At 40.3% G+C, this 72,089-nt stretch overlaps 3 protein-coding genes across 3 annotated transcripts; 1 reads left to right on the forward strand and 2 right to left on the reverse strand.

The window, feature by feature from the left end:
• Positions 1-18,703: 18,703 nt before the first annotated feature.
• On the reverse strand, positions 18,704-20,215 carry LOC128379961 (septin-5-like; the record flags this gene model as incomplete). The annotated part of the gene is made up of 1 exon (XM_053339599.1): positions 18,704-20,215. A coding segment is annotated over one exon (1,512 nt), but the record flags the coding sequence as incomplete, so codon positions are not given.
• Positions 20,216-51,118: 30,903 nt separating this feature from the next.
• LOC128380776 (GTPase IMAP family member 4-like) lies at positions 51,119-53,904 on the forward strand (the record flags this gene model as incomplete). Its single annotated transcript, XM_053340674.1, has 3 exons — positions 51,119-51,143; positions 52,823-52,924; positions 53,144-53,904. Coding segments are annotated over 3 exons (888 nt in total), but the record flags the coding sequence as incomplete, so codon positions are not given.
• A 12,666-nt stretch (positions 53,905-66,570) lies between these two features.
• On the reverse strand, positions 66,571-68,495 carry LOC128379962 (septin-8-B-like). Its single transcript, XM_053339600.1, has 3 exons — positions 68,482-68,495; positions 66,831-68,381; positions 66,571-66,574 (listed from the first exon to the last, which is right to left on the reverse strand). Exons 1-3 carry the CDS (start codon positions 68,493-68,495, stop codon positions 66,571-66,573), a joined length of 1,569 nt encoding a protein of 522 aa, XP_053195575.1.
• Between the last annotated feature and the right edge of the window lie 3,594 nt (positions 68,496-72,089).

Here is a 72,089-nt window from a genome sequence, read left to right on the forward strand (position 1 = left end):
CAGCTCACTACACGCCCGACCCCTTTGGCCCCTCTCACTGGTGGTGGGTCTGTGGGAGAGGGGTCCCATGTCCCTTTTTCGGGCTGTGCCCGGCCGGGCCCCATGGGTGAAGGCCCGGCCACCAAGCGCTCGCCTCCGAGCCCCACCCCCAGGCCTGGCTCCAGGGGGGGGCCCCGGTGACCCGCGTCCGGGCAAGGGACACGAAAGACCAACTATGTTGCTCGTCATCGGGGTTTTCTGAGCTACCTTTTGTCTGGCCCCTCCCCCCCGGACCTCTTTGCCATGGGAGACCCTACCAGGGGCATAAAGCCCCCGACAACTGAGCTCCTGGGGTCATTGGGACACGCAAACCCCTCCACCACGGTAAGGTAGTAGCTCAGGGAGGGGCATTTTGATATATGATATCATTAATTTGGTCTCACAGATGCGTCGCGTATCAAAAAATCTGACTACACATTTTGAGACGCATCATGGCCAATGCGTGGCGATGCGTGGACTATGAATGGCCCCTTATGCTAATCATTTTCAGACCCGCCCACTAAATCCTGAACACAGAAATGTTGAAACACAGTTTGTGAAGCCTAGCTCCACAATTCAAATCTAAATGGTTGAAATGCTTTTTACAGTTTTTTTACAAATACATTTATGACCTAGTTAATGTGTTTAGAAGAAAATGTCTGAATTCACTTTACACAGTCTTTAATGCACACTTGGAGGACACATTGTAAATGACCTCAATAACTTGGTTCAAACTACAAGAGCTGCTCCAAACAGTTACAGTCTGGCAAGAAGTGACATGTGACGTCAAACACGCATTTAAAGAAACACATTCAGGTATTTCCCAAAGCTAACAAAAATAACAGAAACAGAAACTTGTCCAGGTATTTCATGATGCTTCATGAGATGAACTTGGACTAAACTTCTCTCCCCCTCTTCTGTCATTGTCCCCTGTTGCACATTTTTTCCCCCATCCCAAGAACAACAATGAAATGAACTTCAGTACCGTTGGATTTCTGAAAAATTGTCTTTTACTGCAGACTGAACTGTGCTAAGCTAGTAGCAGCTGATCAGAGAGTCATTAGTTTGATGAATGAATGTAGGTTTTATTTCATTGCATGTATTACATGTTGTTTGATCCTACATCCAGCATACAGACATCTTTATACATCAGTCTGATATGAACCATCAGGATTCACAGATAAATGTCCATGTTTAAAATCTGCATGTTAGTTTATGATTTGATGAAGTTAAAGTTACTCATAGTCCATAGGTTTCTCCATACTGTCGCTTCTGGTTTCTGGTTTCACTGTTCAGACAAACAGGTGAGAGAGACTTTCAACTTTAAAAACATTTTTCTGATTTAATACCTAACACTGACTTCAACTAAAATGTTTCAATCTTTACAAAGAGCTCTGTAAACTCTGCACACTGAATGGCAGAGATGGGGGACTCGAGTCTAGTGACTTGACTCGAGTCAGACTTAAGTCACCAGATTGAGGACTTGTGACTTGCTTGATCAACAGTGAGAAAAGACTTGACTTGACTTGGACTTGCTACTCATGACTTGAGACTTGACTTAGGCTTGCATGCAATGACTCGACAAGTCATTGCTGTCTTGGTTAATTGGTGAATAATTATAAAAATATATATATATTTTCGATTGGATGTTTCCTGTTGCATGTGGGCGAACCTGGCAACCAGTAATCTCTCTACTAGGTGATGCGCCCGCCATCTACAGTAGAGCGGTCGGGATTTGGAAGATGGAAAGTGCTACCAGTTCTGCTGCTACTGCAGCCAGTGTTCCCAAAATCATACAATTTGGATTTAAAGACTATTCAACTCAACAAAAGAAACGATTCGCCGTGTGCAATGTGTGCAGCGCAAAAATATCCGACACATCCAGCACCACGTCAAATTTCATCCGCCATTTCCGACTACACAAAGAAAAGTAAGTAATGTCTCTAACGTTAGCTAATTTCACATTCTTTTTTAATATAACTCTCTCTCTCTCTCTCTCTCTCTCTCTCTCTCTCTCTCTCTCTCTCTCTCTCTCTCTCTCTCTCTCACAGACTCTCACACACACACTCTCTCTCTCTCACTCACTCACTCACTCACACACACACACACACACACACACACACCCTCTCTCTTTCTCTCTCTCCCCCTCACACACACACATTCACAACATACAGTATGAGAGAGTGAGGCCTTTTTGAAGGAGTAGTGGACATAGAAGTTGTATTTGTTCAAGTTCATCCCTTCTTGCACTTATTTGTCTTTTGCAACAACAAATGAAGTGGTTTGCTGCTGTTCCCAAGATAAACTACTGTGTTAAGTACTTCTGATCCTGCTGGTCCTAGTGAGTATTTATAATTATCCTTTAGCCTTATATCCCCTCCCTCTATTTGTTAGCCCTTTTGTGCAAAGGAGGGCTACATAAAACTTAAGCTGCAGTCTCTTAAAGTTTTAAGACGGTTGTCTTCCAGCTTATTATATTTCTATGACTTGACTTGTGACTTGCTTGACCTAAGCTATGACTTGACTTGACTTGACTCGACTCTCACAAAAATGACTTGGGACTTGCTTGAGACTTGAAGGTTAAGACTTGAGAATTGCTTGAGACTTGCATATGTGTGACTTACTCCCATCTCTGCTGAATGGTACAATGGATGGACTGTACTTCTAGTCCTTGCGACCACTCAAAGCTCTTTACATTACATGTGATTCACCCATTCATACACTGATGGCAGGAGCTACCACGCAGGGAGCCAACTTGCTCATCATTCATTCATACACCGTTGGCAACGGGAGCAATTTGGGGTTAAGTGTCTTGACCAAGGACACATCGACATGTGGACTGGAGGAGCTGGGAATCAAACCGCCAATCTTCCAATTGGAGGATGACCGCTCTACCTGCTGAGCCACAGCCGCCCTGAGCAGTCACCCAAGGGGACACGGAGCGCACACACCAAAAGAAAAAAACAAACAGTTTTCTATAACTTCAGGTCATGTCTTGTTTTTATAATGTCACCGAGGTTGAAAGTAATGTCTTACTTCCACCTCTGATTTTGAACATAAGAAGGGGAAATCTTATTGTTTTTCTCTAAATGTTCAAACATTCCTCCAATAATAAAAGTGCAGATGAACAAACAAACACATTTGTTAGAAGCGTGTCATGTTATAAACTGAGTGTGAAACAGAGAAAGTGCATTCAGTTTGGCACACGTGGTAAAAGCATACAAGTGTTAATTGTTTCACAGATTGTGCTTCAAGAATCAGAAGTGTTTAAACATTCAGAAAAAGCTGTAAAAATGTGTTAAAAGCGCGTCTTCCACACAGACAACAATCAACAGATTCGTCAGTCATGAAGAATAGAAATGTAAAAAGCATTTTAAAGTTTTCTCAGCAGTTTGCACGTTAATATCTGAACACAGTGCATGCGCACAAACACGCGGCATTCACAGTAAAAGTTGAGACACATATGAAAATATAAAATTAGGAAATAATCAGACTTACTGAGTGTTTCACTGTCTGTCCCCTCTGCTGCCCTCTGGTTACTGCTGCATTTTATTTACCTCAGAAGGTGGAAGTCGGGGCTGGGAATGACGTCACACTCGAGTTTGTGTCAACCACCAGGGGCGGACTGCACATCGGAAGCACAGACACAATTTCTGGTGACCTGATAGTGGTTCTGGCCTGACTTGAACAGTCAACTTCACCAACAACAGTGGAAAACAAAAAAAACACACGCTGTCTCTCTGCTGAGACAGAGGAGAGGAGCAGCTGATGTTAACTTCTATGCTGTTTAATTTCACTTCTCGTCACGTTGCTCTCCTCTGCTCTGGTGGAGCGAGCTAGAGAGTCAATGATTATTTAAAATTATATTTTCTGATAGTTTCACAGCAGTTACGTTCAACAGCATTAATAAACTTCCCCACACACCTCCACTCAACCTGCAGCGCAGCCTCAAACCTCTGAATGTTTAAAACACAGCAGCTGCTTCACTTTAAAAAGTCTTAATGACAGATCTTCTTTATTTCCATCTGTACAATAAATCAACTCTGATCCTGATCTACTTCTAACGCATCTGGAAGTCTTTTATTGATCAGCAGACAGTTAGTTTAGTTATTAGAAGAAACACAAAGTAGAAACAGATATTTACAGAAAAATGTCAAAATCTAACAGTATTTCATGTTCCTCAGTAATAAACTAGTTGAACTTAGATAATAATTTCTTCTTTCTTTGTTTCAGAGTTAAAATATGGACATTAGAATTTCTTTATGGTTTGTTTGGAACATTTATTAACTGGTAATATTTGTTTCCTGTGCTCTGTGGGTGTGTCATCATCATTCATATTATCTATACAACCAGCAGTTAAATAACAAATATTTTTTTCTAGACATAACCTCTTAATGTTGTTCTCAGAGTGAAACCAGAATGATGCAACTTAAAAATGTACAAAATGTTCTCACCCCCTAGAGGGTCGGACTGGGGTCCAATACCAGTCTCTCATAATTCTGTGGGAAACACTCAACTACTGGATTTGTAACATCAAATTAGTGTTTTTCTATTTGTGTGACATAAGATTCTTGCAATTCACTTTTATCTGATATCTGCATGAAAAGAGTGGCCTGGAATGGAGTCAAGTTCCCAGCCTGAATTATTGTCCCAGTCTGCCACTGTCAACCAGTTTATAAATCAAAAAACCAGTTTCAGCCAGGTTAACCACTGATAGTAATACTAGTTGATAGAACACATTTTTCTGTATTTTGCTCATACAAACATCGTAGCAACACGTCCACAGATGTTGTGTGGTACACACAGGGTATTAATATAACTTTCACACAGTTGATGTACGGGGGAAAACATCTTGGATTTTGAGGTCGGGGCTTGTGGGGTAAATCCAGACTTCTGAGAACAACTGGGACACACTGGACTGCACTGACCCTAAGACAATAGAACAGTGTGTAGAGACTGAGCAAACTGGTGAGAATTACTGACCCGGTTGCATACTGGCAAACAACAAAACATTAACTGTGTACACAGATACGTGGTACACATTCATAGTAGTACGTCTCACATCCATCTCACATGGAACTTTAACACATAACTTGATAACATCTCTTCTGCTCCCTTCAAAGATTGCTGATGCTCACTAACACTGACTGTTAGAAGTTCATCCAGTTTCAGTACTGGCATTCATCTTTAACCCATTCAGAGTTTACAGGCCCAGTTTGCTGCTGTGCACGCGGTGTGCACGTGAACAGACAGTCTCAGGATGCTCTGCACCAATCTGTATAATAGTCTTTAATACTTTAATACATACTAGCTCAGATGATGTCATTTATGTTAATTAGTGATTATTATTATCATGCTGTCTGGATTTCATTAATGTTCATGAGTTCAATGAGAGCGCTGATGCGTCTGTTAAGGGACCGTCACACATTACTTTAACTTATTTGTGTTTATAATATCAGTGGTAGTAATGTCAGGTGCCGCTGAGCTAAAGTGTTGCTGTTTATTGATATTTCCTTAGAGCTATGAGGAATATATTTGGTTCATGTTTACATCCTGGTACTATTTATCATTGCATGATTTTTTACATTCTATATTTCCTGCCATATTGTTATGTTTATTATTATTACATACAGTAAGCCTAAACTCTGTTTATGTTTACAATTATTCTGTTTGTGTAGTAACCACACATATGTGCAAAGGAGCATAACTGACGTATTCATGCCATGACTGTTCTTGCCGGACAACTTGTGGAGAGTGTAGTACACTCAAAAAATAACTTGTTAGGTGAATTTAATAAAATTATGGAAAGAATTTCCACCTAAATTAAATACTTTAATTTAGCAAGAAACAATTTTGTTGACTGAACTAAATGTAAATATGCTGGGTCAACATGATGTACTGGAGTTATGGTTAGTTAATTACCATGGTTCAGTCCAACTATATTTGTTTAGGTAAATGTAACATATTTACCATAGGTGGACCTGACTTGATTTTCTTGGGTTATTTAAACTTGTATGATAGGGTTATTTACTTAATTTAATAGGATAGTTAAAACAATGACATGAAGTTAAGTTTACTCATCAAATAATGCTTTAGGCTAAGATATTAGCCTTTTAATCATAAGAAACTTAAAGACATATATTAATGTAGTTTACCCCCAGCTGGTGTCAAGTTTGGAAAAGAAAAACACAGCAAACTGAATTTGTTGGAATTAAACTTGACCAGAAAAGGCAATACTGACTTAGCAACTGCTTGAAAACACAACAAGCAGACAGCCTAAAACTTAAGTTCCACCAAACTGTTCATGATGTCATGTCTGTTAAAAAACAGAATAACAAAAATTGTAGCTGCTGAGTTAGTAAATTGGAGCCCACTGTTTGAGCCTGCCCCCAGTTAACATGTTACTCAAATTCAACATCAACATAAAATGTATTAATTTCAGTAAAACAGATCTATAGAAACTCAGGTGATGTTCAATATCAAAATGGTTGCTCTTTGCCCGGGACACTGCTTTGACCATGGCCTTTGACTGATATATTATAACGGAATGATGCCTCCAGTCTCATGTCTTGTCTTTCATCCAGTTCTGAGTCGAGTTCAAAAGCAGATTTAAAAAAAATCCATATTAGGAAACATTATCCGGAATACATTTTCATTGTTATGCAGATGATACTCAATTGTATCAATCAATAAAGCCAAATCATTGTTTTTTACACATTTTTAGGGCCCGAGCCCTGACCAGCGCGAAGCCCTGTTGTATCTGTCCGTATTCTTATTCTTCTCTTTATTTTATTTTTTATTTTTCTTGTGACAAAGTAACAGCCTTTTTGCCCCCCTGAACGTGCCCCAAAAGTCACCAAAGTTTGCATGCAAGCCAGACCTGGCGAAAAATATATTTTATAGTTTTATATTTTATGGTTTGCATAAATGGGCATGGCAAAATGGCTCTCTAGCGCCACCTGCAAAATCAATAAAATCGAGCCCCTCGCCACAGATTGTCATAGAGAACCGAAACTTGGTACACATGTTCATCATGTCAAGACGCACCAAAAAGTCTCTTGGACACATACCCTAACACCAACAGGAAGTCGGCCATTTTGAATCAAAATATTGATTTTAATGCCGAATTTGGCATCATATTTGAACGAACTGGTCCTAGAGTTTTCATCCCATCTTTTTTCTCCCGTTATTCCTGGTTGCCGTGGTGACACAGCGAACTTCGATGTCTCGCCATGAAATTTCAAACCCTCATAACTTGACTTCACATGGTCTCAGCTTTTCCAAATTTAATATGCTTGTTCAGCGTCCTGGTCTGAACACATGTACAGTCTCATATGAGTGACAGCCATAGCGCCACCTACTGGCAACAGGAAGTCACTTGCATCATTCTTTCACCAATTATTCCCATAATCATACGTATTTACAGACCTTGGTGATGCTATATTCTCCGACTGAGCCACAGCCCGACATGCATGGGGCTGTGGCTCGAGCTGCTTGCAGCTTTAATTTACTATTGACTTTTTACAAATTAAATTAGAACATTTTTTGGCTTCATTTCCTTTTTTTCCTTTTTAACCATTTATGGTTTTGCTCTTTTTTCTGTTGTGTGTTGTACAGAATGTTTAATGATAATAAGGTGAATATTCTCTGCAGAGATACAAAGTGAAAGCTTCACAAACACAAAATCTGGTTCTGCTGGTGTTCTTTTGAACATTGTTTAGTTATTTTCAGCTTTTTTTTCCATTCATTTTTTGGGCTTTTCTTTCTTTGTGTGACAGACAGAGAGTAAGGTATATTTTTATGATAATAAAATGTGGATATTGTCTGCACAGATACAAAGTGAAAGCTTCACTGAAATGAACAACTGTTAATCCTGTGGTTACTGTTACTTGTTTCTGTTCTGATTTTAAGGTCAGATCATATTTCAGAAATCACCACAAATACAATGTGAAGGGGTTGTGGTTGCTAATAAATTTTATACGTGACATTAACTGCTGAGCTGCATGTTAGTAAAGAGAACTGTGGGAATAGTATAATAGGGAAGTGATGTGATGGAAGAAATGTGTGTAACTAACTTTTAAAAAACAAACTCTAAATTATTTTTTAAACCCTTACCAGAGTATTAATTTAATCAGTTCTCAGACTCTATAATAAATAACACAAAGTCTGAAACAATGACCATTCACTTTCACTGGACCTCTAATGGATTCATGGATCCTGGGATTTATATCACACCATCATCCTCAGGCCTGTAAAGATGTATTTATATCCTGTTAAACCATCATATTAAAACAGACCTGACACACAGGGTCAGTCTGCTATTGTCTGTATTAGGAAATCAAGATGAATATCTTACCACAGCTGCTTTATCCATTTTAGATTCTATCTTTACTTCTGTCCAGGAAATCTCTGACTGACATTAAGTTTGTGATAACTTATTTTATTTGGAAATGCAGAGTGGCAACAATGAGCCTATCACCCTTAAAACAAGGTGAACAGATGTTCCCAAAGATTAAAATATAGCAGATTGTATGTTTGTGTTGCTATATTTGGGAATGGGTAAATCTCTGTTCAGGACTGTCAACCACCTAGACTTCCCCTCCAGAAGCTTAGCTAATTGTCTGTCAGATCTACGAACTTGGATGCACAATAACTTTCTCAAACTTAACTCCTCCAAAACTGAAGTATTGGTCATTGCTTCCTAAACCCTCCACCCTCACATTGGCAACCTATCCCTCACCCTCGCATCAGCAGTCAGAAATCTCGGCATCCTCTTTGACTCCACTCTGTCTTTTGATCATCATATTAAATCCATCACAAAGACATCCTTCTTCCACCTCCACAACATTGCACACCTCTACCTATTCATCTCAAACTCAGATGCTCAGACTCTGGTTCATTCATTCATCATGTCAGCCATTGATTACTGTAACTCTCTTTTCATTGGTCTCCTGGCAAAAACCACCCAAAAACTATAACACATCCAGAACCCAGCAGCCCACGGCCCAGGATGTCCTCTGGATGGCAGAGGACAGTAATCCTTTGGACTGTGTTTATGACCCTCTGAGTATGGTCCAGTATTTCCCTTGCCTCTTATTTATCTCTGATACATCATGGAAAATAAAGTCAGTCAGGCCGTATCTCTGACACAGAGAAGACAGTCTAGAATAAAGCTGCAGAGATTACCTGTCCTTTGTCCTTTAGACTTGTTTAATTAAAATAAATGTTACTAAATGTTAGATTTGTCTGGATGTTCTTAGGTGAAGCTACAGCAGACAATTAAGAAAATAATAATAATAATAATGATAACAACAACAACAGTAATAATAACAATGATAGATAGATAGATAGATAGATAGATAGATATTATGGAATATTAAAATGTGCTGATATCAATAATAACGGGAAATTAAAAACTCAAACAAATCAAAAACTATGTATATGTATGAAAAAAAAAATAATAATATATATAGTATAATTTCACAGCAGTAGTCTGTAAACTTGTAAACTTGTAGTCTATTTATAATGGAAATGATGCCTCCAGTCTCATGGCTTTTCTTTCATCCAGTTCTGAGTCTAGTGCGTTTTAACTATTTATGTTTAGGACTTTCCTTTCTGTGTGTGTGTTAGACAGAATGTTTAATGATAATAAGGTGTAATATTCTCTGCAGAGATACAAAGTGAAAGCTTCACAAACACAACCATATATAGTTAATCTGGTTGGTAGTTCCTTTTCTGCAGGGGGGTTTTGGTTCTTCTAGGGTTTCTTTTTTTAAGGTCTCATCATATCTCTGAAAACACATCACCAGAGAAACATCACGTATACAGGATGTGAGAAGTGTTGTGGTTGTATAAATGCATTTAATACGTGACATTAACTGTCGTACTGAGCTTCAAGTCAGTGAACAGAACTGTGGGAAAAGTGAACTGATTGATCTGAGGGAAGGTGAGGGGTGAGTGAGTGAGGGAAGTGGAAGTGAGGATCCAAGGAGTGCAAGAATTGACAAATTGTTGATTGATTGTTTGATCCATCGCCACCCAGTCAGGACAATCAGGCTGTCCATAACAGGAGAACCAAAATGCAAGGCAGCACAAGTTAGCAGCCCAATAATAAAAGCGAAAGTTTGGAAGGGCCAGACCCCCCGTCGCCTTGGTCTTTTGAAGATGACTCCTGTGCAAACGTGGTCGTTTACCCCGCCATAAGTATGAAGAAATAACTGAGTCGAGAAGTTGAAAAAAGGAAAAAAGGGGTAAAGAGTGGTAAGGCCTGGAAAAGGTACAGAAATTAGGTAGAATGGTCAATGGTTTGATTTAACAATGTGATAAGATTTTCCTGGAAAAGATCTTTATGCTTCCATGTCACGGATATGCCTCAATAGGAAAATGTGTTGTTCTCAATTATTGAGATTTAATTTATAGCCTGAAAGTTTACCGAAGCGACTGAGCAGCAACAGAATAGGGGGCAATGAGGCTGTTGGATGAGAGATGAAGAGCAATAGGTCATCAGCATAAAGTGAGACTTTATGCTCCGTTTGACCTCTCCAGACACCAGATATATCCTTACAAGAGCAAAGTGCTGTGGCAAGCGGTTCAATAGCCATGTCGAAAAGCATGGGACAGAGGGGACACCCCTGACGTGTTCCACGATGCAAACTAAAAGGTCTTGACCGTTGGGAGTTAGTACAAATTGAGGCTGTGGGATGCAAATATAATAGTTTAATATATGAAGTAAAGTTTGGACCAAAACCAAATTTGTTCAGCACAGTAAATAGGTAGACCCATTCAACATGATCAATGCTTTCTCTACATCGAGAGAAACAAGGCATTCAGGGACATCTTCAGAGGCAGAGTAAATAATGTTGAACAGCTGTCTGATGTTGAAGTAGGACTGCCTGCCTTTAACAAAACCTGTTTGAGCTTTGGATATGATTGTGGGGAGGGCATTCTCCAATCTATGGGCTAAGGCCTTGGCTAAAATTTTAGCATCTGTGTTTAGGAGGGATATAGGCCTGTAGATAGATAGGGGCATTCCGTCAGGGCTTTATCTTTTTTTAGCTATGAGAGTAATATAATATATATTCTTTTATATTCTTTTTTTAGTATATTTTTTCGGGCTTTTTTTGCCTTTAATGGACAGGTTAGTAGAGACAGACAGGAAACAGGAGGCAGAGAGAGGATAGGACCGCTCGGTGCGGTCCTCGCCTGCAGCGAGGACTGTAGCCTCTACACATGCGGCGGGTGCTCTACCCACCCCCGCTATGCTCAACCCCGCCTCAGAAATCAATTCTGCTTTTAAATCATTTTATAAAACATTGTCTGTAACACTTCAAAACCTGATCAGAAACACTGTGTTGAGTAACCAAGACAAACAGTAGAAGACTCAAAAGAGACAGAACAGACCTGTGAATGTAGAAGTCATTTAACCAAACTACTGATCAATATCTTTATTAAAAGAAGAAAGAAAACTTACAGTCACATTTTGTTTAGATGGCTGGAGATTGTCCCTCAATCTATCATACTGATCACACTGGCTTCATTTCAGGCTGTAATTCTTCACTGCCTGCTTATTTTTGTTCATTATGGGACAAAGTTAAAGTGTCACATCCTGTTGTCTCTGTTGTTAAGTTTGTCAGATTTTTAAAGGTTTGCTCCTTGTGTGTGCAGTTATTTTTGCTTCCTGTGTTTTCCTGCCTCAGTTATTTTCCTCATGTGTCTCACCTGTGTCCTATTTTATAATCACCCCATGTCTATATAGGTTTTGGTTTTCAGTTCAGTCATTGTCCGAGTCTCTTTGACAGAAAGTAGATCACTGAAGAAAATGTCCCCATCTTTTACAAGCTTGATCTAAATGTGATTCTGGTCATTATTTTGGACCTCAGTTTGATATGAATCACCACATTTCTCTGTTCTGACCAATAGTAGGAGCTCTCTGCATCGCCCTGGGCAGAGGGACGAGGCAGGGCTGCTCTATGTCCTCATAGTTATTGATGCTCACAACTCACATCCTGGCAAAAGCTGAAGGAGCTCTTTGATCAAGAAGTGACAAAATGTCATAATATGCTTTCTGTGTAACCTTGAAACATCACCAGAACATATATTCATACTTTTGTTTCAGTTCTCAGACTATAAAATAAATGATTCAAAGTCAGAAACAATGACTTCTACTTTCAGAGGTCTTGGACTTGTCTCTTCCACCTCACACTGGGTCTCTAATGGATCCATCTATGTTGGAATTTATATCACACCATCACTCTGTTGGTCAAGTTGTTACAGCTTCAAGGACAGTTTGTAGATTCATGTGAAGGAGGAAACTAAAGGTGAATGTAGACATGAATTATAACTTGATAACGTTTCAGTTCTAGTTTAGTTTAGTTTTTTGGTTAAAAAAAGTTAAACTTATTAAGTTTAATTTATTATATTGTTTACTGGTTTAGTTCTGAGTTCCATAAGTTAATATTTTCTTTTTGTGCCACACATCATACCCATCATGTGTTCCACAGACAAAAGGAATGGGCAACCATCCACTTCCTGTATTTATACCCTAAGTAAGTTTATGTATGGCTGCAAATGTGTTATATGGAAGCTGCATGTAAATGTGTCTACATGGAAGTTAGTAAATGTAATAACTTTATAACTTGTTTGAAGAGAGCTGTCATGACTCTGTCTGGTTTTTTTTCTGTTTTTACCTTTGACCTGGTCCGTTCCATAAAGCTCAGAAAAGTGAGGCCTATTGTTGAACACCTGACTTGAATGAGCCTAACAAATGAGATCAGACTAATTAAAGACAGGCTCAAGTATTCAGACTAATTGTGTGTGCAAAGGAGCGAGGAAGGAGAAAAGAAAGAGAGAGGAAGGAAGGAAGGAAAGGAGCGAGGAAGGAGGGAAGAAAGAGAGAGGAAGGAAGAGAGGAAGGACGGACGGAAGGAAGGAAGGAAGGAAGAAAGAGAGGAAGGAAGAGAGGAAGGAAGAGAGGAAGGAATGAATGGTCAAAACAGACGGACTGTCCAGACGGGGAGGTGTCATGGCTAAGCAGAAACTCAGGTTAAGATAACAGAGCTTGAACTATGCTGATGTTGCTTTATGGATCTGGATCGGCTGTAAAAAAAAATTCTGTTTTTACCGTGACCTGGTCCATTCCATAAAACTCAGAAAAGCGAGGTGAGGTTGAACACCTGACTTGAATGAGCCTAACAAATGAGATCATACTAATTAAAGACCGGCTCAAGTATTCAGACTAATTGTGTGTGCATGCCATTCACAAGCAGACCATGACGTCAAACACAGATCAGATTCTCAATGGAAAAATCCACCACAAACTCTACAGAGTGGAATATATGTTGTCTCCTTTCTTTCAGGTCAGTGTCATGGCTAAGCAGAAACTCAGGTTAACACTCCGGTTGTCCTCCAGTCAAGGAAGGAAGGGAGGGAGGAAGGACAGAAGGGAGGAAGAAGGAAGGGAAGATGGGAGGAAGGAGGGAGGGAGGAAGGGAGGAAGAAGGAAGGAAGGAGGGAAGAAGAAGGGAAGAAGGAAGGAAGGAACGAGGGAGGAAAGAAAGAGAGAAGGAGGGAGGACAGACTGAAGGAAGGAAAGGAGGGAGGAAGGAAGGAATGAAAAGAGGGAGGAAGGAAGGAGGGAAGGAAAGGAGTGGGGAAGGAAGAAGGAAGGAAAGGAGGGAAGAAGGGAAGGAGGAAGGAAGGAAGAAGGAGCGAGGAAGGAAGAAGGAAGGAAAGGAGGGAAGAAAGAGAGAAGGAGGGAAGGAGGACAGACTGAAGGAAGGAAAGGAGGGAGGAAGAAAGGAGGTAGGAAGAAGGGAAGAAGGAAGGAAGGAAGGAAAGGAGCGAGGAAGGAAGGAAAGGAGGGAGGAAGGAAGAAAGAAGGAAGGAAAGGAGCGAGGAAAGAAAGAGAAGGAGGGAGTGAGGAAGGACAGATGGAAGGAAGGAAGAGAGGAAGGAAGGAACAGTCCAAACAGACAGGGAGGTGTCATGGCTAAGCAGAAACTCAGGTTAACACTCCTGTTGTCCTCCAGTCAAGGAAGAAGGGAGGGAGGAAGGATAGAAGGGAGGAAGAAGAAAGGAAAAGTGGGAGGAAGGAGGGAGGGCTGAAGGAAAGGAGGGAGGGAGGAAGGAGGGAAGAAGGAAGGAAGGAACGAGGGAGGAAAGAAAGAAGGAGGGAGGACAGACTGAAGGAAGGAAAGGAGGGAGGAAGGAAGGAATGAAAGGAGGGAGGAAGGAAGGAGGGAAGGAAAGGAGGGAAGAAAGAGAGAAGGAGTGAGGGAGGACAAGACTGAAGCAAGGAAAGGAGGGAAGAAGGAAGGAGGGAAGGAGGAAGGAAGGAAGAAGGAGCGAGGAAGGAAGAAGGAAGGAAAGGAGGGAAGAAAGAGAGAAGGAGGGAAGGAGGACAGACTGAAGGAAGGAAAGGAGGGAGGAAGAAGGAAGGAAGGAAAGCTGGGAGAAAGGAAGGAAGGAAGGAAAGGTGCGAGGAAGGAGGGAAGAAGGAAGAAAAGGAGGGAGGAAGGAAGAAAGAAGGAAGGAAAGGAGGGAAGGAGGACAGACCAAAGGAAGGTAAGGAGGGAGGAAGGAAGGAAGGAAGAAAGGAGGGAGGAAGAAGGGAAGAAGGAAGGAGCGAGGAAGGTAGGAAGGAAAGGAGCGAGGAGGGAAGGAAAGGAGCGAGGAAGGAAGAAAGAAGGAAGGAAAGGAGCGAGGAAGGAGGAAAGAAAGAGAAAGAGGGAGTGAGGAAGGACAGATGGAAGGAAGGAAGAGAGGAAGGAAGGACCAGTCCAAACAGACGGGGAGGTGTCATGGCTAAGCAGAAACTCAGGTTAAGGTAACAGAGCTTGAACTATGCTGATGTTGCTTTATGGATCTGGATCAGCTGTAAAATGATCCAGACTAACAGAATAAACTGGTTTATTTAGTAATCCTGCTTTATGGAAGCGGAGCTGGGGCGGGCCGAGGCTGGGGAACTGGTACCAGACGGAGCTCCAGCTGTCCTTCACATATTTGTTGTGAAATTATGATCATTTAAATTAAACTATACCTCATTTTTGAGTTAATGCCTGTCGTCCTCCCGGGTCAAAGGTCAAAATAGACCTGAGGACGACAGGAGGCTTAAATATTTGTTCCTCATTATTCTGTCTGGAAGAGGAAGTGGATTTAATTTAATTCAAATCAGTGTAGACCCTTTTATGGGTGCTCAAGCCCTCCTAAATATGATCCCAGCACCCCTAAAAATGAATAAATGATTATAGTTTGTATTATTTTGCAGCCCGTCTGTTAGAGCTGGATAAACTCTACAGGTTCAAATGGTTTTATTTTAACAGCTTTAATGTACTTTAGATAGTTCTGTCATTAATATATAATCTTTCTCTCAGGGTTCATTAACTATCTAACCTCTCTGTACAAATCTGTCTGTCAAGTTATGTGAACTTTGACCACAACTTTGCCCAAACTTGAAAAACTGCTTGGTTCACCGCAGGGATGCAAGGGACAACTCAACTCCATTCCATAGTTCTATTTTTTATTTTCCTTGAAGGTGGGTTTGGTTTTGACGGTACAGAACAGAACAGATAATGGATGGATCAGGGTAGGGTGGAGTAGGTTGATAATCTATGATAACAACAGAAAATGTGAATTAGTTTCAAATCAATCAACATCTTCTTCAAAAGATTTCTAAATAAATGTAACTGTACAAGTATAAGTAATAACTCAAATTAACTTTCAAATTAACTTAAGTCTTGTTTGTTACATTAACTGAAAGTATTTCAGTACATTTTCAATCATTTCACTACTCCATAAATAATATATAGGCAATAAAGTAAATCACTTAAATCATAACACAACCAATTCAACTTAATATACTTTGCCTACAAATTTCACAACATATCCGCTATTAAGATCTGATTTCCCCTACCAGTTGCGTCCTTTGGTCAACCATCAGTTGCGGTCGTGTGTGAGGTGAGAGGGCCTGACTGAAGTGCAGACAAACATTTAAAACCTCATGGGTGTTCAGGTGCACTTCCTGTTCCTGTTCCTGATTATTATGGTATTTTTTGGCTCTGGGGTCGCCCTCTGCAGGTTTGGAGGGATAGGGTTCTTTTCTTTCCTTTTTTTTTCTCTCAGTTGACACAACACTGTCATTGTTTATTCTGAACATTATTATTATTATACACTATAGTAGACCACTCTACTATGTATGAATATTTATCCAGTGAGTCATTTAGCAGGTTTGAACACTTGCTTCAAATCATCCAGCAGACTCAGTTTTTATGACTTATTTGTTCTCATTGATTGTTTTTATGTTTTTATGTTTTTATTTTCCCCAACACGATTTTAATATCAAGCTTTTATTAATTAATGTACTGATCCTCATTATTATAACTGTGTTTTTACTGATTTGATTCTAGTTTCATGTTTTATTTAATATGAATGTTTTTCAGTAATTCTGTCAAATCTCAGTAAATGAAGATTTCATCACCGTCAGTCATCACTGAGTCTTTTGTACATTTTCACTAATATTTTAAATTTAAATATATCAAAACTATTTGTTGTCTTTTTGCCAAATGATTTTACAGGAAACACTTTTATTTGTAATGGAGCAGTTTTATGACGAGGTTTTTAAATGACTAAAACCTCAACATCACATTCAGATATATGCAGCTCATGTTGTACAGAAACACAGTTATGAGCATTTTCACATAAATGATCAGTTTCTCTGGTTGAGTATTTATGTGTAATTAAACAAATGTAATGACAAGATATGAATCTTTTACACAATCAGCAAATATCCAGTTTTACATAATGATTCCTGATGATTGAACGAGCTGTAAATATTTAGATATATATAAAAATATTCATCATAAATAAAATATTTTATTTTTAAACTAAAACACTAATAAACTAAAATGACTGTTAATAGTTTATAAATGTGATTTCTCTGTGATGCTGCTCAGTGAACAACATGGACTCTGTCTCCACCTGGTGGACAAAATGAAGAATTACTCAATTATAGATTCAATTTAACTTTATTGATACACAACATTACTGCCAGTTTGTTTGATGATTGATTCGTTTTTTGTTGTAAATATTTTTATTTATTAACATATTTTTGCATGTTTTCTACCATGTGGATGTTCTTGTTCATTAGACTGAAGTTAAAATATGAACATTTTACATTTAATATAAGTTATATATTTATATCAGTTATAATATCAGTTCTAGTTTGTAGTTGAGTGAAAAACACTTGAAGAGCTACTTGAAGTGTGCACAGTTTAAACACTTGATCCTTCTTGTAATATCAGTTCAGTGTGCTCAGGTTTCCTTCAGTCCACATCAGCTGTGGCTCCATCTAGTGGTCACTACAGAAAACATCATTATCCAGAGTGGATGTAATATTCTTCAGGATATGTTCATTATGATGCTGTGAGCTGTGTTTTCTTTGAGTCTCTGTCAGACTTGCTGCTCAGAATAAAGTCAAACAGACATTTAATGAACAAAGTTCAGCAGAAGCTTCAACAGACTCAGAAAGCAGCTGATGATCCAGTGAAGACACTCTGAGCAAACTGATTTCATCAAGCTCACACTTTATTCATCATTCACAGAAACATGATTTCATGTAGAATAACACAATATACTGCAACCACTCAAATATCACTGTTTAGAAAATAAACTACATGAATGAATACAAGTGTTCCCACATGGCCTGTGTCATCTGAAATATTAAACTCATCATTACAAGCTGTATGATTCAAATACACGTGAAGAAAATCTGATCAGACAGAAGCAAATACTAAACCATATAATCCTCCCTTTGGGTGTTCCCACACCTCCAATCAACCCAAGTCCTCATCAATTAGCATTTAGCATCATTCCACAGTGATTATACAGATATAATATGATTAACATCAGGTATTTGAAGTCAGTTATAAATGTAATGTAAGCATGGCAAAACTCAGTTCAGCACTTGCCTGCGTTGTGCAGTTGTGTGTAAATTAAAACAAAAATCTGAAATAGATCAAAAACACAGTTTGAATACATGTTAAAAATATTACATATAAAACTAAACTATTGCTTAGTGCTATTTAAACTCCATCAAAATATAATCAAAAGATATGCATCAAAACTTAAAGTCAAAATAAAAGTAAGAAGTAGAAACAATTAGATAGTGTGAACATGGCAGAGAAATGTCCATCAGGTTTCTATAACCCCCTACTCCAACTACTGAAAGCAGCTGTGTGCTTCTTGTTTCTTGGTTACTGAAGTGCAGCTGAACACACTGATGCTGTGTTTTGATCTGATGACTGAAGCTGAGAGCAGAAAAGAGGCTCAACTATGACAGGAAGTGATGTAAAAACAGAGTATTGATAAGAAGAAAAGCAACAGCTGCTGTTACTGTGAGACAGATTGTGGCTCTGCTTTGACTGATGTGGATCAACTAATGATTCCTCTGTAATCTGAACAGTGACCAGACGTCCAGAATTAAACATTCAACTACAAGAACAAACAGCAACAGAGCTCCTGTTTCTCACAATCACACACCTGACATTTAAGAGAAGATTCAATTCTTTTCTGATGGACATTTTACATCAACATTGTAATTAAAAGGATTATAATGAAATAATGTTTGTGATGTTTAAACATTTGTATGAACAGTGTAGATCTTGTTGTCTACTCAGTTGGTTGATGTTGTTCAACTAATTTTCTTATTTAATTGTGCTTTACCAATCATGTACTTCAGCCCTGCTCTGGTTCCTTCATCCCGACGTCTCTTCATCTCCTCCAGCTTCTCCACCTTCTCTGTGTCTCCTCTCTCCTTCATCTTCTCAATCAGGAAGTCCAAGTGGACATGAATGGACAGTGAATTATCATTCAGGGCGATCCGCTCCAGATGTTCAACATGTTGGTAGGCCTCATCCAGCAACTTTATCTTCTCTGCTGTCAGTTCTTTCATCTCAGTTTGCAGATGTTCCATCAGGCTCCTCTTATTCTCATTTTCTGACTTATTCTTTTCATACTTCTCCTTCATATCTTGTTGGGTCATCGGAACTTTCCTGGTCTTGGTCACATATTTCCACTCTTTTTTCACATGATCTGATGCAGGACACTTCTTGGTACAAACTGTACAGCGACCTCTTTTCATGACCTCACAGTGTTTAGGTTTCCAGGCCTTTGTGCATCCAGGATAGTGACAGTTCTCTTTACAAACGTTACAGGTGACAGCTCCGTCATAAAAAAACAACCCCCAAATCCCACCATCTATGATTTCTTTGTCTGTGTAGACCTCGTCAACTTCTACAATGAACTCTTTATTCTTCTTCATCTCTTCTTCATGGTTCTTCAGAACTTCTTCAGTCTGTTGGATCTCTCTCTGTTTCAGGTCAATCAGCTGGATTCTTTCTTGCAGGTTTTGGATGCAGGCTGTCAGTCTGATCCGTGTGTTCAACACTTCAACTGTTGTCACTAACTTCTGAGGGTTAGATTCTTTCAGGAAGTCTGTGAATCCTTTCATTCCTGCCTCTGTTGTCCTCCATGCATACTCTAAAGCAAGTTTATCTTTCTCTGTTCTCTGTGTGTTCTGGCGGTTGTTAAACAGGAAGTGAACAGGTTCATTCTCTTCATCTTTGGCACATTTAATGTTTGCAGCTTCAAGAGCTTCCAGAACATTTTTAGGTGTTAATCTATCTGAGTGTGTGATGAGAGCAACAATGTTCTCCTCCAGATCTTTCCCAAACAGAGACCTCACTGAATCAAAGATGTACCTCAGTCGATCACTCACTTGCCCTAGACTCGCCTTCAGCACCAGACCCACTGCAGAAAGTTCATGAACTCCATCGTCTGAGCGGAACAAGTCCAATAATCTTTGACTGATGATGTCATCATGTTTGATCCCTCTGGTGTCTCCATATCCAGGAGTATCGATGATGGTCAGAGAGTAGGGCAGAGTTTTACCTTCATAACCAAAGATCTTGTAGACGATCACATCTGATGTCTGACTCTCACACTGCTCTCTCTTCGGTTCTTCTTCTACAATCTCAAACCAGATGTTGTCCTCAAACTTCACTCCCATGGTGTAGTTGACCAGAGTGTTGATCAGAGTAGATTTTCCTGTTCCTGTTTCACCTACAAGTAAGATGGTTCTGTTTGTCTTGTTCAGGTTTTTCTCTCCAACAGTTTTTCTTGTCAGAGTCCCAAACTTCTCTTCCTTTGGTCTCAGCTGGTAGACAGCAGGAGAGGTCAGAGGTTTAGAGATCAGAGTACTTTTGGAGATGATGTCCTGGTATCTGGATGAGGCGATACTGGTTGGGAAGAAAATAGAGAAAAAATAGTTTGTGTATCCTTCCCTTACTGTAGATCAGTCATTATGATGTATTTGTCGTTAAAATAAATATACAATGAATGCAACAAAATAAAATGTTAAACTTAATTAAGAAATTAAGAGCAGAGCAGCAGCTGTATGACTTCATCAGAGAGCTGTGTAATGTTCCTTTAACAGACCTGAAGAGACTGAAAACACATCTGGAAGCTTCCTGATATTACAGTCAGGTTAACATACTTCACAGTCTCTGATGTCATTTCTAACATTTCTATAATACTTTAATATTCCTACAGTAACCTGACAGTGACTATTTCTGTCATCAGTGTTTATGTCTCATAACTTCATCCAACTTTATCTCAGTCTGAATTTATCTTAAACCAACATTATACTTTCTAATCAATAGTGAGTTGATGATATTGTTCACACACACACACACACACACACACACACACACACACACACACACACACTTTATTTGTGGTAATGTTACTCACCACTGTGCCATGCTGCTGTCTGACAGAGAGACTCCACACGCTGAGGATGAAACAGGTGTGTTGGTATCTGTGTGGGACAAAATGAAAAACTATCATAAAGTGAAATAAAGGTGTGAAGAAGCTGCTGGAGAAAGTTTCAGTGCTGCACATTTTGAGCAATGAGCCGCTCGGCCAACAACGTCTCCTAGAAATGATCTTTGTTAGCAACTTAACCACAAACTTCCAGCTCCATAGCGATCTCCATCCAGCCAGCTGCTGTGTCTTTTATGTTTCTGTAGTGACATGACAGTTAATTTCTCATTTTAATTAAATGAATCAGCTGTTTCTCGTCCATGACACACTTTCAGTGTGTATAAATTAGTAACATCACACCACATCACTCACAGTCAGATAAGACACTCCAATAGAAAACAAAGCAAACTGACTTTGTCACTGAAGCTCGCTCACATTGCATTCTGCTAGGACACAAAGTCAGATCATGTGAAAGAACAAGAGAAACGTTAAAAAGACCCAACAAGAAACAAAGTGAAAAAATAGGAACAAAAGTATGAAAAGACAAGGACTGCGACAACAAATGATAAAATCAATAAAAATTGATTATTAAAAGTGTTGGCAACGAATTTCATTATCGTTTTGTTGTGTTGCGCGATTACTGCATTACTCGTCAAGTCGTGGAGCAGTTCAGACGCAACTGAGCAGAGCCGGTATTGGCAGAAGCGGAAAAAACGGTCTGCCCAAAATCTTGTGTAGGAGCAGTTCAATCTACATAAAACTAAAAAGTGTGTGCTGCATCCTGCTGAGATTGGCACGAAGCGTGTGTGGGCACATATGCACACGCACAAAAAAAAAGTGCATATGTGCGCACGCACATATGATATAATTGATATCACTTTTGCGCGTCATATTAATGTTATAATGTGATTGTGTGGATCATTATCCTTGCTACAGTTTGCTCCCTGGTTATAGTTAGTGAACTATCAGCTTCTACCTGCTCAGATCTCACAGTCAGCAGCAGGAGAGCAGAGCAGCAGCTAGTAGCTACGTATGGAAGCCTAATGATGGAAAAAGTAAAACTGGTAACTACAAAAATAAACCACAATTTATTACTGTAAATATAAAGTTTCACAGACAAATTGTTGTATTTTTTTCTGGGTTGTGTGTGAAGTCATTAAGAATAATATGAAACCAGTCTGTACACCACCACGATGAACTGGTTTAGACTTTATTCTTGGTTGGCACTGCTGAAGGGTAATTTTGATAAGTGTGCTCTATTTGTGTGACAGGTTTTTTATTACCAATATGTTATAGTTTGAGATAAATAATATAACTGAACCGCTACTGAATGTTGAAACAAATCCTGTTAAAAGTTTTATAATTTTAATTTTTCTTTATTATTTATCTTTTATTTATGTGTGTATGTTATGTGTATGTTATTTTGTTACAGCTATCAGACATTAACATTTAGTTGTTAATCATTTAAATTATTATTTATAATTTAATATTACTTTAATAACTCAGGGACGTCCAAGCAGCAACATGTTTGAGCACTTTTTTGCATTGTCATTTTGAAATAATGTTTTGTTTTTGAATGAAGGGGTGGAAATTAAAAAAATATTTTTTTATCTGATTCATCAATTAATCGAAAAAATAATTGACTGATTATCAAAATAATCATTAGTTGCAGCCCTAGAAAAGACCAAAGCTGAAAGTGGGAGCAAGGGGTACATTTTGGAGGATATGCAAACAGAGATGGAAGAACTGACAGCAGAGAAGATAAAGTTGCTGGATGAGGTCTACCAACATGTTGTTAATCTGGAGCAGATCGCCCTGAATGTTAATTCACTGTCCACTCATGTCCATTTGGACTTCCTGATTGAGAAGATGAAGGAGAGAGGAGACACAGAGAAGGTGAAGAAGCTGGAGGAGATGAAGAGTAAAGAATGAACGACCCAAAACTGTGCTGTGATACATATTTGGTAAACTAACAGCAGCTGGTAAAACAGTTAAAGATGCAGGGAAGTTGGTAAACAGCATCAGACAGCACACTGAGCATGCTCTATGAGCTCCACTGCCCAAAGAGCACGGCAAACTAAAATGAAAGAATTTATTTGCGTTGCTCCTTTAGACTTTCCAAATCTGCTCGGACCGAAAGGATCAAATTTTGATAGTGAAATGAGTCATTTTGCAGGGATGGTGATGGTGGAAAGTACCCACTGTTTTCCAGCTGCTTGGTTTGTACAGGAGCATCTAGTCCTGACCTTTGATCTCTTAATATAACAAGAACAGAGAGACAGACAGACAGACAGACAGACAGACAGGTGTGATGTACCTCTCAGCTCTTCTGATTTCTTCAGCAGTTCTCTGACTTGTTGCTGGTTGTTGGTTTTATTGTTGAACAGATGAAATCTTCCTCCAAACGTGTTAACCCATTCTATCAGTGGACTTCTTTTAAATTGAGAGATATAGTCCTCCAGAGATGTTCTCAAAGAGTCTCCACCTGTGAAGAGCAGGAAACTGTTCTTTAACCCCTGATCTCCCAGGACTCTGACAGCTGCCTCCATGGCTCTCTCCCCCTCCTCAGTGAACCGATCGACTGTGAGCACAACCAGGAACAGATGAGGTCTGCAGGTCTGCAGGAAGTCCTGACACCAGGTCCTGATCTCCTCTTCTGAGTCTAATATTCCTGGAGTGTCGACGACTGAGATCTTTTTCCCAAACACAGTTCCTGTCTGCTCACAGATCTGTGTTGTTACCGCTTTAAAGGACGGCTTCGACTCAAACGCTTCCCATCCTAAGATGCTGTTTCCTGAAGCACTTTTACCCAATCCTGAACCCCCCAGCAGGACGACAGTGAGATCTGGATCCATGTCTGCCCAAAGATCACAGAGTCCTATGAAAAAGGGAGAATTTTGGTCATTTGTGTTATTTGTTATTTTGCTATATTGTAATGTTGTGTGCCAAATATTTAATTCAAAACACTTAATTTATCCCAGACAAGCAATTTGCAGGTAAACAGAGCAGCACAGTAAACAAGCAGCACAATACAGGAAATTAAAAATATGTAAGAAAGAAAAGCTCCACATATTATGATAATAATAATATGAGAATGATAATATTAGTGCAATATAAGTATAATGCAGTATGCCTATTGATAGGTAGCTCTATGCTATATAGATACACAGTAATTCAAACAACATAGACAGCAGCATCAGTCCAAGACGTGCAAGTCACTGTGTGTGTCACCCGCCATTTTTAAATATATTTAGATTTAAAGAACACATTTACTTCAGTGGGCTTTGACACATTTTTAACAGTATTTCTTACCAAGGAAACCCCAAACTGACACACCTGGCAAAAATCCTGTGCATGCTCAGGATTACTTATTTTTGTGAACAAAAACATCATTTATCAAAACAAAACTGCTCCAGACTCACACACAAGCACATTAATGGCATACTGGAACTGGCAACTGCTCAGGATTTGGTTAATTATAGTCAAGTTAAAATTAATATTATATATTATTTATAGGTTATCATGTAATGATTTTACTGGTTGAATTAAGATCAAATTGGGCTGTATGCGGTCCTTGATGTATGGAAGCGTATCTGCATCTTTATTAAATCTTCAATTTTGTAATGCAATTTGAAAATGCATTTGGCAATTCACAATTCAATATGCAAAGTGATAACGCAATCTTCAAAACACTTTTAATTATCTCAATGAAAACTAGGAATTATAATTAAATTATGTGAATTGCATTTTCAACATGGTATTCTTGCACCTTTATTCAAATGGTAATGAGGTCTGTTCACAAAGTATAATTCATCTGCATTGTTCACGTTGTATAATGAAACATCCCATTTTTGGGGGTATTTCCTATGTAATGCAATCCAGCACCACAGAGCGTCCACTTGATGAAAATTGAAAAAGGAAGTCGAGTGCCGAAAACAGCCTTCAAAGTAAAAGTTGTGCGTTTTCAAGCATGTTGGCTGCAGCTGTCAGTTTAAGGAGAGCGAAATGAAATAAATAAAACCGCATTTCCGGTAATAAGTCGGACTTGTTTCCAGTGAGGGTTGGACTCCGCCAGGGCTGCCCTTTGTCACCGATCCTGTTCATAATTTTTATGGACAGGATTTCTAGGCGCAGCCAGGGTGTGGAGGGGGTCCGGTTTGGTGACCTCAGGATTGGGTCACTGCTTTTTGCAGATGATGTGGTCCTGTTGGCTTCATCAGACCGTGACCTCCAACTCTCACTGGATCGGTTCGCAGCCGAGTGTGAAGCGGCCGGGATGAGAATCAGCACCTCCAAATCCGAGTCCATGGTCCTCAACCGGAAAAGGGTGGAGTGCACTCTCCGGGTCGGGGATGAGATTCTGCCTCAAGTGGAGGAGTTCAAGTACCTCGGGGTCTTGTTCACAGTGAGGGAAGGATGGAGCGGGAGATCGACAGGCGGATCGGTGCGGCGTCTGCAGTAATGCGGACTCTGCACAGATCTGTCGTGGTGAAGAGAGAGCTGAGCCGAAAGGCGAAGCTTTCGATTAACCAGTCGATCTTGGTTCCTACCCTCACCTCTGGTCATGAGCTTTGGGTTCCTACCCTCACCTCTGGTCATGAGCTTTGGGTTCCTACCCTCACCTCTGGTCATGAGCTTTGGGTCGTGACCGAAAGAACAAGATCGCGAGTACAAGTGGCTGAAATGAGCTTCCTCCGTAGGCTGGCTGGGCTCTCCCTTAGAGATAGGGTGAGAAGCTCAGTTATCCGGAGGGAGCTCGGAGCAGCTCAGCTAAACAGCTAACAGCTGTTTTTCAGCTGTTTTGCACGTTAATTTAATATTTGTTCATCTAAGTCTGTGTGCCTACAATTATGCCAGAAGTGAGTTAACTGGACCCTGCTCAGTCATATATGTATGGCTTAGGGGTGTTTTCATATTAATTTTGATGTATTAAACTGTATTGTGGTGATCTGTGTCCACACGTGTATGTTACCAGCAGTGTTTGTGCATGCAGACAGACTGCAAAGTAAAGAAATATTCTAAATAATGGATGCAGCTAACATCAGCTAATGTTTGGTTGCATGTTAGCACACTACTAATGTTAGCTGCCGTGATGTGTCCTCCGGTTAGAAACCACCGATGTGTCCTCCGGTTAGAAACCACCGATGTGTCCAGGGACTTGCACATGATTATGGAGAGGCAGGGGCTCAAAGTCAGAAAAGGGCAGAATGTGCCTGCCGATTTTTTTTTTTCAGTCCTTCACACAATATGGAAATTAATGTAGGCTTAAATTAAATAAATAAAGTGATACTAGAAAGATAACTACTTATCTGTGTGTCCTGTAGGTGAAAGTGATATGAAATTGCCATTTATTTTGTGTCAACAAATGATTGTCAACATGAGTAATAATACAGCTTATATCCCCAGAATGCTGAAATTACTATATTATTGTTATTATTATTATTATTATCATTATTTTGTTAGCCCCAGTAGTACCAAAGTCACAATAAACTCTATATCTAAACCTCGGACCTGTAGTGAGGGAAATCCGCCGTAAAAACGGTGTATTCTATTTTGAAAATTAACCCTGTGTTTTATTTTGTATTTTGTACATGATTTCCTGTCCCGCACGATCTGCTCTGTGCTGTTTGATGCGCTGTGCTCCGACGTCCAGCAAAAACAGAAATTGACACATTGGCTAGAATAGAGCGTTTTTCTGAAATATTACCCATATTTAAGCACGTTGAATAAGAGGACGGCAACTAGTAAGACCATAACTCACAGGTTCAAGTTGCTCCACTGTCACGTGAATTTTGACACACAGAACACTGTATGAAGTCCATCGTCATCCAGCTTCTGCTGATGCAGAACAGAACTGAGGACTCTTCTCACCAGGCAGATCATCCGTTCCCACACAGCCTGCTGGTGGATTAAAGCTCCAATGAATCCCAATCCTGTCCTGATTCAAAGCAGTAAGCGCCTCCTTCAGCTCTATGTCTGCTCCAATGAAGTTAGTGCCATTGTCTGATGTTAGACTCGTTACCTGCCCTCTCCTGCTGATGAAACGCCGCAGAGCATTGATACATGCGTCCGTATCCAGTGAAACAGCCACCTCCAGATGAACAGCCCTGCTCGCCATACAGGTAAATATAGCACCATATCTTTTACAGGTTGATCTTCCTCTTCTCACTTCTACTGGACCAAAGTAATCCACTCCCGTGTTGGTAAATGGTGGAAGATCAGGAAGGATTCTCACCTTTGGCAGGTCAGCCATTTTTTGTTCCATCGCTCTTCCATTGTAGCGCCTACAAAAGCTGCATTCACCAATGATTTTCCTGACAGCTGCATTGGCATTTGTAATCCAAAATCTCCTCCTTACCTTGGACAGTGTGTGAGTCCGCCCACCATGGCCCAGATTCTGATGTACATGTCTGAGAATGAGTGTAGAAATGTGCTGATCTTTGGAAAGAATGAGCAGATGCTTAGCTTCCTCAGGCATTGCTCCTTTGCTCAGTCTTCCTCCAACTCTCAGAAATCCATCCTCCAAAACTGGATCCAGCCTGTATATGGGACTCCGTCGACTCACTGACATTTTCCCAGATGACAGAGCAGACATCTCTTCACCAAACTTCTGTCGCTGACAATAGCGATTTATGGCACCTTCTGCCCCAAGCAACTCATCCAGCGTCAGAGAACCACTCATGGATGTTGATGTGACTTCCTTTCCATCAGTCCACCTTGAACTGTCCTGACTTCCTTTCTCCAGACAGTTAGCCACAGAAGCCTTCAACTGCTTCCTCCTGCGATTCTGTGCCAACAACATGACCTTTAACCTCAGGATCCAAGCAACAGCTGTCTTGAGTCTCTTCCAGTCAGAAAAGTAGGCAATGAGCTGGTCACTTGGACTAGAGATGTCACACACACTGATGGTATTCACCATTACCTCCTTTCTGACCTCTTGGTCACTTGGGTCCACTGAGACGTCCAACACAGCTCTAGGCCAGTCCTCCTCTGGTTTCCAAAGAAATGTAGGCCCTTCCAGCCATCTACAATTGTTCAGAAAATCCGAGACCTTCATTCCCCTCGATGCATCGTCAGCTGGATTGTCCTTGGTACCAACATGCCTCCATTGTGAGGATTCAGATGTTTCTCTGATGGTTGAGATTCTGTTGGCCACGAACGCGTTGTTAAGGTACTTCAAGACTGAAGTGCTGTCAGTCCAAAAGACTAAATCCTCCACCTGAACGTCCAACTCCAACTTTAACAATGTGTCCATTCTGACTGCTAGGACAGCTGCTGTCAACTCTAGTCGGGGAATAGTCACAGCTTTCAGTGGAGTGACCCTGGCTTTGCCGAGCAGAAAGGTGACCTGGATGTCGTTTTCCTGATGTAACATACGGACGTATGTTACAGTTCCGTATCCACCGTCACTGGCATCGGCAAAGTGATGTAATTGGGCATACTTGATCTCTCCAAATTCCACTGGTTTGATACACCTTCCCACATTGAATGCAGACAGCTGATCCAAATCCTCCAACCACCTTTTCCAACGAGGTAAGATGTCCTTGGGCAGATCCTCATCCCATCCACAGCCTCTCCTACAGAGCTCCTGCTGCATCATCTTGGCAGGCAAACTGACTGGTGCCAGAAACCCCAACGGATCATACACTGAGCTGGTAACTGACAGCATACCACGCCTGGTGAAAGACTGTTGTCTCATCTCCATCTTGAACCTGAAAGAGTCAGTTTCCACACACCAGTGTAGACCCAGAGCCCTTTCCACTGGAAGTTTATCTCGGTCCAGATCCAACTCCTTTAGGTCCTTGGCCCTTTGATCCACTTTGATGGCTTGTAACACCACACGACTGGTGCTAATCCACTTTTCCAGAATGAAGCTCCCCTTCTGAGTTAGCCCTCCTATCATTTGGATAGCTTCTTCTTCGGTGGCCGAGCTCTTTAAACAGTCATCAACGTAGAAATTCTGCTTAACAGACTGAGCCACCCCATCCAAAAACTCAGACTGGTTGTCATCCGCAGTTTTCCTCAGTGCATAGCTCGCACAACTAGGAGATGACACAGCGCCGAATAGGTGTACAGTCATCCGATACTCCTTGAGATCCTGAGTGATGTCACCATCTGGCCACCAAAGAAAGCGAAAAAAATCTCTGTCCTCCTCAGCCACTTTCACTTGGTGGAACATGGCTTGAATGTCGCCCATGAATGCCACCACTTCATTCCTGAAACGAAGAAGAACTCCAAGCAGTGAGCTGGTGAGGTTGGGACCTGGCAACAATTCACTGTTCAAAGATGCTCCTTTAAATGTGGCTCCACAGTCGAACACTACACAGAAAGATCCTTTCCTTGGATGACGGACACCATGGTGAGGGATATACCACACCTTCCCCTTTTCACAATGCAATTGCTGCTGCGGCACTAGCTCTGCATAATTCTTACTGATGAGCGTGTTCATGTACCCAGCATACTCCTGGTGCAAGAGGTTGTTGTTCAGGAATTTCCTCCTCAAACCCTGAATCCTTTGCTTAGCCACTGCAAAGTTATTAGGCAGATAGAACTCATTATTCTTATAGGGCAACTTCAAACAATACCTTCCCTCCTGAAGTACTGCTGACTGCTCCATGATTTCCAGAAACTTGAGGTCTTCTCTGGACATTTCCTTCTCCCTTGTGGTCTTCTCATTGAACTCATGATTGTACTGATTGACCAACATTTCTTCCAGTTTACACACAGAGATCCTGTTTACCATTGCCAAGGGCAGCTCTACCTCTGAAGCACCACTGTTTCCATTCAGTGGTCAATGAACAACCCACCCAAGCACTGTCTTAATAGCAAATGGGCCATTCCCACAACTATTAATGACCTCCCAGGGTTCTAATATCCTGGGAGCGTTGGTTCCAATTAACAGGTCGACATTTGGACAAATATGGCCATTTTGCCAGTTCTTCCGATGTTATCATGTTATTAACATTGACTGGCATCTGTGTCTGTGTGAGAAACTCTGGGAGAACATAAAAGTCATTGCTGTCCAGATCAGATACCTCCAACCCAGTCAATGCTGGAACCACTGTCCTTTTGTGCACTCCATTGTGCTCAACAGGAAGTTGTTTTTTCTCCCTGTGATATTCAGCTTCCGCATTAGATGTTCTGAGCAGAATGTGGCCGAACTTCCAGGGTCCAAAAAGGCATATGTTTTTACAATGTGATTTCCCTTTGCACTTTTGACCTTCACAGGCAGGATGGATAACAAACACATCGGTCTTACCGGCCCCTGTATGTTTTAAATGAAGTTGACTGGTTAGATGTTTCCAATTGTTCCAAAGCTGGTTGTCTTTTGATATGAAGCACAGTGGGATGGGTTTGTCCACATATTTTACATGTCAAGCGCCTTTCACACTCACGGCTCATGTGTCCTACACCTAAACATGCAAAACAAACCCCCTTTCTCATCAGCACCTGAATCTTTTCCTTGTGCGTCCTTCCCTTGAACTGTTTACAGTCCTCCAAAGAGTGGCCACGAGCACAGCAAAGGCATTCGGCCTTTTCAGTTTTTCCTGGATCTGATTTAGGCTCTTTAATTCTCTCAGGCACTTCCATCGAAGCTTGATAAGCGCAGTTTCGGGAGCGGGAACACACACCAATTACACCCCTTCCGGCTCCTATATAAACAGACCTAACAGCTTCCCCCTCGTTCACTCTCGCTTTCGAGTTTCACGTGCAGGCAGTCTCAGTCAAGCTTTCATGGTCATCCCAGAAACAGATCGTACTTCCCGCATCGCATCAACAAAGCTTGAACACATGCTACGATTACTACTCCAATAGTGAACTCACCACGGATCACGAACTGCAGATCAACCCGTCCGACTTGACTGAAGATTCGTGGGAAACCGGTTCTCCTCTCGTCACACAGCAGCAGTCCGCAGCCGAGCGCCCCGCGGGGCACATGACGGCCTCGCAGGCACATGCCGGCCCCGCAGGCACATACCGGCCTTGCAGGCTCTTCAACCCACACTGGTGTGACACTCCCGGTAGATCTCCGGCTTCCTCTCCTCCACTAGCGAGGGCAAAAACCAGGGAAGCAACGCACAAAGCCGCTGGAGCAGCAGCTTCAACTCTCCCCTCCTCAACCGCTTCAACAGTCCAGACAACTCTCCACCACACCGGACTCGCACTCTCCGTCCGGCCGCCTTTACATCCACAAACGGACCCCGACATCAGCGACCGAACTGCCAAAGATTCCTGCATAGGATGCATTCCCTATCAACCTCAGCCACATTAAACTAAAGCTTCATTGTTTACTCAGCATCAACAACAGCAACCGGCGCTCCCGCCTTCCGGGTTTTCGTCTAAGCCAATCACCGCCCGGTTCGGCACCCGTGACGTCACAGAGCCCCGTAGCCCCACGGCCACAGCGCCGATGAATGAATGAATGAATAAATAAATAAATAAATAAATAAATAAATAAATAAATAAATAAATGAATAAATATTTAAATTAAAGTGGCTCCCGAGCAGCAGTCCACAAACCAGTGGGTGACGTCACATTGTTACGTCCATTTATTCTATACAGTCTATGGCATTATACCAACGGCATCAGTCCTGCATCATACGTTATCCATCTCCACTACTTTGTAGTAAAGATTCATAATTAATTTAAAGTTACTTTCACATTGTCTTTTCCATATACCAGCTGGAAGCTTCTCGCGCAGCTACTCTAACGTCACTTTGCACACCATTACACGTGCTTGAACATTACAAACACCAGGTTGCACGTTGCCAGCATATCGAGTCAATCGTCATTTTAGGCATCATCTGCCATTAAACGCATCGTATTGCACGTTACTAACACAGTTATCACAATACTAACCAAAATCACTCTGTATCGTCCACGTTAAAAGCTGGATCGCAAGCTATTTATCACAAATACAACTAACCTGAAATTGCTTCTATATTGTCTGAGTCATAAACCCCCTGCCGTCTCCTCACTCCAACCGCAGCGCCGCTCCTAGACAGGGACATCAGGCACCGGGATGCCTGCGACCCATGCGGTTTCTTACTCCAGCCACAGCATTTCGTTTAGACAGGGACATCAGGCACCGGGATGCCTGCGACCCATGCGGTTTCTTACTCCAGCCACAGCATTTCGTTTAGACAGGGACATCAGGCACCGGGATGCCTGTGACCCATGCGGTTTTCTTTACTCCAGCCACAGTGTTCTGTTTAGACGGAACATCAGTCACAGTGATACCAGCAACCACGCCATTTCCTCAATACGACCGCAGCGCTTCGTTTAGACAGGGACATCAGGCACCGGGATGCCTGCGACCATGCTGTTTTCTAAATCCAACAGCAGCACTTCGCTTAGTCGTCTACATCAGGCACCGGGATGCCTGCGACCTATGCCGTTTTCTTTACTCCAGCCACAGCATTTCGTTTAGACAGGGACATCAGGCACCGGGATGCCTGCGACCTATGCCGTTTTCTTTACTCCAGCCACAGCATTTTGTTTAGACAGGGACATCAGGCACCGGGATGCCTGCGACCCATGTGGTTTTCTTTACTCCAGCCACAGTGTACTGCTTAGACGGAACATCAGACACAGTGATACCAGCAACCATGCCATTTCCTCACTACGACCGCAGCGCTTTATTTAGACAGGGACATCAGGCACCGGGATGCCTGCGACCCATGCGGTTTTCTTTACTCCAGCCATGCATTTTATTTAGACAGCATTTCGTTTAGACAGGAACATCAGGCACCGGGATGCCTGCGACCCATGTGGTTTTCTAACTCCAACCAGTGTTCCGCTTAGACGGGAACATCGGGCACAGTGATACCAGCAACCATGGCGTTTCCTCACTACGACCCCAGCGCTTCGCTTAGACAGGGACATCAGGCACCGGGATGTCTGCGACCATGCTGTTTTCTAAATCCAACAGCAGCACTTCACTTAGTCGTGTACTTCAGGCATCGAGATGCCTGTGTTGCAGGTACCGGCTGGTACCATGGAAAACAGCTTAAATTCTGTTAAACAGAAGAAATAATTTGAGACAGGGCACTTCACGTCTGTTTCCTTAGTCTCGCTCAGCAGAAAGAGAGAGAGAGTTTATTACACAATATAAACCCCTCTTCACACATATTCAATACATCTTTCATTCATCACTGTTTCACATGGCCAAAATACAAGTTCAACATTTCCACTTTGTATTTTTACTACATCACTACACAGCTTGCTGTTTTTACTGTCTTGGTTTAATTACCATTGATAAAACAACAATTTCAGTCTATTCACCGAATTATTAATTAAACTGATTTCACAAACCAGAGTTAAGTAACTATTGTTACCATTAGGATAGATTTACTTCCACTTAAGTCCTTTTTTACTCTTCTCAAAAACGCATGAGCTGACAGGTTTTTCTTTAAATGAATTTTTAACTCTACAAAGCATATAAAATGACAGTTTTTAACCCTATCTTTTCACTTTTAATAATACATGAAATTACAGTCTTTAGTCTTGTTTGTAACACTCTATAACATATATACCTTATCTTAACACACATTTACACATTTTTAACAGTATCATAACTCTGGAGAAATGTACAAGGAGCCAGAACTAAACCTAACATGGACGTGCCTTTGATAAAAGCAGAGCGGTGCCCGTTACACGCAACCTGCTACCGCTAACAGCTTGACATGCTACGACATTAGCCTTCCCAATACATTCATATTTTAACACAGCAACGTCTTTCCTGAGTATTCATACATTCAGCAACATGTTAACATACCGATCCCCAGTTAGATAACTTAATTTATTATTTCACCAACCTGTTAAACAGAAGAAATAATTTGAGACAGGGCACTTCACGTCTGTTTCCTTAGTCTCGCTCAGCAGAAAGAGAGAGAGAGTAAAGCAACACGTACTGTCGTAAAGACGCTAAAGGATGCCCAGTGAAGCGCCACTCTGCCCCCTACTGACGGAAACAAAACACAACTCCTGATGTTTACAAAAATATACCTATGGTGAAAACAGGTTGATTAACACATTACACAATATTAGCTTTACAATCATCACATTTGTGATCACACTTTAGTGGGCATCACACCTGCGACCGATGCTGTTTCCTTAAATCCAACAGCAGCACAGCGCTTGTTTAGACAGGGACATCAGGCACCGGGATGCCTACGACCCATGCTGTTTCCTTAAATCCAACAGCAGCACAGCGCTTGTTTAGACATGGACATCAGGCACCGGGATGCCTACGACCCATGCTATTTCCTTAAATCTAACAGCAGCACTTTGCTTAGTTATGGACATCAGGCACCGGGATGCCTGCAACCCATGCTGTTTATTTGTTCAACCACAGCACTTCGTTCCAACGGGAACATCGGGCACCGGGATGCCTACAACCCTTGCCGTCCCTTCATTCCAATCACAGCACTCGGCTTAGGCCAGAACATCAGCACCAGGATGCCAATGACCCCTGCTGTTTTTCACTACATCTGCACCACTTCAATTCGGCCAGGATGTTTGATGTCAGTGACCCCGCCGTTTACTCAACCCAACCTTGGCTCGCCTAGTTTGACAGCAGGCAGCTTTTATCGTGGACATCCTGCTCTAGTTGCCACAGAAGCCTGCTCTAGTCAAGGCTCCTGGCACGGAGCTGCCAGCACTCTGCTTCAACCGGAACATCTGCCCCCGGGCTTCCAGCGCTCCGCTGTCTCATCATCAAGGTACCAGGATAACCCATATTTGACTACACTGATCCCTGCAGCTCATTTCTCCCGGGCAGTGACACCGGGATATCATTGCCCCCAAGTGCTACTTCCGCAACTTCATCAGACAGAACGATGCATCGTTCTCCGCCAAATGGCCAGCTGAGACCACCCCCTTTCACACGGTTAACGTAAACTACCTGTCGTTCTCTCTCGTCACTTCGACCATTTCATTATCAACGCCCCTTTCACATGTTTATCGTAACCTACACTTCGTCCTATCTCATCACTTCTACCATTTCATTATCAATGCCCCTGTCACACGTTCAAAGTAACATATATATGTCGTCCTATTTCACAACCATAACTATTTCATTATCGACGCTCTATCGTATCGTCCTGTCGCTTCTGTCTTCCTTGTCACGGAACCAATCCTGTCTCGCCGAGCTTCGCTTGTGGTTCCATCTCCTCTCTAGCCGGAACGGTATCTCCTTCTTTTATGATGATCAGCTGACTAACTCCCTTGACATCCAGCTACACTGATGCCGCTCCTTCTGCTGATTTTGGGGGTTTCTACAACAGTAGATGGTTAGCATCAGAATGGCCCCCAGAACTCATGGACAATTGCCAGGTCTCTTCCTCCGCCTCTTCGAAATCTACCCCCGTAGTAGCCACCGCTGTTCTATGGGGACACGAATAGTCTAGTTAATCCATTCTTATACACTATGATAATCTCAGTCGTTGAAATCATTAACCAAGGTCGCTCCAACTCCTTTTCAATCACGCCATTCATGCGTCGCTCACGTGGCACTCCATCACTAACCAATATCCTCCGCGCCGCCTACGTCCCAGGCCACCATAATACCATCGCTGACTCTCTCTCTCATTTTATGTTCCAGAAGTTCAGAAACTGGCTCTGCACGCCAAACCGCTGCCGACTCCAGTTCCTCCATATTCTGCATTGACTTCAATCTGTAAATCCATCTTTAACACTCCTGATCTTCGAATTCCAAACTACAATATTAACAGCTTATCTTCTACACTCTCCTCCTACTGGACAGCTTGGAATAAGTTCCAACACTTTCATGACCGACACAATATCATTTTCCCCTCGTTCTATCTCACCACCGTCATCTGCTACATCACCTATGCTCATTCTGCCATGAACATAAAACACCTACTATCAAATCCTACCTCAGCGGTACTAGTTTTTCTCCAAACTAATCACAGGTAATCCCAGCCCAGCCATAAACCATCCCCAAGTAAGTCACTTCTCGCTGGTCTCATCAGCCAAGAACCAGCCAAACGGCTTTCTCTTACCGCCGATCTGCTGTCCACTTGCTTACACACCATTCGCTGAGGATACCAAACTCCTCACATCGCCCTGACCCTCAAAGCGAGGTTCATATTCCATATTCCATAAACATCTTCAGTTTCCTTGGATGCTCAGAATTCACTGTGTCACCATCACACTTCGACCCTGCTTGTATCTTGGACTCTCACTATTAACGCTCATTAACGTATCACAGCTATATCTGCTCAGACTCAACGATCTAAGATCCGCATGAGCACGTCTCAAATAATTGGAGGATTTTTGGGGGTTCGTCACTGCCCGGGCGCAGCGGCGGATCCTTCATCCGACCTCCCCACACCGCATCAAGAATCACCGTATCAAGAATCGTTCCGCATCAAGAATACACAATTCATTCAAATTCTGTCAATAAATCTGTTAAAACGTATCTCGTTGGTGATGTGTTCCTTGCTCGTGAATCGAAGCTTGATAAGCGCAGTTTCGGGAGCGGGAACACACACCAATTACACCCCTTCCGGCTCCTATATAAACAGACCTAACAGCTTCCCCCTCGTTCACTCTCGCTTTCGAGTTTCCCTCCCCCCCGCCCTCTCTTCTGTTCTTCTCTCCTCTCTCATATGTTCCTGGGGGTTCGTCACTGCCCGGGCGCAGCGGCGGATCCTTCGTCCGACCTCCCCACACCGCATCAAGAATCACCGTATCAAGAATCGTTCCGCATCAAGAATACACAATTCATTCAAATTCTGTCAATAAATCTGTTAAAACGTATCTCGTTGGTGATGTGTTCCTTGCCCGTGAATTGATGTTACGGTGGTGGCCACAACATTTCCTTTCATTCTGTTTCTAGGTTGTGCTTTAAACCCAGTGACAGTCTTTATCCCTGCAACACCAGATAACTCCTGTATCTCACCAAACAAAGGGTCAGAAAGAATATTTATCACGACGCTCAATAAACATGACCAGACTAATGAAACAAGCTGGTTGATTAGTTGTCTCCATTATGTCATGAGCCATGGTCCTTCATTGCTCCCTCATTCTGAATGGCAACTTGGACACAATGGCTCTTATATTTACTGGCATATCCAGTTCCTGCATGTACTGAAGCTCTTCCATTACATTACAGCATCCACGCAGGAATAAGCAATAGGCTTGCAGTGTTTTCACGTCCTCAGATTTTATTGACTGCCACGCCAGAGCCTTTTCCATATAAGCACTTGCAATTTTGTACTGATTTCCAAAATGTTTCTGGAGAAGTTACTTTGCCACTGCATAGCCACGCTCAGGAGCCATATGCTGACAGCTACGCACCAATTCACGTGGGCTGTCCTCTTGTAAACTGTTCCAGATAGTACAAACAATCCGCTTTTCCTGCCTTTTCCTCAACTCCTTGCTCAAAGGCCTTGATGAATGCCCTGTAATGGAGAGGATCCCCTTCAAATGTGGGAATATCTCGTGGCGGCAATGACATCATATGCTGTTGCTGTACCAGAGCTGCAGTTATTTCATTTTGTCTTTGCATGATGGTAAGTATGTCAGGTGGACTTTGACTGATATATTGATAGTATGTAGGTTGAGCAGTTGTTGAGTGGTGTTGAAAATGCAGTGATGTTCCAGACACATTTACCTGGTGCTGTTCATTTTGGCTGCACTTATGCGCTGAAGCAGATTGGACCCCTTGTTCAGTTTCCTTAGGCCGCACATCCTTTGTTGGATGGTACTGACCATTTTGTTAAATAATTTTGTTGTGTTGATTTTCATGCTTCAGGGTGGTACTCCTTTGCTGTAGGGTTTAACGCACTGACCGATTCTCTTTTCCTTTTCTCCTTTTCCAAATAGGAATTCATGCCATTGCTGGGTGTTTGAGAAGAACTTCTCCGTGGTGAAGCCTGTAATACAGCTAGCTTAGCACTGGACGCAGCTATTTCAGCTTCCAACTCAAGCTGCTTTCCTCTTCAGCTGCTGTTCTTGCTCCTCCAATGCATGCTTTTCTTTTAAAGCTATAGCACGAGCAACAAGTGCTGCCTTTTCTGCCTCAGCCTTTATGGCTGCACTGGATGTTGTGCTTAATTTGGCACTGTTATGACTCCTATGACTTAGCGTTTACTAACATTTGAAATGCTGTCATTGGGATTGATGTCATCCACAACATTACCATTTTCATTTGCATTACCTTCATCACATGAAACCCACAGTTTTGTGTTAGCAATACACTCATTAATAGGCAACATTTTTGCTTTAAACCATATATCCTGGTTTTCTTTTTCTTCACATGGCAATAAACCCAACAAACTGTTATGCATGTTTTTTAATTCATAACTCACTTCAAACAATTTTTCAAGAGCATTCTGTACCTTTATTTTATCATGCTCCAACATGAAACCTTGTAATGATTTTCTTATGGCGGTTGCTTTGTTTAAGTTAGCTTTTCTGCCAGATTGCAACCTGTCTATTTCATTGGCAAGCGCCTTTGCAGTGAGTTTAACCACTCTTTTTTGAGTTTGTGTTTCAACACTGCCAGCCACACTACTGGACTTATTTACAGTTTGCACATTAGTCCCGGTAGCTTTAATTATGTCCGACGTAGCGTCACACTTCTCCATGATGATAGTCAATTGATTAACAGTTCGCCGCAAAAAAGAAAAAAGAACCAACGCAAAGTTTATTACCCCCGTCCGTCGGCGACCAATGCATTGGGTTTATGCCCGGTTATGTGTGCACACAATTATATGGCCATTTACCGGTGTAGCACTACACATACCTCCTTGCGTTGGGTGCCGTGCGGTGATCCGGTGGTCCAATGCTCCACAGCCGGCACTGTCCTTGCGTCCTTGTGCTCACCTCCGTTCCGTGCCAAACGTGCCGGAGTGTCCAAAGAAGTTCCAACTGGTGCAGGTTTTTGACTAATATTAAAGGAGCTCAGTCTAACACTAGAGCTACTGAGGCATTTGACGTTGGATAACCTGGATGACGCGCTGTCTGTCCTGGCTTGCTGCTCTCCTACCATGAGTGAATGAATGTCCACGCCCTTCATTGCGGTTTGCAACATAAGTGATTTATTGTTGCCTATTAAGTGTTCATTTACAACCAAACAAAACAAAACAAACAAAACAGCGGCATGACGAGCACCTCCGCGCCACAGCGGTCAATAACCGTTTGCCCTTCCGGGTCAAAACACCTGACAACAAGAGTGCACAAGACTCCTATATGCACCTGAGCCCCCCTGGTGACAGCACAGCGCCCCCACACACATACTGAATAAATTACACCCTTGACTTAAACACCAACACAACACATTTAGCTCCTACAGTAGGGATTTCTTTTCCTATCATATTCTTCTACAGTGTTACCGTGGTTTTGACTCTAGACAGTTTGAGCTGCTCTGTATGTCGTTGTCCAATCCCCTTGCTTGTGTTAAGTTACATCAACTCCAACCATGCGGTGCAGGAGCGTTTCATTGAGTTTCTGCCTGTTATGGATGCATCTGAGTCTTTTGCTAGTGTGCTTCTGGACAGACTGAACAGTCTTTTTTACGACAGTGACAGAGAGAAACTCATCACGCAAGCATATGATGGAGGCAGTGTGATGAGAGGAGAGTGGGCTGGTGTGCAGCATAAGGTGTGTGAGCATTTCATAAATGCTCTTTATGTGCATTGCTATGCAAACCAGCTTAATTTGATCCTGCAGCAGGCCACTTCTCACATCCCAGCAGTGAGAGTTTTCTCTTCCCACCTGGGCAGTATTGCCAGTTTTTTTACCCAGTCACCTAAACAAGCGTACTAACCAGCATACTTGACAAGAATGTTAAACAAGGCTGCCAAGAGCTTCATCTGGCTTCCTGAGGATGCTGCAGGATGAGGACTGTTTCATCAGATCATGCCTCACATTGACATGCTGTACCAGCAGCTGCAGAAGAAGGACTTTGATGCAGTCTTCATCAAGCGTGCCCTCCAGAGCTTCACAAGCAGTGTGCAGGCATTAAGGTAAGATAAAATAATATTGTTCAATACTGAACCTTGACATTAAGAAATGCAGTCACTAGCCACTTCAATAGGTACACATGTGTGGTCTATCTCAATCCAATCCAACAGCTCTGCTATAAATTCTACATTTTATTAAGTTTATATATTTCCACAGTTTGTTAACATTATCAGGAAGATGATGTTAGGTCATTTTATTCATGAAGATCCAGGAGGATGAAACTTTCCGCTGTTGCCTACGAGTATGTGACTAATGCAGCTAAAGGGAAAATCTTTGTTTTGCAATCTAGTGGCTATATGTGGCGTTAGCAATGTGAGTTGACCAGACAAAACTAATTGTGACAGCTGTCTTCTTCGACTTATTAATTTACCCATTGAACGAGTCAGCTTAGTCATCATCGCAACAAATCCCCCCCCTGAAAAATTTGTCACGAGATGAACCTGTAAAGATCTATGGAAATATCATAAAAAAACACGTGAGAAACCGCGGAGATGCTATCCTACACACTTCAAAAACTTCAAAAATCCATTCAAGCTCAGTTAACGGACCTAGAGGCGCACTCCCGCAGGAACAACATCCGTATCCACGGCATCCCGAACAGGCCGTGCTTGTCTATTTCCTGGAATATACAACTAAAGAACTGGTGCTACGCTCCGCTTGGAGAAAGAAGGAGGTTCACTATAGTGGAAGGAGAGTGTTTTTCGAACAGGACTACCTGACAGAAATACACATGAAAAGAGAGGCGTATACCTTTATTAGAAAAGCTCTTAAGGAGAAGGACATCTGTTTTCAGATGCTTTACCCAGCGAAATTCAGGGTGTTTCTTGACACGGGGCCAGTAGTCTACAACAGTGTGGAGGAGGCGACCGATGATTTGACGAAGAGGAGACTTATTCCGGACAGACACGGAGCAGACCCCCCCCCCGTAACACAGGGCGCACCTTCGGCGAGATCAAGACATACTCCTACTACATACTCATACTACAGCTGGCCCTAAATCACCCCGACAGAAAGAGACACGCCTCAAACATATTCAGGACAAGCTGAAGGGGTTCCGATGCAATGAGGAGGCTTCATGAGAGTTTTTTGGTCTAGTGAATGATTGAGTAACCTACAGGGATCGGTAAGATCATCACATCCAATGCCACACCAAGCTGATCAGCAGACTCTGGTTTGTTTTCTTAATGAACATTTTCAAATTTACTGATCATACGTCTGGGAGCCGATGTTTATTCCATTTACTTTTCTATGTGCACTACACTGATGTTAACCCGTCAGAAAGAATGTGGGGCACAAGGAGGGGCACCTTCAAGGGTAAGGGATCCCCCTCCAGAATTAGAAGTTGCATTTACACTTCGAGGATGGAAGTCACGTATGTTCACTGTGTGTGTTAAGCTCATTTGTTATGTTTAATTTTGTTACACAGACAGATGTTTTGTTGTTCTGGTCATCTATGGATGACTGTTAAAGTAAATTTGTTCTCTCGTCAACAACTGAAATGCATTATCATGAATATATATATATATATATATATATATATATATATATATATATATATATATATACCCTTAACGTTAATGGGCTAAACAACCCCATAAAGAGGAGTAAGGCCATTGCTAAAATGAAGACATCATCTTCTGGCAAGAAACTCACCTTACAAATACTGAACATTAAAAGCTTTGTAAAATGGGGTTTAGGAACTCATACTACTCTTCATTTGAGAAGGGAAAAGCAAGGGGTGTAGCTGTATTAATTTCAAATAGAGTAAATTTCAAGTTCTCTTCACAGATTACAGATAAAGAAGGGTGTTACTTGTTGGTTAAAGGCTTTATTGACAATAAGGAAGTAACATTATTGAATTTTTATAGACCACCAGGAACTAATAAGGGACTAATTAAAAAGGTGTTCAACATGATAGCTACCGAAACATCAGATGTCTTGATATGTGCTGGGGACTGGAATATTAATTTACATCCCGCTTTGGACACAACAAGTAAAATAAAAAACACAAAATCTGAAGCTTTATACACTAAAAAATAGTTTAAAGAAATAAGTATGTTGGATGTATGGAGAGACTTACACCCAACTGATAGGGGTTATACCTTTTTTTCGCACTCGTCACTAAATGTGATATACTGTAGGGGTAAGAGACATCTCCGGCCATGCAGGGGTTTATTTGACAATGCACTTAGATAACAGACCTAAAGAAACACTGTGGAGACTAAACACCAGCCTCTTAAATGACTCTCAATGCAGAAAATATATAGAGGAAGAATTTGAAGAGTATATGTTGTTAAATGGTAATGAGACAGTGTCTCCCAGTACGTTACGGGATGCAGCCAAGGCTGTTATTAGGGGCAAATTATAATGTGGTCAGCTCGTAAGAAGAAAGAAAAAGAGAAGCTAATAAATGATTTGACTGCAAAACTAAAATCCCTGGAAACTAGACATATTAAGTGTAAGTTCTTAGCCAAATCAGAGATACGAAGCAAACTCTGAATAACATATATGAAGGTGAAATGGAGAAAAAAAAAAAGTCAAGCAAATGTTTATGAATGTTTATGCCCTAAATCAAAAAAACTGCTTGCGTGGAGAATATATAAACAATTAGCAGAGAGGCTTATCCACAAAATTAAAGACCCACATACTGACAAGATGCATCACAAACTGGAAGATATTCAATGCTCATTTGAAACTTATTATAAGAACCTATACGCACAACCCCAGGCAGCTGAATCAGTAGCTGTATCAGATTTTTTATCATCTCTAGATTTACCATCGGTGGGAACAGTACAGAATGAGATAATGACCCAAGACATAACGGACGAAGAAATAAATGAAGCCATATCGAGATTGAAAACAGGTAAAATGCCAGGAGCTGATGGCTATCCAGCGGCATGGTATAAAACCTTTCGAAAAATCCTTGTACCGATTCTTAGAGAATGCTTCAATGATGTCCTTAAGGGTGGGAAAACACCGCTTTCCTGGAGACAAGCTATAATCTCAGTAATCCCCAGGTATAGACCCATATCAGTGTTAAATATGGATTACAGACTATATACATCGATACTAGCAAAAAGGATGGAGGATATTGTCCCAGATTTGATAGACCCAGATCAGACGGGCTTTGTGAAACTCAGGCAAACCCAGGATAATGTGCAAAGAGCTCTTCACCTCATTAACCAGATGAGGAATAGCAACAGGGAATCTATAGTCATTAGTCTTGACGCAGAAAAAGCTTTTGATTCCGTTCGATGGGAATATTTGTATTTAGTTCTCAAGCGTTTTGGCTTCAACGACCAGGTAATCAGATGTCTGAACTCCTGTTCCCCCTCCGCCAGAATAAAAATTAATGGGTCCCTGTCTAACACAGTATACCTTGAGAGGGGGTGTCGTCAGGGGTGCCCCCTTAGCCCCACACTTTTTGCTCTTTTTATTGAGCCACTGGCTCAGGCGGTAAGGGAGGATAAGGACATAACTGGTGTATCAATCGGAAATGCACAGTATAAAATTAGTTTACACGCGGATGATATTCTTATGACCCTTAGCAACTCCAAAATAAGTCTAAAGCCTAAACTACTGCATTTATTTGAAGAATTTGGCTCATACTCTGGTTACAAACTTAATCTACATAAAACCCAAACCTTAACCTTTAATCTGAAACCACATGAAAGCATTTATAGAACATGTAAATTTAAACTGTTAGGTAGTATAATTAAATACCTTGGAGTATAAATACCAAAGGATTTAACTACCATTTATGACCGCAACTATACCTCTATACATCTGACATTAAGGCAGACTTAAACCGCTGGTCCTTATTACCAACAAATATGTACAACCGGGTAGACATAATCAAGATTAACGTGCCGCCCCGTCTCCTATACCTTTTCCAGTCGTTACCAATTGAGATACCACCAAAGCAATTTAATGAATGGAATAGGATGATATCCACTTTTATGTGGGCAAAACAAACGCCACGGATTAGGTACCAGACACTGCAGTTGCCCAAAGACAGAGGTGGAAGAGACTTACCTTGTCTGGAAGATTATTATAGAGCGGCACAGCTGCGCTTCCTGGTTGGCTGGTGTAATCTGGAGTGTGAGGCAAAATGGAAGGAGTTAGAACAAAGTTTTATATGTGAACCTCTCCCATCTGTGTTGGGACACAAATCCCTCTTGAAAAAATACTTAATACTAGATAAATTAGGCAATTGGATCGTAACCCCCTAACATAAGACTCTAAATATGAAAGAAATGCACAACTGTTACGCTGGATAACAGTTGATACAGAGTTCACACCAGCCGAACTGGACAGCAGGTTTACACATTGGACAAACCTGGGTATCACCTCATATTGCAAAATGTCTACTAGTGCTGGTCTGGTTTCCTTTGAGTATCTCAAGAAAAATCACAGTTTGGAGAAACAGGATCTCTTCAGATATTTTCAACTGAGAGATTATTTTAATAAAAATATCAAAACTATTGGAGAGGAAGGAATGAACCTGATAGAGATACTTGTCGATGCCTATAAAGCAAAATCAAGTAGAAAACTGATCTCAAGGATTTATTCAGCTCTGCAGGAGGACAGAGGCCTCTCCACAATGTATATTAAATCAAGATGGGAAAAAGAAACTAAAATACAGTTGACTGAAGACGATTGGCTAATTATCTGTAGGACATTGTCCACCACCTCCAGCTCGGATTTATGGAGGGAATTCACCTGGAAAAGTATTGTAAGATTTTTTTATAACTCCTAGAATCAAAAGCTTACAGACCAATAACCCTGATCAAGGACGATGTTGGAGAGAGTGTGGTAATATATCAGCTGACCATTTTCATATATTCTGGGAATGTCCCATTATTTCATCTTATTGGAAAGATATTATAACAGCAATTAAATCAATAATGAATTTGCAGCCAGATTTCAGTTTCAGTGTAATATACCTAGGCAACATACCAACCGAAATAAATAAACAGGACAGATACCTATTACAACTGTTATTGGCAGGTAGTAAAAAGGCAATAACCAGGAAATGGCTGAGTAAAGAATGCCAGACTATTTCAGACTGGATAGGAATAATTGAAGAATTTCACAATATGGAAGGTTAACATTTTCCCTGAGACACAATACTGAAGGGGTTGTGCAGTACTGGAGGAAATGGAGGGACTATATAGATAGGACGTGATCTTACCACTGAATGTATAATTTGGGTTGACATTGGGTACTGAAGCCTTGCTCTGGATCGTGGCCCTTTTTCTTTCTGTATACATATCCGTTTCATTTCTATTTATTGTGTTTTTTATCGGTAACTATGTGGACTGCACAAGGAGGGTATTTTGTGTCGCTGTGGATTCTAATGGAGAAATGTGGGTTCCTTAAAGTCTCTAGAGCTAACCCTTTATCCCGATCTCTAACAACACTTTGTTTTTTACAAACCATGCCATTGTATTTTACTGTAGACAACCCTGTCTACAGTAAAAGCAGCGCTTGTACTTGTTCTATGTATATTTTTGTGTTGTGCTTTATTTTTTTTCTTACTGGTTAAAAAAAAAGTGGAAAAAAACAAACATGTGAGAGCCGCATGTTAGTATGGTGACTGATCGGCTCTGAGACAGTCTCTTAACTTCAGCCCGTCATCTTCCTGTAATAATGTCACCACCTCGCGCAGCTTTTCAAAGCGCCAAACTTCAGATCATAATGTATAAATATCACCTGAGCTTCAGTCCAGCTTCATTCTGTAATGTAGTCTGTAGTACATCTGATGAGTTTACTTTAAAGTTATTTAAGATTAATGAGAATATTCAAACTGTCTCCTCACCGCGGTGTTTGCAGCGTTACACTAATTCATATTAAATATGAATAAATAGAGATTATTACAGTATATCACACTATAAATACAGCTGGACTCACCTGTTCAGTAACCCGCTCCTCATTGGACCCGAAGATTAATAAAACGGCTAAATTATTATTGTTTAAACACTTTCTTTAACTCTTATTTCCTCTTTATTCTTCCGTCTCTGTGGAGTTCTCGAGAAGTGAGAAGAGGAGTTAACACCGGAAACAAGTCAGCTACTTCAAAATAAGAGCACGACAAAACTAGAATAGAATAGAAAGCCTTTATTTTCATTGTACATCGCTATACAACAAGATCTGGAGAGCTGCTCCAGTTAAGAGCAGCATGAAATGTCTCAGCAGAGACACAGAGAGCTGGAGAAGTCATCCAGGTTGAGGTTGATGACCTTCTGCAGAGCTTTTCAGACCACATCATGATGCAGTATGCAAGGACAGACTCAGTGGTGGAGCAGTATGCCAGGACAGACTCAGTGGTGGAGCAGTATGCCAGGACCGTCTCAGTGGTGGAGCAGTATGCCAGGACCGTCTCAGTGGTGGAGCAGTATGCCAGGACAGACTCAGTGGTGGAGCAGTATGCCAGGACCGTCTCAGTGGTGGAGCAGTATGCCAGGACAGTCTCAGTGGTGGAGCAGTATGCCAGGACCGTCTCAGTGGTGGAGCAGTACGCCAGGACAGTCTCAGTGGTGGAGCAGTACGCCAGGACCGTCTCAGTGGTGGAGCAGTACGCCAGGACAGACTCAGCGGTGGAGCAGTACGCCAGGACAGTCTCAGCGGTGGAGCAGTATGCCAGGACAGACTCAGTGGTGGAGCAGTATACCAGGACAGTCTCAGTGGTGGAGCAGTATGCCAGGACAGTCTCAGCGGTGGAGCAGTATGCCAGGACAGTCTCAGCGGTGGAGCAGTATGCCAGGACAGTCTCAGTGGTGGAGCAGTATGCCAGGACAGACTCAGTGGTGGAGCAGTATGCCAGGACAGTCTCAGCGGTGGAGCAGTATGCCAGGACCGTCTCAGTGGTGGAGCAGTAAGCCAGGACAGACTCAGTGGTGGAGCAGTACGCCAGGACAGACTCAGTGGTGGAGCAGTAAGCCAGGACAGTCTCAGTGGTGGAGCAGTAGAAGACCACCAGCAGCTTCTCCTCAGGGTTGTTCCTCCTGAGCAGTCTGAGGAAGTGGAGCTTTTAAACTACTGCTGAGATCCTCAGTGATGTATGTGCCAGTCACATGAAGGAGGAACCCTCTCGACATGGAGCAGAGCTGGATCCGTTCTGTTTCTCCTGAAGTCTGAAGACTAAGAGGAGTGATGTGTCTGCCTGTCTGTGGAGGGTTTGAGGGCAGAAACTAAAAATATAAACACATAAATAAAGATACTGTTTAGTTGTAACCACAAATAAATAGATCGAATAGAATAGAAAAAAATAAAAAATAGAACAAATGAATTAATAAAGTAATGTATAAATGAAGGAACGAACAGATGAATGAATGAATAAACTAGGAGAATTTACTGCTTTGACACAGATGAGCTTCATGCTGTTTTCTCTTATTTTGAAGGTAGAGACAGGAAACAGCTGGTCCTCTGTGAGCTGCGTGATAGCGGACTGTCACACCTGTAGAATAAAGAGGAGATATAACCCAGAGAGCAGCAGAGATGGCAGACAGTAAAATACTCAGTAAGTCTGATTATTCCCTAATTTTACATTTTAAATCAGTCTCAACTTTTACTGTGAAGGCGTGTTTGGTCGCGCGCACTCTGCTCAGATACAGTCTATGGCTCAGATTAACGCGCACACTGCTGAGAAAACTTTAAAATGCATTTATATATGTATATTCTTCATGGCTGATGAATATGTTTATTGTTGTCTGTGTGGAAGTCGCGTTTTTAACGTGTTTAATGTGTGACGCAGTTTTTTTTTTGTTAGTTTCACTTTCACTCAACTGCTGACAAAGTAGCTAGTACTACTGATCTACTGACGTCATAACGCTTAAACTAAACTAAACTAAACTAAACTTTGATTTGTTTTTAAAACAGTAAAATATAGTTTTTTATATATTCAGTATCATGTCAGAGAAGAACAATGAGAGTTAAGAAAGTGAAGAAAAGTGTTCATGTTGTTTTTTTGTTTTTTTTTTAGAGTTGCAGCCATTAATTGATTCATTGTTAGGCAACCTGCAACAAAATGGAGGACACGGATGCGTCCACTTTACAACTTAAATCAACAAACGATCTTAATTCAAATTGTCAGCAAGGAACACACAGCAGTTAGTCAGTAATGGAAAAACACCAATAACAATGTATTTACTCATTTATTGAACATAATAGTACATTAATAAGTGATCATAAAAGGAAAATTAAAACTTTCTCACCATGATGAGCTCTGACTGCTTCCTGGTTTATGTTTAGGCTCCAGGATTTTGATGAAAGTCTGAAACACAGTCAGTAAATGATTCAGTCATTACTTGTGTTGTCCTACATAGTGCACTTTATTTATAAGGGTAAAATATTAACCACAATAATCCTTTAATAACCTCATTTAACAGTACAATTCATGGAAATACAGTTTATACACAACTACGATATTACTTTCCACAAATTATATATATGATCATTTACATCATATTAATAGCACTTATAATAGATGATAGGCTAATAATAATAATAAAACCACTGGTACTAATATATTATTATAATACTGATAACACTAATAATTTATGAGACTGAACTGAGTCAGTGTTAGACTGGTGTTTAATTAAATCAGGAAAAGAAAGCAGAAAGTCTGTCACTCACCTGTCTGTCTCACCTGTCTGTCTCTCACCTGTCTGTCTCTCACCTGTCTGTGTCTCACCTGTCTGTCTCTCACCTGTCTGTGTCTGTGTCTCTCACCTGTCTGTGTCTCTCACCTGTCTGTGTCTCACCTGTCTGTCTCTCACCTGTCTGTGTCTCACCTGTCTGTCTCACCTGTGTGTCTGAACAGGGGACCCAAGGACCAGAAGAGACAGTGAGGAATTACCTCCTACCTGTGAGTAACATTAACTTCATCAAATAATAAACTAAATGTCCAACATGCAGATTTTAAACATGAACATTTATCTGTGAACCCTGATGGTTCATATCAGACTGAACATGTATAGATGTGTGTATACAGTAAGGTATGCTGGATGTAGGATTAACCAGTTAATCAACATGTAATACATGCAGTGAAATAAAACCCACATTTATTATCAAACTAATGATTCTCTGATCAGCTGCTACTAGCTTAGCACAGCTCAGTCTGCAGGTATATTATGGCTAACAGTGGTGAAAACATAAAAAGGGCCCCTGATCGATCTATCTATCTGCTCTGTGATGAATTGCGCCGCGACAAAACACAAAGCGATGGAGAGACACAGAACTTTGAAAGGTGCACAATGGCGTCAGGGCACCAGTATAGTTACGGAGTGGAGGTTACGTAGAAGCATAAATCAGCCATAACCCCTAACCCTTGTCCTGTTGGAGAGGCAAAAATCAAGTTTGGTGAATTCAAAGATTTCTTTTGGTCATTAGATTATAAACTTGATGACGTCATTATGGTCAGTTCAGACGTTCCTCTGAATGGACGACACAGAAGATCTGAGAGCATCTGTTTCATCTCTTTATCAGCTTCAGTTTGGAAAATAATGTAGAATTTTCTTTACACATTAGCAGCTTGGACAGATCTGGTAGGAAAAGCAGAGAAAGAGTGGGACACTTTAAGTTCAGTAGCATTACTCTTAAATAATCTTCCTCCATGTCATAGAAGTGGTAAACATTTCCTGGAGAGCTCTGACATTCGTTTTACCTTTTCAGTTTCAGATTTCAGATTTATTTAAGAAAATAGGGACAATGCATATTAATCAAAAACATTAACATGTAAATACACAAGATTATGGCCAGTGGCTAATTTTTAGTCCCTGGGGGCAGGTTGATGTTAACCTCTTAACGCACGCTGTTCCGTCTGTGGGACGGACCGGAAGTTAGGAGGTAGCCACACGTTCTTCTGAATGTTTTAAACACCAACCCTTAAACATATATATTCATGCCGTACATTGTTAGAAAGCTTAGATTCTCCTGATTCATTCAAGACCACTCACGACTTATATGGTTGCTCACAGCCGTAATAGTATTAGCGATTAGCTCGGCTAGCCCCTGAGCTAAGTGATAAAAAGCTATAATGCTACATACCTTCAAAGTCTTCCCTTTATCCACAACGATCATCTTATGACTCAGGACTTTCTGTACAGCTCGCCAAGTATCCATTCTGCTGAAATATGAAATCCGTTTCCATAAAACCGAAATACTTTCCTCAATATGTCAACATGCATTTAGTCCAACACGTAACGTAATAACACAAATAACAAACTATATACGGTCCGTTTACGTCATTTCCTGACCTGCACGTCCATCTCAGAGTACACGTGACTAGATGTTTCCGACCGTGAGCCTCTTCTGCTTCTGACGACACCACACACCAGCCAATCAGTGTTTAGGATTAGACAGTACATGTCTCCAAAGCCAATGAGGACATGTGACCGGCGACAACGTGGGTTTGATTGACAGCTATTCCAGCCTATGGAAATATTCGGTGAAATGAAGTTGATAACCTTTTAGCCAATACTCAGAGGTTTCCAACGGTGTATGACACTAAGCTATTAAGTTTGGCTGTCCATAAACAAACTCCAAGCGTAACCGGCGTGCGCCCTGTGCGTAAAAGAGTTGAACCATATATCATTACGCACTCGGCATTTTGGTACACGGTTGGTTCTTCTTCGACTTAACATATGACTTATACCAAAATAAACAGATAGATAGATAGATAGATATGGCCAAACAAAAAAATATGTAATAATAATAATAATAATAATAATATAATATATAATATATAATAATAATAATAATAATAATAATAATATAATATATAATATATAATAATAACAATAATAATAATAATAATAATATGGTGTCAGCTTTCATTAGAGACCAAGATTTTGATTGTAGGCAAAGGGGATGTGAAGTTATAGGTGTTTGATTGCGGTTATACGGCTTTGGTAACCATGGTAACCAAGTGTCCATTTGGAGTCTCTAAAAAGGACCTGAGGAAGACGCATGGACATACCTGTTGAAAAATAACTCTGAAAAATTCATCTTTTGGTCTTTTGACTCCAAATTTGGACTGCATGAAGCCAAGACCTGTGGCTGTGGCCTCATTGTGTCTATATCCTGCTGAGAGGTCCCTGACCCCTAACCCTGTCCCCCCCAACCCCTAACCCTGAGAGGTCCCTGAATGTCTGTACACATGTCATTGTAAAGGCAAACCTATGGGCGAGTAAACAACCCCATCATTGTAACCTCTGCCACTCTTTGTCAGTAAGTCACAGAATCACACAGACACTTTTACAAGAATCCTGAGAGTGTTTCCTTTCCAATGATACCAGACATATCTCTGAGTCTCAAACTATGTGGGATCTGTGCTGCTCACAACTTGGGCATGTCGTTTAGGCTAACAGCATAAAAAACAGGGGCGTGTGTTAAGTGGTTAAAAAGAGAGCACAGAAACAACTGACTCTGCTGAGACTGATCAGCTGATGAAGTTGAAGTGATGCATTGATGAATCTGGGTGGTGGTGGGGAGGAAAGCACCTGAGCAGAGAGGGAGAACATTTAAAAAGACAGCTGCAATATGATGACAATGAAGGTGTGTCAGTGTGCTATTGATTAGACTTGACCAGCTGATGTGTCAATTGATGCTCCAGAAATAACAGCAAGGAAAATATGACCTGTGAGAAGGATCAGGATGACTGAAGAATGAGAAATAAAACTATGACGTGAGCAAACAAAAATATTGTCTTCCTGTCTGAACTTTCGCTAGCTTCATTTAGCATATTGTTTAGCATGATATACAGTTAGCAGAAATGAACAAGCAGCTGACCAACACACAGTGCAGCATTAAACAACTTAAACCAACTCTGAGGTGAAGAAAATAACTCAGTGTTGATTTTAATGCAGAGAAGCCTGACTATGTTAGTGACCTCACAACTTATTACAGGCTAAAGGTTACAGTATAGATACTCTAGTCAGTCTATAGACTGACCTGAAGACAATAGAACAGTGTGAGGAGGTGAGACTGAGCAAACTGCTGAGAATTACTGAACCAGAATCAGCTGAATGGAATAATGTCAGCTACATAAAGGGTGTATTAACTTCTACCGTAAAGGCCAGTTTACTCCATTGTTAGACTTCTTACATCATGTTCTTTACTGGTAAGACTCTTCACCATGTTTTACTCCTATGTTGTAACTGCAACCCCAAATAGTTGACAAAATAGTTTTTTTTTATTAGCATTTTGGTGTAAGTATTCTATAAAACATGGTTTTATTTTTCAATGATACATCATGAGGGGGATTGGACATGAAGGATCACTGTTGAGGTTGACCAGTAGGCTACTACTTGTCTCATAATGTCTCAAAAAAGAGAATCAATGTATTTTATTATATGATTGATTATAGCCTGATACTAATATCATTTAGTAAGTAATGTTATTTTTTGTTCCTGTCACAGATTTAGTTGTGTGATGCTTTGCTTTGGATAAGATCAAGAAGAGTCTGTATCGTTTCTGTAATGTGGAGAATTGTGTTCATTTAATTAATTCACTTAATGTTTTCAGATGGTTGGTGTCTGGTTAGACTTGTTAGTATGAGTAGGCTATTGTATACTCAGTGTTCCTATTTGACTATAAGTAAACTGCATCTGTCCTTCCCATTTTATTAATGTGTGTGTGTGTGTGTGTGTGTGTGTGTGTGTGTGAGAGAGAAGTTCAGACCTATGGTCCTGTTTATATTTTTTGGATGGATGTTTGCTATGTGTTCACTTCATTCTGTCACAAAAATTAAAGATATGATTATTCTTCTTGTCTTCAGTTTTAATTAGTTTAATCTTTGTTAACTCTGCATCTGTTATATGATGCTGTGTGTTCAAGTGCTTTAATGTTACCCAACAATACATCATCTTCTGATTAGGAAAAGAACTACTGCATTTTGTGTGTGAACCGTCCACATTTTGTAGAAACCACAAAAAGACGAATGTGTGGAATAAAGAGTCTGATGAGACATATCTGTGTCTTGTTGCAGTCAGGCTGGTTCTTGTTGGGAGGACTGGAGAAGGAAAGAGCTCCAGTGGAAACACCATACTGGGAAGAGACGCCTTCAAAAGTGCTGCTGGTTATTCATCAGGTAACATACACATAAACATACACACACTGACCTGTAACCATGGTAACTAAGAATTAAAATGTTAGTTTTGGTTGATTTCAGGTAACTAAAAATCAATCTTAAATTGGACTAAAAACCAATAAATACATTTTGATCAAAGACTAAAACTCAGTGAAAGTCAGAGTGAAGAAGAGTTCAGGTTTCCAGCTGTTGGTGAATAAAATGTGTTTCTCTCCTCAGTGACCGCTGAATGCAGCAAAGAGAGAAATGAAGTTTACGACAGAGAAGTTTCTGTGGTCGATACTCCCGGCATCTTTGACACATCAAAGGCTGATGCAGCAGTGAACAGAGAGATCTACAAATGCATCAACATGTCGGCCCCGGGGCCCCACGCCATCCTGCTGGTCATCAAGGTGGGACGCTTTACACATCAGAGACAACAAGCTGTGAGGAGGGTGGAGGAGATCTTTGGGGAGGATTTCTGGAGGTACACCATCATCCTCTTCACTCATGGAGATACAGTCCCAGACTTTGAAAAGACGCTGAAGGAGGAGGCGGGACCAGAGCTGCAGGAGGTCCTGAAGAAGGCAGAGAACAGATATCACATCTTCAACAACAACCAAGCCAACCATCGTGGTCAGGTCCTGGATCTGCTGGAGAAAGTGGAGAAGATGGTGAATGCCAACGGAGGAAAGCATTACACCGACTCCACCTATGAGGAGAGGCAGAAGATGTTGGATCAGAAGGAGGAGGAGCTCAGGAAGTTCTATGAGAACAAACTAAAGGAGGAAATAGAAGCTGTGAAGAGGAAGTACCAGAAGATGCTGAGTGAAGCTCAGCTGGAGCATCAGGAGGTGGAGGAGCGACTGCAGTCTGAACTGGAGGAACTGAAACGTTATTATCACGCTTTAGAGAGAGGAGTCCGTCATGTTATTGAGCAAACTGGTGACCTCTCTGATGAAATGATAAAAAAGTTTCATGAGACATTGAAACTGAATTGAACTGCTGCAGCTGCATTACCCTGTCAACCTTTAGTCCATTCTGTTTGTTCAGGCTCTTATCACACAGACTGAACCTTTATTAGACAGAATGGACCTTTATTAGAGAGAATGGACCTTTATCACACAGACTGAACCTTTATTAGACAGAATGGACCTTTATTAGAGAGAATGGACCTTTATTAGTGAGAATGGACCTTTTATTAGTGAGATTGAACCTTTATTAGAGAGAATGGACCTTTATTAGAGAGAATGGACCTTTATTAGTGAAAATGGACCTTTATTAGTGAGAATGGACCTTTATTAGTGAGATTGAACCTTTATTAGAGAGAATGGACCTTTATTAGAGAGAATGGACCTTTATTAGTGAGATTGAACCTTTATTAGAGAGAATGGACCTTTATTAGTGAGATTGAACCTTTATTAGAGAGAATGGACCTTTATTAGAGAGAATGGACCTTTATTAGTGAGATTGAACCTTTATTAGAGAGAATGGACCTTTATTAGAGAGAATGGACCTTTATTAGTGAGAATGGACCTTTATTAGAGAGAATGGACCTTTATTAGTGAGAATGGACCTTTATTAGAGAGAATGGACCTTTATTAGTGAGATTGAACCTTTATTAGAGAGAATGGACCTTTATTAGAGAGAATGGACCTTTATTAGTGAGATTGAACCTTTATTAGAGAGAATGGACCTTTATTAGAGAGAATGGACCTTTATTAGAGAGAATGGACCTTTATTAGAGAGAATGGACCTTTATTAGTGAGAATGGACCTTTATTAGTGAGAATGGACCTTTATTAGAGAGAATGGACCTTTATTAGTGAGATTGGACCTTTATTAGAGAGAATGGACCTTTATTAGAGAGAATGGACCTTTATTAGAGAGAATGGACCTTTATTAGAGAGAATGGACCTTTATTAGAGAGAATGGACCTTTATTAGACAGAATGAACCTTTATTAGAGAGATTGAACCTTTATTAGAGAGAATTGACCTTTATTAGAGAGAACGGACCTTTATTAGAGAGAGTCTATTTTTATTTCTTTATGTGTTTTTTGTTTTATGGAAGCAGTTACAGTTTGGGGACTCATTAGAAGTCACATGACTCCACAGGACTCTGGTTTTGTATTTAATAAAGAATCACTGTTTTATTCTTTGATTTTTTAACTTCGTACATAATTTGAACCGTTTTTAAATCAACCAAATCTGTACATATATGTGCTTTTAATGAAATAAAGAGTGAGTGGTTTAGTACTTTTCTTATGGCTCTTTTTTTGAGGGATTAAGATAGGATTATTGTTTGTTTTATTTGTATTTCCTCAAACTTCTACACATTACGTTAATATGGAGAATAAAGCAACAGTATAAGATGTATAACAAAGATTTTAATTAGGAAGATCTTTGACTTCATTTTTCTCTTTACTAATTTATCATTAAATAGACTGATGTCAATGTGAAGTTAATGAACGTGACGTGTGTTGGTGGATTTAACTGTAATCAGAGATGAATTCTGTAGCTAGACGAGAAGCTTTGGGGAGAAATATGAGAACTTTGGATTTTGTTGTTGAAAGCTGATTTAATATTTCATCTCCAATGTGGACTCTGGTGCTATTATATTTTATTGTTGCTGCCTGTGTGCTCATTTCTCAACTGAACTGAACTCAACCTCCAGAAAATGATTTATATGGAAGAAGGAAGTATAGATAAGAATGATCATGTGAGGTTATCTAGACTGGATTTCCATCAATATAGAAAGAAGTGTGTTAGAGATATAGCCATTTAACACATCATATTTAGTGTAAAATACTTTAGTGTCTTTGCCTTATGGACACTGGTGAGTTTGTTGTTAAATGAAGGATGATGAAGAATAGTGAGGAGTAATGTCCAGTGGAGAGGATGAGTGTGATGTAAAAGCACAACAGACCTGATTAATGATTAATCAGATGATGAATTAATTATTGATGATTACTGGACTGATGGACCTGTTCAGTTTTACACATTCATAATAAGATGCTAAGACAGATAATAATCCACACAGTATTAAACACAATGATCCTTGTCTCTGTGCAGTGATCTCAGGATGGAGAGGTCATCAGAGGATTTCAGGATGTAGTTTGAAGAGTTTCTACTTTAACACTCATCAATGTTCAGTGTGTAGAGACCTGTGGAGCAGCTGCATTTAATGTGGACTCAGAGATCACATCATTTACTGTAACATATTAAAACTGGTTATCAAGACATAAAGTTTATTCATTAAAGTCAACATGAGCAATCCACAGAGATAAGATAAAGAACGTGTAACTTTTTTCGAAGCTTGACAAGCGCAGTTTCGGGAGCGGGAACACACACCAATTACAACCCTTCCGGCTCCTATATAAACAGACCTAACCAGCTGCCCCCTCGTTCATTTGCATTCGTGTTTCTCCCCCACCCTCCCTCCCTCTTTTTTTCTGTTCTCCTATCCTCTCTCACAGGTTCCTAGGGGGTTCGTCGCTGCCCGGGCGCAGCGGCGGATCCTTCATTCGACCTCCCCACACCGCATCCAGATCTCCGTACGAAGACCACGCTTCACCATTATGGAGTTAGATTTGTTTCATAATGATGTGTGTGTGCAGATCGACAATCTGTGTGTAAATGTGTAATCTGTAAATATAAACACCTTCCACAAATACAAAAAAAAAGATTTGTATACTCACAAAAATATTTCGCAAATATAAAACGGATCAACAAATACACAAACAAATTCCACAAATATAAAAAATACATTAAATTAATTTACAAATAAATGAAAAGCATTTGTGAACTCAGTTTTTATTTGTGAATCGAAAAAACATTTGTGGATCTCAGTTCTACGCTTGTGGATTTGCTTTTTACACACACAGAGTTTTGAAACAAACTTCCCGCCGGTCCGAATGAAAATCCACTCGTATCACTCGGACATTTTCGGATAGCAAGTGATCGCCTACTGGTGACGTCATTTCCGCATATCAAAGTAAGAGCACGCAGTCTTTCTATGAGCTTTTTAAAATGTTTATCAGCGATAAGTGACGTGCATTCATGGTTTCATGTTAATGTCATACAGTGATTATTAGTGTGTGTTTATTTGTTCTATGTATATTATTGTAACCTATCTTTTTGTACTGAGTATTTCTGAGCGGACAGCTTAGAGTCAAGTTATGTTTCTTCTGGGTTAAGTATTGACAGTGTATATGTGGGGGTTTTATTTTGGAGGGGTAAAGCGGAAGTGTAATGGTTTTTCGGTGATGTGTGGTGATTGACGGAGAGAGTAATAAAGCAGCACGTCCTTTTTTTTATTTTTTTTTTTTATTATTTTTTTTTTATTTTTAATTTTTTTTTATTTTATGGACATCGACAAACAAAGAGTGAGGGGGTTACATGCAAAAGTCAGATATCAAATTGATTGGAAAGTTACTTAAGACAACAAAAACATAGCGTGCAGGATAAAAAAAAAACAGAATACATGTCCGATAGGCCACATTGGTTCAAAAACATGGAAACAAACAAAATACTTGTTGAGTTCTTAAGGCTTTTTTGTTTTCAGACTGGCTGATTGTATTAATGTATTGCCTGATTTCCCCTTCAAGACGGTAAATGCATGGTATTTGATTATTGAATTTCCTGTTATGGATGTGAGTTTTGGCTAGAAATAATATTAAATTAATTATGTAGTATTGGTCTGCCTGGGGTAGTGGGGTTAATGGAAAACCAAACAATACATTTTGATAATCCAGAACACAGTTTTTTTCAATATGTTGATGGATAAGAGTAGTGACATTTCTCCAAAAAATCTGCAGGTGGGGACATGACCAAAAGAGATGATGAAGATCCTCTGGAGCCTGTTTACAGAAGGAGCAGAGTTCACTGATGTCTTTTTTATATCTTTGCATGAATAAGTTAGTGGGATAGACTCTGTGTATGATTTTGAGGGATACTTCTTTCGTTTTATTTGTGATGAAAAATTTGTGAGGAAGGGACCAAATGTTTTTCCAAACCAGATTAGTGAAGGTATTGTTCCAGTATGAGACGGCATTAGGGATGCTGATTATTTCTTTTTGGAATAGAGATCGTACTGTTCGGTTATTGTTCCTTGTTCCTGAAAAGCAAAGTTGACCAACTTCTGTCTGTACAGGCTCCAGAGGAAAAGAGTCTGTTTCCTGTATCATGACATTTTTAAACAGCATAATTACACCAAAAGGTATTGCATCAAACACAATTGCGTATTCTTTTGGAGGTACAGGGAAGGTATATTTGTTTATGAATTCTGAGTATGATAACAGTGTGCCCTTTGATCCAAAAAGCTGACTGACTAAAGTTATGCCATGGGTGAACCAGTTCTCTATGAAAAGTGATCTATATTTGTATAATATGTCCCTATTATTCCAAATGTAATATCTGTGGGGTGAGAAATTGTGTTTATACACCAAAGACCAGGAAAGAAGTATCTGTTTATGAAAGTTGGCTAATTTTGTAGGAAGTTTTTCAATATTGTAAGAGCAGAATAACAGAAATTTCAGGCCACCGATTTTAGAGAATATGTAATTGGGAATGAAGTTCCAGATTGATGTTGGGTCTCTAATAAATTGTCTGATCCAGTTGATTTTGAATGTGTTGTTCAGGGTGGAAAAATCAAGAAGGTTAAAACCTCCGTTTTCATAAGAGTTCAATAAAGTTGATTTTTTAATATAATGAATTTTGTTTTTCCATACAAAGTTAAGGAGAGTTTTGTCAATAAGTGCAGTAGTCTGCTTGTTTACATCCAGAGATGTTGCTGCATAGGTGAGTCGGGAGCAGCACATGTCCTGTTCATAGACTGTAAAAAGAATGGACGTAGCAACCGTGACGTCACCCATTGGTTTGGGGGAGTGTGTTTTGTGCCTCTACTATGGGCATTAGGACTGCGCCATCTTGGATTTTAGTGGGCGTGTATTTTCCATATTTGGAGGAGAGGCGATGACTCTACGGGTCAGCCGAGGTCAGCCGGCCGAGATCCCGCCCACTGAACTCGTATTAACCGCACCGAACGGAGCTAGCCTGAGGCTAATCAGCTAGGCTAGGCTAACAAGCAGCTACTGGCAGCAGCTACACGGCAGTCCAGCCTCCAGAACAGCGACCTGACAGCGACCGACTCGACCGCAGGTAACGTTAAGTTCCTTATAAAACAAATATAACGCTGCAGCTCTTGAAATAATTAATGTTTTATTGAAGTTATACTACATAAGAAATAAAGTTAAATAAGTCCGCTGGGGACCAAAACTCATCTTAACCCTCAGATCCTGTTAGAAATGACACCACCATGATAAAGTTAAAATAGGTATTACAATATACATATTTTTGTTGCTTAGGATTAGGTGTCTTCTAATGAATGATGTGTACTTTTATCAATATTTTATCATAATTCAATCCTTTCATGGCCTGTGTTAGTGAGGGACGCTAATATCCGTCATAAAAAATGTTGAAAAACTGCAATAAAATAACAAATAATTTTGTTTCTTCCAACTATTATGAGAACAGTCATATGTCTGCCTTTGAACAGGGCCAACATTGATTTGTTTGCTTATAGTTCGCTGGAGCATTTTTTTAATTTTATATGGCCATGTACCCGTACAGTTTTTGTTACATGTCGGCTAAAAGGCATGATCAAGTGACTTTCTGTGTAAAAAACATGACACCATAATACACATATGGCTAGAGAAGAGTTAAAAGACCATCATACTTTTACTGGACCTCAATCGACCAAGGGAAAGTGGTATAATCTGATATTTTAGATCGGAGTTTTGAAAAAAGCGCCAAAACTCGCAGCCGTCTCCCTCACGTATTTTACCCGGGTGGCGACGCACCATTCTCGGGGAGCGCTCTGGGAGTGTCCGCTATCTGTTTCTCCAGAGCTGGAGCTTCTGGCTTATCGTTTTACAGTTTTTTTTTTTTACGACAAATTTTGATACAATTTTAAATCTGGTGAAAGAGACAAAATCACTTCCAGTATCATCAGCCTGATGAAATCCCTCAGCTCAATCCCCCCCTAGCGCGCCCCACTTGCGGCTCCGGGTCGTTGAGTCCCCTGGGGGCAGCGCGAGTAGCTTTAGCTACCCCGGGAGCCGCGATAAAAAGAATTATAAGGTGCAGACAGGAGATCTTTTAGGAGCATGATGTACCTTGCAAAAGCCACCTATTTGCAACCTATGAACATTATAGCATGATCACAGCCAAATGAAAAATCTGATGGTCCATAAAATGTGGCAACAGGATCTGAGGGTTTAACGTTACTACTCTGTGAAATTACTATGTAGAATAATGTAAAGAAAGTTTGTTAAGCATTTTATACACTTAAATATTTTTTTAAAAGAAGTGAGATACAGGGTCCTCACATGACAGGGATAGATAGATAGGATAGATAAATCGACTCAATAGTATATTTAATTGTTAAATTGTGCTAAACTTAAACAGCCTCAGCAATAAAATGCATCATATGCATTGATTCATCAGTGATATCAATCCACAAACATTCTATAACAGTAAAACAGAGAGGGACTGTTTTTACTTTTATACTTAATTGCATTTTGCATATAAAACTTAATGTTAACACTTTCACAAAAGTGAGGTTTTGAATGCAGGTCTTTGTAGTGGAGTATTTTCACAGTGTGGTATTAGTAGGCTACTTTTACTGAAGGCATTTCAATACTTTGTACACCACTGGTTACAAGATGTCTGTCTTTCTTTATATTTAGAAAATGGAAAAGAAAGCTGCCCAGGCCCCAGACCAGGCCCCGGCCAGCTTCCACGCCCGGACCGCCCGCAGCAAGGACTACAGCCCCACATGGGGCGGGCGCTCCACCAACTGAGCCAAACACTGACCCTATTTTTTATTTTATTTTAAAAGCTTATTATTATTTATTATATATACTGTTTGTTCATTGTCTGTTCATTTAAAGAGTACCTCATGTTCAAATAAATTATTTTCATAATTGCACTCCTTTTGTCTTCTACACTTATTGAAAATGTTAAAAATGTTGTAGTCAGTTAAAAGGAATATCAACTTAAACACAAATGTTAACCATTAAAGCTCAAGTTCTTAGTCAAGTTTTACTAAAAATTGTAAAAATTCTCACAACAGTGTTTCTGTTTTCTGACCTTTCCAGGGTGTCCATAGAACCTTAGAAAGTCTTTACCAGTACATGTTTTTTTCAAATGTGCTAAATCATACGTCTATGTCTTACCTTTACTAACAGTAAAACTCTAATATGTAGATAATAACTACTTGCATGAGAAATCTCTCCACATGATTAACTGATTTTAATAAGGTTTAAGATGCATGTTATACATCTAGTTTTAAGAGTATCTGTGACAACAGGTGGCAGGCAGACGCTGAGTTCATGCTCAATACAGATTTTATTGAAAGCACAGGAGAGGATTGGGGCTGGAGAGCAGGGTCCAGTTCTGTCTCCTCATGCTGACGACCCACTTGTCCAGCCTGTCTGGATCACCTAGAGGGAAACTTTAAAATGACACATATAGATGCTCAGCAACTTATAGATCAGAGGTCACAAACCTTTTTGATACTAACAGCTATTTGAGGATATGGAGTAATAAAAAGGGCTTTGCTTGATAAAGAGTTCCTAAATAACAAAGTTACACAGTTCACCTTTAATAATAATACCAACAATGAATATAATAAGAAATATATATTGTATTTATTTATGGGTGCTCTGATCTTGTTTTTGAACATTTCTGAAATCAGTATCACCAATACAACACAGATCACACATTCTCTGAATTAGAAGCTTGCTTTTTGCAGTGTGGCATTAATTAGGCTATTAATTTATTAATTTAAGTTACTCTTTACATATACACTGTATATATCCCGCATTAAACGGACTCTGAGAGCACAAAACACACCGCAACAGCAGCTAACATTAGCTGCTCTGGTCATCTGTCTGTATCAGCAGAGACCATGAGTCGGTAATAAAGTCATTATATAGTGCCAAAATCCAGGTAAAATATATTTTATACAGTCTATGGGTAAAATAGTACTACGGTTTACTCACTGAAAAAACTGCAACACAGAATCCTTTGTCGGTCGGTTAGTACAATCAACAGCACAACACGCCATATTGCCAGCTAAAAACTACCCGAAAATAGGCAAACAAACACGGACACCGCAGCGCCTGTCTGCTGGATGTCGCCGCGGGCCTCTGGGTGTAGCCTAGCCTAGCCTAGCCAGCCCAGCCGATGCTTTAGCATAGAGCTAACTGCTGGCAACTGTCTGTGAACCTGTGACTCAACGTAACCACGCCCTAATTTATGCCAGAATTTTAAGCCTAAATGACACTTAAACGGTTGTGATACAAAAAAATTCACCCCCCCCCAGAGTGTTCACTGAGGTGGAAACTATCGGTAAAGGCCAAAAAAATAAAATGTACCAGGCTTTAAATATGTTTTTTAAAGCTGTAAAGTCGGCTATTTTAACATGGGGCTCAATGGGAAATTGCTCACTTCTGGTGCCAGCCCCCAGAGGCCGCGGGGGGAACTGCAGCTTTTTGAACGTGGAAGTGGTCCTCACTCGGAGAACCCACAACTCCCCCCTTGGTCCTGTTCAGCAGTGGAGCCTCCGTGTTTTTATTTTATAATATGTCTGAGTATAGGCGTCCATAAGCTTGGTTACATTATCTAGCACACACTTTCCTATACATTTCTGTTTGAGTATGAAAGGCACCAGGATGCTTGTGGGCAACGTTCAACTCTCTAAAGTGGTGGCTTGGCTGCTTCTTCAGTAAGCAGTTATCAGCCACCTCATCCTTTATATTTTTCATTTATTCTTTCAGATGGGTAAAAGTCACAACGCACTTCACATCTTATTAGTAGTGTACTCTTACTAATGTAGTTCTAATGTCTATGTGTAAGCATTCATGTTGCGGGCTGGGAGAACGAACAGGGTGCAGGATTTTATACATTGCAAATATGATTAAGATGCATTGTAAATAGACCAGAAGTCATAACAATCCAACCTGTAAAGAGGGCCCCTGTAGACTGCTGGTGACTGACATCCAGACATCTCTTCACAACCTTTCAATACTAGCCTAGTGTAATCAGTAGAAAATTATGGAGTTTAAGATTTAGACATTTTCAGCACAGCATTTAAAATACAATTTTTTATCGTTAAACAATAATAAAAATGACATTAACATGAAAGCATGAATGCACGTCACTTATCGCTGATAAACATTTTAAAAAGCTCATAGAAAGACTGCGTGCTCTTACTTTGATATGCGGAAATGACGTCACCAGTAGGCGATCACTTGCTATCCGAAAATGGCCGAGTGATACGAGTGGATTTTCGTTCGGACCGGCGGGAAGTTTGTTTCAAAACTCTGTGTGTGTAAAAAGCAAATCCACAAGCGTAGAACTGAGATCCACAAATGTTTTTTCGATTCACAAATAAAAACTGAGTTCACAAATGCTTTTCATTTATTTGTAAATTAATTTAATGTATTTTTTATATTTGTGGAATTTGTTTGTGTATTTGTAAATCCGTTTTATATTTGCGAAATATTTTTGTGAGTATACAAATCTTTTTTTTTGTATTTGTGGAAGGTGTTTATATTTACAGATTACACATTTACGCACAGATTGTCGATCTGCACACACACACACACACACACACACACACACACACAACATTATGAAACAAATCTAACTCCATACCGAGAGCATAAAATAGATCCACAAATGCGAACAATGAATACACAAATGCAGACTGCCAGACTGCACACACAAAGTCAAGCATATTTATTCTCAAATCTCGACAATATATTAACAAATGTATGTATATTTATATACATATATACATTTATTTGTGTGTCCCATTTTTATATTTATATTAATTATATATACATTTATAAATCCGGTCATATTCATATTAATTTCTACTCAGATATATCTAAATCTTAAAGTCCCAATTCTGACGCCATACTATCCTGCATGTCATTGCCCCCTCTCTGTCTCCAGTTTTCCTGTCTCTCTCTACTAACCTGTACATCAAAGGCAAAAAGCCCCAAAAATATACTTAAAAAAAAAAAAGTACAATTAATACAACAGTGCTCCACTAGAACTGTTAAAATTACAATTAAAGGACTAAAGAAGTTACTGTCCAAGCCCACTAATCAACAGTTTTGATTTAAATTAAATTAAACACTTTGATTTAAATGTGGCAAGTAAAAGTGCATGCTACTCAGGAAATATAATTAAGTGCAAACAATTATTATAATTAGGTGTAGGGCAGGGGGAAGGCACATCTGCAGCTGCAGGATGCACTTCTGCAGATGAGGAGACAGTGTTGCTGGACTCCAGGCTTGAGGTATCATGTCTTGCTCATTTAGCCCATAATGGATATGAAGTCAGTGATTTGGTGCTAATAGAAAATAACGTGTAACAGGACCCAGATGCTGCTCAGCCTCAGAAGCAGCCAAGTAACATTGTGAGTATCGGCTAGTAAATAGTCCAAAGTAAATCTACTGTACATTATACAGAATAATGATACCACATGAATGACTATAAAATGACTGTTGCAATTAAACAGTCAACAGACTTTAATGAAACAACAATATAGTCTATTATATATATAAATAACATATTTAGAAAGACCATGGAAATGCTGTAGAACCCATTCATTTGTCACATGATTGACAGAACTGCCAGATGAATCCCTGGGAATAATCTTAGCCTGGTTGTTAGCCTGGTCTGGAGCAGGCTAGCTGCAGAGAATAAATCACCATAGTAACTGGGCCAGGTTGAATTTAACCTGCTTTCATGCAACCGACTTGAGGCTAAATTCAGCCAGGATAACTAACATATCCCGGCTTAATCCCTTATCTTGGTTTCGTGCAATACCCCTCAGAAGCATCACTGAGCAGCTGCTGTTCTGTCTGACGGACACAACATGACTGAGTGTGACAGTTAGACCCCGACCAATCAGAGAGCAGATTAAAGATTAGAGGCAAATCTGACAGATGTGTGGAGCAGAAATATAAACTTTTTTTGACTTGATTTGAGTAGTTTATATTTAAAATGAGAGTTTCCAGATGTAAATGTTCCATATTAAACATAATTAATAAAACAGATGATGAATCTGATCCAACAGAGAATAAAACATCTGGAACCTTCATTACTGCTCATCACATGTTTACTTATTTCACTTTAAAGCTCACAATAATTCCTTTTGCACTGCTGCCTAATGATGATGAATGAAGTGAATTATTGTCTAAGATAGTTTCATCATCATTTACAGCATTGTTATTTTATTCATATGTTTATATGAAGAACATTGAAGCTGATCCATGTCTTCTTTGCATCAGTACAAAGTGATTTTAGTTCCTATCTATCATCATTTACTTCAACCTGTATCAATAAAATGCTGCTTACATGCTAATAATCAATAACATGATTTATGATCAGAGTACTTTCACTTTTACGTTCTCAGGTTTCCTTCAGTCCACATCAGCTGTGGCTCCATCTAGTGGTCACTACAGAAAACATCATTATCCAGAGTGGATGTAATATTCTTCAGGATATGTTCATTATGATGCTGTGAGATGTGTTTTCTTTGAGTCTCTGTCAGACTTGCTGCTCAGAATAAAGTCAAACAGACATTTAATGAACAAAGTTCAGCAGAAGCTTCAACAGACTCAGAAAGCAGCTGATGATCCAGTGAAGACACTCTGAGCAAACTGATTTCATCAAGCTCACACTTTATTCATCATTCACAGAAACATGATTTCATGTAGAATAACACAATATACTGCAACCACTCAAATATCACTGCTTAGAAAATAAACTACATGAATGAATACAAGTGTTCCTACATGGCCTGTGTCATCTGAAATATTAAACTCATCATTACAAGCTGTATGATTCAAATACACGTGAAGAAAATCTGATCAGACAGAAGCAAATACTAAACCATATAATCCTCCCTTTGGGTGTTCCCACACCTCCAATCAACCCAAGTCCTCATCAATTAGCATTTAGCATCATTCCACAGTGATTATACAGATATAATATGATTAACATCAGGTATTTGAAGTCAGTTATAAATGTAATGTAAGCATGGCAAAACTCAGTTCAGCACTTGCCTGCGTTGTGCAGTTGTGTGTAAATTAAAACAAAAATCTGAAATACATCAAAAACACAGTTTGAATACATGTTAAAAATATTACATATAAAACTAAACTATTGCTCAGTGCTATTTAAACTCCATCAAAATATAATCAAAAGATATGCATCAAAACTTAAAGTCAAAATAAAAGTAAGAAGTAGAAACAATTAGATAGTGTGAACATGGCAGAGAAATGTCCATCAGGTTTCTATAATCTCCTACTCCAACTACTGAAAGCAGCTGTGTGCTTCTTGTTTCTTGGTTACTGAAGTGCAGCTGAACACACTGATGCTGTGTTTTGATCTGATGACTGAAGCTGAGAGCAGAAAAGAGGCTCAACTATGACAGGAAGTGATGTAAAAACAGAGTATTGATAAGAAGAAAAGCAACAGCTGCTGTTACTGTGAGACAGATTGTGGCTCTGCTTTGACTGATGTGGATCAACTAATGATTCCTCTGTAATCTGAACAGTGACCAGACGTCCAGAATTAAACATTCAACTACAAGAACAAACAGCAACAGAGCTCCTGTTTCTCACAATCACACACCTGACATTTAAGAGAAGATTCAATTCTTTTCTGATGGACATTTTACATCAACATTGTAATTAAAAGGATTATAATGAAATAATGTTTGTGATGTTTAAACATTTGTATGAACAGTGTAGATCTTGTTGTCTACTCAGCTGGTTGATGTTGTTCAACTACTTTAATTTATTTTTTATCTTCTTTTCCAGCTGCTGTTTGTCTATTATACATGGACCGCAGTGTATGTGTCACAGTTCCTTCATCCCGACGTCTCTTCATCTCCCTCAGCTTCTTCACCTTCTCTGTGTCTCCTGTCTCCTTCATCTTCTCAATCAGGAAGTCCAAGTGGACATGAATGGACAGTGAATTATCATTCAGAGCGATCCGCTCCAGATGTTCCACATGTTGGTAGACCTCATCCAGCCACTTTATCTTCTCTGCTGTCAGTTCTTTCATCCCTGTTTGAAGATTTTCCATCAGGCTCTTCTCCTTCTCATTTTCTGACTTATTCTTTTCATACTTCTCTTTCATATCTTGTAGGGTCTTCTGGACTTTCCTGGTTTTGTTCACATAGATCCACTTCTCTTTCACATGGTCTGATAGAGGACACTTTTTGGTACAAACTGTACAGCGACCTCTTTTCATGATCTCACAGTGTTCAGGTTTCCAGGCCTTTGTGCATCCAGGATAGTGACAGTTCTCTTCACAAATGTTACAGGTGACGGCTCCTTTATAAAAAAACAACCCCCACATCCCACCACTGATAGGCTCTTTCTCTTTGTAGGGCTCTTCAACTTCTATAGTGAACTTCTCATTCTTCTTCATCTCTTCTTCATGTTTCTTCAGACCTTCTTTAGTCTGTTGGATCTCTCTCTGTTTCAGGTCAATCAGCTGGATTCTTTCTTGCAGGTTTTGGATGCAGGCTGTCAGTGTGACCCGTGCCCTCAACACTTCAACTGTTGTCACTAACTTCTGAGGGTTAGATTCTTTCAGGAAGTCTGTGAATCGTTTCATTCCTGCCTCTGTTATCCTCCATGCGTTCTCTAAAAGAGGCTTTGTTTCTTCTGTTCTCTGTGTATTTTGGCAGTTATTGAACAGGAAGTGAACAGCTTCAGTCTCTTTCTTTTTGCCACATTTAATGTTTGCAGCTTCAAGAGCTTTCAGAGCATTTTTAGGTGGTAACCCATCTGAGTGTGTGATGAGAGGTACGATGTTTTCATCCAGATCTTTCCCAAACAGAGACATCACTGAATCAAAGATGTACCTCAGTCGATCACTCACTTGCTTCAGACTCGCCTTCACCACCAGACCCACTGCAGAAAGTTCTTTAACTCCATCATCTGAGTGGAACAAGTCAAATAATCTTTTACTAACGATGTCATCTTGTTCAATCCCTCTGGTGTCTCCATATCCAGGAGTATCGATGATGGTCAGAGAGTAGGGCAGAGTTTTACCTTCATAACCAAAGATCTCGTACACGATCACATCTGATGTCTGACTGTGTGTCGTACAACTCTTCTCTTCTTCTTTTACGATCTCAAACCAGATGTTGTCCTCAAACTTCACTCCCATGATGTAGTTGAACAGAGTGTTGATCAGAGTAGATTTTCCTGTTCCTGTTTCACCTACAAGTAAGATGTTTTTGTTTATCTTGTTCAGGTTTTTCTCTCCAACAGTTTTTCTTGTCAGATTCCCAAACTTCACTTCCTTTGTCCTCAGCTGATAGACAGCAGGGGGTCCTGAAGAGATCAGAGTACATTTGGAGATGATGTCCTGGTATCTGGATGAGGCGTTATTGGTTGGGAAGAAAATAGAGAAGAAAACGAGAACAATTTAATACACATATACACTTTATGTATATTTGTGTATCCTTCCCTTACTGTAGATCAGTCATTATTATCTATTTGTCATTAAAATAAATATACAATTAATGCAACAAAATAAAATGTTGTAATTTTTTTAACTTAATTAAGAAAACATCAGAGCAGCAGCTGTATGACTTCATCAGAGAGCTGTGTAATGTTCCTTTAACAGACCTGAAGAGACTGAAAACACATCTGGAAGCTTCCTGATTTTACAGTCAGGTTAACATACTTCACATTCTCTGATTTCATTTCTAACATTTCTAAAATACTTTAATATTCCTACAGTAACCTGACAGTGACTATTTCTGTCATCAGTGTTTATGTCTCATAACTTCATCCAACTTTATCTCAGTCTGAATTTATCTTATAAACCAACATTATACTTTCTATGGTGAATAATCAACAGTGAGTTTATGACATTGTACACGCATACACAATTTATTCTAACTTTTTTTTTTTGGTCATTTACTTTTTATTGGTTTTTGATTTTGCATGTAAACGAACAAACAATCAAACCATCAACATGAAGACCTTTAGACGAGTACAAAACATATCAAGGGGAAAGTAAAAGTGTACATAAGGGGACTGGTAAACACCTCCAGTCATTAAAGTGAGAAAAAAAAAAAGTAAATACATGAAAGTATTCTGATAGTCCAATCTGAGATTACCTGATGTCCGGTTTTATGGTAGAGACATGTAATCCATTTTTGCCAATTTTCAATGTTCTTAGATTAAAAGTAATTCTTCCCATTACAAAGATGCTGTACACAATATCAATCCATTCATCTACACTAGGTGCTTCTTCGTTATTGATTTCTTACAAGCCACCAGTAATATCCTCAATAGATATTTGTCTTTGTTCCTCCACTCCAGTTCCTCTAGATCCACCAAATATAACAAATTGAAACATAAAGTTATTTTTGTTGAGGGACTTCCGGTGAGCTTTTCAAGATGGCGGCATAATTGTAAAACTCACCCGGTCAATTCGAAAGAAAACTCCCACCAACTTCAATTATTGCTCTCACAAGAAAGTATAAAGACTTAGAATGAGTGGGGCTAAAGGCAAGAAAATTACGGGGAAAAACAAAAAACAGCAAAACAAATCTGAAGACGAGGAAAAGAAGAGACACGAAACGGACTTCAACTCGGCTAACGCTAGCATGGATGAGTTGGAGCGCAGCAGTGGGGAAGAGGACGAGGAGTGTACTTTGGCTAAAGCCATACAAAACCTGAGTAAGGACATTAAAAACATGAAAACGGAACTCAAACAGGAACTAACAGACTTCAAAGAAGACATTAAACAAGAGTTCAACACATTCAAAGAGGAGATCCACCACAAACTGAAAAGTGTCAGCAGTGACCTCCGTAACCATGGCACGAGACTGACTGAGGCAGAGCAACGTGTGGCGGAAACAGAGACCTCTAACACCGAGCTAAGGGATGCCTTGGTTCATTCACTCGCTCAGCAGAAACTACTCCAGGCCAAAGTGACTGACCTTGAAGGAAGATCACGCCGTAACAACATACGCGTCTACGGGATAAAAGAAGGCACTGACATTTATTGAAAGCTTTCTGAAAACGGAGCTTGGTCTCGACACTTTCAAAGGTATGATATTAAGGACAAAATCCTTAAAGCGGCATGGACGAAGAAAATCACTTGTGAAGGGAAAGCAGTCATGTTTTCACATGACTTCCCCACAGAAATCAACAATAAACTCAGAGAGTACAAAGACATAAAGAAGACCCTTAAAGAAAAACAGATCCGCTTTCAGACCCCTTATCCAGCCAGGATGAAGATTTACTGGGAGAATGGACTGCGACTTTACAACAGCGCTGCGGAGGCATCTGAGGATATGAGAAAGCGGGGCTTCCAGCTCGACCTGCTGCAACTGAATACCACCGGCTGGGAGCAGAGACTCACCCACGGCGCACACTGGACCAGAAAGGATGGAGATCGGACCGGACGGGTCCGAGAGGGACTCAAGGACTTTCAGCATCAGTAAAGGTGTACAAACGGACTTTTGAAGGTATCACGTGTCACTGATTTATCGCAACATTATGACAGGAAGCTTTATTTAACAATTATTTAAGTTACAGTGACACAATTTGACAAATTGGTCTCCATCCCTTAAACCGCTAACATGTTATTATTACCACGATATGGTTAAAATGTTCTGACATACACTTATTGACGTGGATTATCTTGTTTTTGTTTTGATTAGTTATAATTATTTACTAATTTCTATTCACGCTTTTACTTATTCATTTACTCAGAGAGGGACCGGGTAGAGCCTAGATATCTATTTGGCTCAAGAAGAAAGGACACTTTGCTTTGTGCAAAGAGGGAGCCCTACGTCTGTAGGATAGATTCTCCATTAGAGTATGATGAAGGAAGCAGGGCTGTAAGACCCTGAGGTTGGAAGTCAGTGTTAAATTAGTTCCCATTGTTCATATTAATGTTCTTTGTTTCATGCACAGTAACCTTACTTGTTATCATACAACCAGCACAAGTGGATTGACTCACGGATATGAAGTATAGCTATTTGAGAGTTGCCTCCTGGAATGTTAATGGCTTAAATAGTCCAGTAAAAAGGAGTAAAGTAATGGCAAAAATGAGAAGAGAAGATAACAAAATCATCTTTTTGCAGGAATCACACTTATCCAAAACTGAGCATGAGAAGTTGAAAAGATTTGGTTATACAAACACATTTTATAGCACATTTAAAACAGGACATAAAAGGGGAGTTGTAATATTACTCCACAATTCTATAAATTTTGAATTAATCAAGGAGATCAAGGATAGAGAAGGCAGATACATCCTAGTGCAAGGCAAAATTGAAAATCATTTGACTACTCTCATTTCTGTCTATTTACCCCCACTAAGTGATAAATACACTATAAAAAAGATCTTTGACCTGATAAGCACTGAATCACAAGGCACACTTATCTGTGCAGGAGACTTCAATATGGTGATGAACGGCAATTTGGACACAACTAATATGAAGAGGGCTGTGTCCCCTCAGAATAAATTAATGAAGAGGGGATTGAATGAGGCAGGTCTATCTGATATTTGGAGGGACCTGCACCAATTAGATAAAGATTACACCTTTTACTCTGCTCCACATGCAGTGTACTCAAGAATAGATTATTTTTTTATGTCCCAAAATGACCGACATCGGATTCTGGATTGCGAAATTGGGACAAGGGATATATCAGATCACTCTCCAATTTACCTAAAATTACACTTGGACAACAGACCAAAGAAAACAATCTGGAGGCTCAATACTAGTTTGCTTAATAACAAAACAGTTGTTCAACAAATTAAAACTGAAATTAAAACCTTTCTTGAAATTAATGATAACGGGGAAGTGAATCCAAATATACTATGGGACACCCTGAAAGCTGTGGTCAGAGGTAAATTTATATCCCTGAGCACGGCAATCAAGAAAGCAAAAGAAAATAACCTGAAACAGCTAGAAAAAAACTTAAAGGAATTGGAAACGCAACATAGCAAGGTTCAGAACCCAGAAATTATGACAAAAATTAAAGAAATTAAAGATCAAATCTCACTCATTTATAAAGAGGAACTAGCAAAAAAATATAAATATTTAAAACAATCATAT

The sequence above is a fragment of the Scomber japonicus genome, chromosome 19 (assembly GCF_027409825.1).
Source record: "Scomber japonicus isolate fScoJap1 chromosome 19, fScoJap1.pri, whole genome shotgun sequence".
In the NCBI taxonomy this organism is placed as follows: Eukaryota; Metazoa; Chordata; class Actinopteri; order Scombriformes; family Scombridae; genus Scomber; species Scomber japonicus.